Source organism: Trachemys scripta, chromosome 1, assembly GCF_013100865.1.
Source record: "Trachemys scripta elegans isolate TJP31775 chromosome 1, CAS_Tse_1.0, whole genome shotgun sequence".
Lineage (NCBI taxonomy): Eukaryota > Metazoa > Chordata > Testudines > Emydidae > Trachemys > Trachemys scripta.
In genome coordinates this window covers 114072045-114144133 of record NC_048298.1, presented here as the reverse complement: position 1 = coordinate 114144133, position 72089 = coordinate 114072045, and the positions used below count along the sequence as shown (strand labels likewise).

At 42.5% G+C, this 72089-nt stretch overlaps 1 long non-coding RNA gene across 1 annotated transcript; it reads left to right on the top strand.

The window, feature by feature from the left end:
• Positions 1–36574: 36574 nt before the first annotated feature.
• On the top strand, positions 36575–64068 carry LOC117870751. The gene is made up of 3 exons (XR_004644029.1): positions 36575–36610; positions 59143–59217; positions 63432–64068. It is a non-coding gene; the product is annotated as an uncharacterized LOC117870751 (long non-coding RNA).
• The last annotated feature ends 8021 nt before the right edge of the window (positions 64069–72089 follow it).

Here is a 72089-nt window from a genome sequence, read left to right as displayed (position 1 = left end):
ACCACAATGGATGACGTAGTGCGGGCACTGATACAAGCTATGGTGGCCCAGCAGGAGGCTATCCGTGTCCAGGCAGCTGCCCAACAGGAGGCAGGGCGGCTGCAGCAAGAGACTAATCGCCTGCTGATGAACCAGGCTGCTCAAGACCGAGCTATGTTGCGGGAACTGGTAAACCAGGTAAAGTCCCTTACAGAGCTGAATCGCGGCCATGGTGGGACGTGGCTCATACGGGCCAGCCATTGGCTGCAGAAAATGACACGGGAAGATGATGTAGAGGCATACCTTCTGGCCTTTGAGAGGACAGCCCTACGGGAGGCCTGGCCTCGAGATCAGTGGTCTGGCATCCTTGCCCCATTCCTGTGTGGGGAGGCCCAAAAGGCCTACCATGATCTGCCTGAAGAGGCTGGGGCAGACTACCCCAGCTGAAAGCAGAGATCCTGGCCAGATCTGGGGTAACAACAGCAGTGCAGGTCCAGCAGTATCACGGTTGGAGGTACCAGGAAGACAAAACTCCACGGTCCCAGTTGTATGATCTCATCCATCTCACACAAAAGTGGTTGCAAACAGAGTCCCGGAGTCCGGAAGAGATATTAGCGGTTCTGGTCATCGACCGATACATGAGGGGACTACCACGAGACCTTCATGCCTGGGTAAGCCAGAACGAACCCTCCACCTATGATGAGGTTGTCGCCCTGGTAGAGAGGCGAAGGACAGCGAGGGAGCTGACCTGACCAGTTAAGAAAGAGGCACCCCGGGTTAAACTAGCAGCACCAAGCCCTAAAGTTCGGGTGACTGGCCCACCAGAAGGGCCCAGGTGGAAAAAGAGAGAGGCTGAAGGCCCATCAGAGGCCACAAAGAGTCAGAGCACTGAGGGAGAAGAGGATCGTGATGTTAGACTGACCAAACCAAGAGACTGGGGAACGCCTAGGGCTCCATACAGATGTTATGCCTGCGGGGAGTGGGGACACATAGCTGCACAGTGTCCCAATGCTGAGAAGCCTATGCAGTGTAACCTGGGGAACTGGGCAGAACCATGCTCCCTAATCCACCTTGTGGGGGTCTCACTAACCCCACATATGTATACCAGACCAGTGAAACTAAATGGGATAGGGACCACGGCACTGGTTGATTCGGGGAGTGCTATCACGCTTATCTCAGGGAAGCTCGTGAAGCGTAGTCAGCTGCTGCAGGCTAAACATATGGGGATAACATGTGTTCATGGGACAGTTAGTTACTACCCCACCATCCCAGTAAAAATTGAGATCTAAGGGAACACTACTGAGGTAGCAGCAGGCGTAGTCCCTAAACTCCCATATCTGGTGCTCATAGGGAGGGACTTCACAGGGTTTGGAAACTTACTCCCAGTAGGGGGATTGGAGAAAGATGGGGACCGTAAAGTTGGTGAGGCATCCACAGCAGAGGCGCAAGGAGCTGAGAGTGAGAGGGTGTGCTGCTGGAGGACTGAGGAGCACAAGCATTATCAGACACCAGGAAGAAAGTCCTGTGGTGAGAATAAGGAAGATGTTTGGAGGAGGCCATGGGGAAGTAGCCCAGGGAGTTGTAGCTGTCATGCAGCTGTTACAGGAGGCACTATAGATAGCTGCAGTCCACAGGGCCCTGGGCTGGAACCCGGAGTAGAGGGCGGGCCTGGGTTCCCCCCAAACCTCCCAACTGACCTGGACTGTGGGTTCTCCCAGAGGGGAAGGTCTCTGGGCTGTTCCCCAACCCCCATGGTGAATCTCTGAGGCAAGAAAATCCACCAATAAGCACAGGACCCACCAAGATAGAGGAGGAACTTTGTCACAGTGGGTGAAACCAGACAATCAATATGCTCTCAAGTGAACTCATAGGCAAAATCTTTTCACAAAGCAATCACTCCACATCTGACCTCTCAGTCCTTGTACTCAGAGGAAACCTACCCAACTCCTTCAAAAGACAAGCTTGGGAACTTAAATTCATAACTCTGCTGGACACTAAAGACCACAGACTTAGCAGACACACTAGTTTTATAACTCATTACAGCAAATTTGCAATACACTCTATTACTGCCTGCTAACCCTTAATTACCCACTTCATTTTAAGTGGTCTCCTATAGCACATGTGAACTCCTTACGCTTAACAATCTGTTCCACCTTGTATTTAACTCAGACACTCTAGTTACAGTCTCCAAATCTGAGCAAGAGCTCTGTGTAGCTCAAAAACTTGTCCCTTCCACCAACAGATGTTGGCCCAATAAAAGATATCACCCATACTGTCTCCCATATCCTGTGACCAATATGGTTACAACACCACTGTAAACTGCTAAATGGGAAACAGTCAACAGCCTTTTGACACATCCTGTTGTAGTAACAGTGCATTTAAATTTACCCTAATGGTAAGCTCAATTGTGAGGAGTAGAAGTTAATAAATAAAAATGACCTATATCAATAAATGTTGATAAAAAAGATGCAAAGGGGAGACAGACTGAATTAGTCCAAACAAAAAAAGCCTACTAATGTAATTCAAGGACTGTGTTAAGATCATGCCTGGTGAACAAGAAAAGTGTAGGCCCAGAAATCAAAGGACCAAAATTGGTGTGTCAGAAATTAGGCCTAATTTGTGTGGGGGGGGGGGAAAGATTTTTCACCCATCACTGTTCCACCCATCACTATATTTTGGGGAGAAATCAAGAAGCTGTGTGACAACTGCTGGCTGGGAGACAGAAAAGAAGAAAAAAGTTTCATCACCATGGCTGCCATCCCCACCATCTCCTGGGACCTTAAGATTCTCTATGACACCACTGGGCCTTCATCATCCTTATCCCTAGAGATGTCCTGATCAGACTCAGCCAAAGAGAGGAACCCAGATGACAACTGCCACCTCCACCAGCACCAGTTACATCTTGAACATAACCTGGGATACAAGACTCTCTCTCCCCCCGCCATCCCATGTGTCCTTTCCTTCCCTGCCTTATTTCGTCTCTTACCCATTTCTTTCCTTTCAACTTAGTCAGACAAGACTTTGCAACACAGCTATAAACCTGTGACCAAAGAAGCAGCTAAAAGCAATGCCCTCAATAGCCTGATGCTGGTATAAATTGCCAACATTAGGAGTGGCTAACAAGACCATGCCTCGGTTTTTGAGCAGTGAAGTTGCAAGAGAGTGTCAACACCAAAGAGGGAAACTGAAATTTCTACGTTTGTTATTCTTTTCTCTCCCCTTTGTGCGAGTCTTGTTTTGTCTTCTCAGGAAATTGGTTTGGACTTCAACAACTGCAGCCTATCTCAATTAACTTTTCCACTTTTCTCCCCAAAAAAGCCACTTACTTAAAGATATTATCTTTAATATCATCTAAAAAACTATCAAATAGGGAGCCTTTCCTTCTCAAAACTCTCTCCAGATAAAGAGAAAGAGAACAAGGAACACTGTTAAAATGAAAGTCTTACATAACACTATACATTTCAAATGCATTAACTGTTTTTTTTTCTTTTCCTCTTTAATAAAAGGTTTAAAAGATTTTAATAATATGGTTTTGCCATGATACTAAGCAGGCTGAGGTCTCTGTTTACCAAATCCTGAACCTTATTTAAAACTGCTTACATGTTGAACAGTGACAGGCTCATGTTAACACCTTTGGCTCTTTGGGCCCATATATTCCACCAAAATTAATACAACAGTCCTGACCCAGAACAAATAATATCTATATTGCCGAGTTGTCAGTAATGACCTTAGCAATTACCAAACCAGATTAGATCAGTGGTTCATCTAGCCCAGCATGCTGTCTCCGACATCAACCATTACCAGATGTTTTAGAGGAAGGTTTAAAAAATATACAGTAATGGAGAACATTGGAATAACCTCTCCATATGTGAAGATTAATCCTCACACCTTATGCCCTGAAGCATGAGGATATATACATACACACACATATATACACAAATACACACACACACACCCCTTCTAAAAGTTTCTCCTATCTAATGTAACTGTGGATGCTCATTTTCCTTATAAAGGTTTACTTCTTTTTGTTTTAATCCTGCCCACCCCTGGATTAGCAAACTACGGCCCGTGGGCCAGATCCAGCCCCTCAGAGCTTTGGATCTGGCCTGCGGGATTGCCCCTTGTGGCGCCGCGGGCCCCGTGCCGCTCTCACAAGTGGCTCTCAGGCAGGGGGGCAGGGGGCTCCACGTGCATTGCCCTTGCCTCCAGGCACCGCTCCCTGCGGCTCCCATTGACCGCGAATAGGGAACTCTAGCCAACGGGAGCTTCGGGGGAGGTCCCTGGAGGAATGGCAAGGGCAGCAAACACAGAGCCCTCTGCCACGCCCTCCCCCCCCCAGGGGCCGCAGCGCTTCCTAGAGCAGGGCGGGGGCAAGCATGCAGGGAGCCTGCCCTGGTGCTTGCCGCTGCCGCCCTGGAGCCGCTTAGGTAAGTGGCACTGGGCCGGAACTCGAACTCCGCCTGCCCCCCAACTCCCTGCCCTAATCCCCCTGCCTGCACCTTGCACTCTCCTGCACCCCAACTCCCTGCCCTGAGCCCCCTCATACACCCCGCACCCTTACCCTGAGCTCCCTGCTGCACCCTGCACCCCAACCCCTACCCTGAGCCCCCTGCCGCACCCCAGACCCCTGCTGCACCCCAACCCCCTTCCCTGAGTCCCCTCAAACACCCCACATTCCTCCTCTGCCCCAATCCCTTGCCCTGAGCCCCTTCCAGCACAGCGCACCCCCTCCCACACCCTGCACCCCAACCTCTGCCCCAGCCCTGCATACCATTTCCCCACCCACATGTGGCCCTCAGCCCAAAAAGTTTGCCCACCCCGTGCTAATCTCTTGTCCTCAGTTGTGTTTCCTGGCAGTGACTTTCACTAGTCTCTTATGTGTTCTGCAAAAAAACCACGCCTCTTTACCAATTTTAAAATTGTCTCCTTTAAACTTCTGTCAGTCCTAGTTTTGCATTAGCCTGGCTCTAATAATTAATGAAAAGGTAACTAGGATTATTAACTGAACTTCTCTACACTGTCCATTATTTTATCTACACCTGCCGTGTCCCCAGTTGATGAATTATGTCAGGGGTGGGCAAACTACGGCCCGCAGGCCACTTCCAGCCCACGTGACCGTCCTGCCCGGACCCCGAGCTCCTGGCCCCTCCCCTGCTGTCCCTCCTCCCCCGCAGCCTCAGCTCACTCGCTCCGCCGCCGGCGCAATGCTCTGGACGGTGGGGCTTTGAGCTCCTGGGGCAGTGCAGCTGCACAATCCGGCCTGACCTGGTGCTCTGTGCTGTGTGGCGGTGGCAGTGTGGCCCAGCTCCAGCCGGGCGGCACGGCTGTAGTGCTGCCAGCCACCAGTGCTCCAGGCAGCGCGGTAAGGGGGCAGGGAGGGGAGTTTGGGGTGGTGGTCAGGGGGCGGGGTGTGGATGGTGGTCGGGGGGAAACAGGGGGTTGAATGGGGGCAGGGGTCCAGGGGGCAGGGGCTGCAGGGCGAGTGAGGAGCAGGGGTCACAGAGGCTGCAGGGGCAGGGCAGGCGGGGAGCGCAGAGGCTGNNNGCCGCCCCAAAGCGAAAAAAAAAAAAAAAAAAAAAAAAAAAAAAAAAATGCCACGATCGCGATCTGCGGCAGCAATTTGGCGGGAGGTCCTTGACTCCGAGTGGGAGTGAGGGACTGTCCTCTGAATTGCCGCCGAATTGTTGGACCTGCCGCCCCTCTCCGGAGTGACCGCCCCAAGCACCTGCTTGGCAAGCTGGTGCCTGGAGCCGGCCCTGCGGGCGGGGGGAGCAGTCAGGAATGAGGGGGGTTGGATGGGGTGGCAGGGGTCAGTCAGGGGACAGGGAGAAGGGGTGGTTGGATGAGGCTGGGGTCCCGGGGGGCCATCATGAATGAGAGGAGGGGTTGGATGTGGCGGTGTGGGTCGGGGGCAGTCAGAGGATAGGGAGGTGTGTGTGTGTGTGTATGGGACAGGGGTCCCAGAGGGGCCGTCAGGGAACAGAGGGAGATGGATGGGGCAGGGTGTCCTGGGGCGGGCAGATAGGAGGTGGGGGCCGGGCCACGACCCCCTCCCCTAACCGGCCCTCCGTACAATTTACGAAACCCTATGCAGCCCTCAGACCAAAAAGTTTGCCTGCCCCTGATCTATGTCATTTAGAACAGAGACATAGGGCCAGGTAGGTGCCTAAAGTGCTTAGACAGCTTTGTAAATCTGACTAGGCACCTATCTGCATCCTGAGGTGCCTTATTATCTTTGTAAATATCTAATCTTTAAATATCTCTTCCTGTGGAAGTTTTTCTATGTCTCTAGTTAATTCTTAGATGGCATAACACAAACATCATCAAAAAAGGAGTTAGATTCAAGCTCAGAAGGACTTTGCTTTTCAAACACACAAAGCTACATTTAGGATGGTTCTTTGCTGTTTAGCAGAAGTTTAATGGAGTCATTCAGGTTTGAGCTGAAGAGCAGATTCTTCATGTGGCTGAGTGCTAACAGCTATCCCAGCACTCTGGTCACTTAAACTGTGATTAGTTTCCCCAGACAAGAGTTGGTTGAAGAATGGAATGCTTAATTATCTATTCTGGAGAGCTAAGGAACTAATTGTCCCATCAGTTGGAAGTGTAGTTAAAAAGCACAGGAAGAAAGTGCAGCAGGAGGGGGAGAAAGGCTAGCAGAGCTGAGGGAAAAAGGATCTCAGGGGGATGAGATCTTTCCTTCAATAAAGGACTGATGCCTGAAGAATGCCATAGCTAGAGCTACTGCTCTGGATTTTGACAGTGGTGATAATATTAATAAATCACTCAGAGGCATTAACAACAAAGAGGCATACAAGACTGTTTGTGTGGGATCATAGGACAGGAGGGGAACCTGCCTTGTTACACTTGGCCAAAGACAGCTCACAAACTTTGTGGGATTTGTTTGTCTGAGTTTGCAACTTGACTCTCAAAAACTGCCTTACGTGCCTGGATTAAGACAGGAGAAAGAAGTTAATAGTTTAGGGCTCAGTTGTGAATCCTGCTGTATGCCTGTGAAGGGATTATGGGGTCATAAGGAGCCGTATTATTCCCCAGTATGGACCATATGCAATGCCAGAGTCTGGGGAAGGACAGAAAGAAGCCACCTGAGGTCAGCTATTCCTCTGTCCTTAGGAGGCAGGGAGTGGATGACAAGGTTTAGGTGGAGCAAAGGCTCTGCTCTCCAGCATGCTAGCTGGTGTAGCCGGGACAGCACTGATAGGGTTGTCATGCTGTCTGGAGTGGTTCACTACTGTGGATACCAACCTCACAGCAGACTGTCAAAAGCATGGCAGTCACCCCAAACTGGTGGTATGTTCTATAATGAGATTTTACTAACCCAATAACAAATGTGAAATCCTGAAGCATCTTACGATGGAGTCACAGTCTCCCTCAACTCTCCAGGCTATCATGCCACCCAGACAAGCTGGCCTTGGTGTAAATGTTCACACCAAAGATTGCAAAATATTCAGGTTGCTCCCTGTCCCAAGAGACCAATCATTTACCCCAGGTCAATTTGTGCCTTAGATCTCACACCAAAGACAATGCTGGTGGCCAATCATATAGTAAATGATCTAAGGATTTATTAACAAAGAAATGAGAGAATTATTTACAGTTTAATGCAGGCAACATATATACATAAATGAGTTACAGTCTATCGTTCCAAAATATGACAGATGTAGTAGTCGGTCTACTGAATATCTTTTAGGGCTAACCCAGGTTGACCCTAGGGTATCTCTACTTTTGTTCCTTAGCTCTAGCCCTTGTGAGAGTCCACACAGCAAAGGGATCACTATTTCTTCTTGTGAGCATCTTTATATGCCCTTCCCCCGAGTTCAAACCAATGGGAACAAGCGCTCCTGCACATAACTTCTTCATGGGCGAATGGGGCAATCAACAATGTTTTTCTCCTACAATGGCCCATTTAGTTTTGATAGTCCTTCTTGGTGGGTGGAGAAACCACTCTTCCTGCCTAGGTTCACAAATTCAGAGCAGGCACTTTTACAGTTACAAAGCAAACATATTTTACCTTTGTAGCATCGGATACAGACATGACAACCAAGATTAATGCATTCAGCAACTTACAAGCACAGAACACATTCTTAGACTTCTAACACCTATCTTGAGCAATACTAATATATAGGTGAGTTGGTCTGGCTTCTAGCTATGAATTTGTCAGTGAACAGCTGATGCTGACAGCCTTGGCCAAAGCTGGCACCTGGTCTGCCAGTGTCCCAAGATAAAGTAAACTGCATCAAACAAAGAATGGTTCATGCAGATTACTTCCCACTTGGGGAAGAAGGAACTAGATCATGATTTAAATCCGGGGACAAGATCCATGGTGCCTCTTATTCTGTACGTTTTCAATCCAGCATTTTGTGATTAAAGCAAGGCATGGTAGTTAAAATCCCTGAGACTCAATGCTGTTCTTGTTCATAGATTTCCAATGCTAAGAGAAGTCAATGGGAGTCACACCTATAGACGTGAGGGCAGAACTGGGTCTCTAGATTCCCAACATCCACTATTACACTGTATCACTATATGACCTCAGGCAAGACAAGTGCTTCATTTTCCCAATCAGCAAGACAGGGATAATAAAACTTGACTACATTATAGCCGTGTTGTGAGGGTTAACTAAATGATGTCTGTAACATGCATTCTGCATGTTGGATAAAAGTTGTTCAAGTGAAAGCTAACAATAACAATAATAAATTAGTGAATGGCTTGAAATCCTAAGATTTAGGGAACTATATAAATGCAAAGGATTACTATGAAGTTAATGAGCCGGATCCTCAGCTGTTGGAAATGAGTGTAGCGCTACTGAAGTTAAAGTTATGCTAATTTACACCAGCTGAGGATGTGACCCCATATTTGTTTACAATTTAAATTCAAATAGTAACAACATTGCTCAAGTTAATATAATTCAAATTTAAAAAAAAAAAAAATGATAAATTAAGGCAAAAAAACAAACCAAAACAAAAAATAAACAAAGCCCAAAACAAAACCGTCTACAGCAAGGATTTAAACAAATCTACATCAGACCATAGAAGACCCAAAATCTGATTTCAGGGACTTCATTAGCATCACTTCGGATTTAAATGGGTGTAACCAAGGTCAGAATCAAGCCCCTAATGTATCCAGTCCATTTTTATTAATGTTATAAGCCAGAGTGAGAATCAATACAACCCACAAATGATTTTCAAATATAATCTTATAAGCTATAATGTAACACCAATCTCTTTTCAGTGTGAGAATCCATTCGTCAGTTATATGTAGCACTTTTTCTATCTACGGCAAGAATGTAATTCATTTCCCCATCCTCAGTTCTATTTTAATTCATCAATCTCTTTCTTTCAATGTATCTTGCAGGCCTGAGGTGTCTCTGGGCACAAATATGGAATTCATGGAATTTCCACATAATGGATTTTATTTTGTATAACAGCTTATTCCTACATATAAGCATATAGAGGATAGACCCCGACATAGAAGGGAAGGATACTCACCTGTGCGTTATGAACCTCTGTGACAACTGTTTTAGAAATTTGGTCTCACTTACGCTATTTGGCCCGGATTCAAAGCCCATTGAAGTCAGTGAAAAGACTCCCATTGAGGGCTTTGCATCCTAGCTGCCTAAAATAGTGAAAATGTTTGAACAGAGAGAATTTCAAGCTAACATCCCTGACATCTTTTCATTTTCATTCCATGATCATAAACTAATCTGGTGTCTCAATTTCTTCCTACCACCACAAATTTCTTTCAAATATAATAGAGCTTTGATGTTTGATTTTAATAAGAGATAATAAATTTATAGATGCTCAGTGCAGACTAAAATGTATAATTCATAGGAAAATGCAGAATATATATCAGCTGATGTCTAGCTTAAGAATTTTATGGCTGTAACTATGATCAGATTTCGCCTAAAACCCTGATCCTACAAATCTTACTTATGTGAATAGTCCATATCCATGTTTATGGTTCCTTTGAAGTTAATACGGCTATGCACATGAATGAAGTTTGCAAGGTTGAGCCCTTAGGTCCCAATTCTGAAAACGCTCACAACTATGAACACTTTCAGCACGTGAACAGTTGCACCAAACAAATGCAAAGTAATGCACACTGGAAAACATAATCCCAACTATACATATAAAATCATGGAGTCTAAATTAGCTGTTACCACTCAAGAAACAGATCTTGGAGTCATTGTGGATAGTTCTCTGAAAACATCCACTCAATATGCAGCGGCAGTCAAAAAAGGTAGCAATGTTGGGAATCATTAAGAAAGGGATAGATAATAAGACAGAAAATATCATATTGCCTCTCTCTCTATATATATATATCCATGGTACGTACACATTGTGAATACTGCGTGCAGATGTGGTTGCCCCATCTCAAAAAAAGATACTTTGGCATTGGAAAGGGTTCAGAAAAGGGCAACAAAAATTATTAGGGATATGGAATGGCTGCCAAATGAGGAGAGATTAATAAGAATGGGACTTTTCAGCTTGGAGAAGAGAAGATTAAGGGGGGATATGATTGAGATCTATAAGATCATGACTGGTGTGGAGAAAGTAGATAAGGAAGTGTTGTTTACTCCTTCTCATAACACAAGAACTAGGGGTCACCAAATGAAATTAATAGGCAACAGGTTTAAAACAAACAAAAGGAAGTATTTCTTCACACAACGCACAGTCAACCTGTGGAACTCCTTGCCAGAGGATGCTGTGAAGGCCAAGCTATAACACGGTTCAAAAAAGAACTAGATAAGTTCATGGAGGATAGGGCCATCAATGGCTATTAGCCAGGATGGGCAGGGATGAGGTCCCTAGCCTCTGTTTGCCAGAAGCTTGGAATAGGCAACAGGGGATGGATCACTTGAGGGTTATTTGTTCTGTTCATTCCCTCTGGGGCACCTGGCATTGGTCACTGTCAGAAGACAGGATACTAGGCTAGATGGATCTTTGTCTGATCCAGTATGGCCATTCTTATGTTCTTACTCATCTGGGACTACTCAGAATTTTGCACGTTAGTAGTCCCATTTAACTCATCTCTAAAGTTACTCCAGTGTGTAAGTGCATCCAGGATCAGGGCCTTATTTTGCAATCCTAAGACTATCACGAGTTGACCTTGTATATAAAATGCCTGAAAGCTTCAATATTATTTTGTTTATCCAATTAGTCCAGTAAACTGCCTGACTGCCAATTTTTATGAGGAAATTATTCCCAAATATATGCTCCCAGATGTTTGCCTAAATGTAATATTAATATTCTGTCTTTTACTGTATGCCTCTTATCTAATTTGTAATGCATTTAAAGTATCAGTGGGTGCAATCAAATGCCAACAGCAATGTGAAAATGAATTGGTTCACGCTGTCACAGGAGAGGGATCTTATTGCAAAAGAATGACACTTGCTGAGTGAATACAACCTACAATTCACTAGTCACCTTTGTTCCTAGATAACTGTTCTCTTGACTTGTAAATGAACACCATGCCAATAAGCAGCAGTGCAAGTAGCCAAGAAAACATATTCGGTATGTCCATTAAATGTGGGTAGGAACTGCAGAAATCCCAAAGTGGATTAAAAAAAAAAAAACAGACCTCTTAAATCTTGAGGCAGGGTTTGGATGTTGGGGAGTGGGGAAGGCTATTATCCCATTCCCAAGGATTTTGTGGAAGTACCATAAAACACCTTGTCATTCAAATACATGAAAAGTACTGTAGGAGTGGATTAATTTGGGCATGGGCTAAAAGATGATCTTTCAGAGACGTTGGTTCCAAAGTCATTACCAGTGCCACACTTTTTGCTGCAGATGAAGAGAAAAAACTTTTGCTAAATCCAGTGTTGGGCAAATATAAACAATAGGCCAGATCCTCAGTTGCTCTAAACCAGCAGCAATGGAACTACGCTGAAGTGAATGAAACAATGTTGATGGAACACCAGCTGAGCTGACCCAATATTCTTCAAATACTTAAGGAGATCATGTTAGAATGAAGTGGACAGATGCACTGAGAACTATTCTACTGGTGTTCTAGTAGGTCTCTGAAACAGTCCTCAAATCAGACGACAGGACATATTTGCATGTAGACTTTCTGATGATGAATCATACATGTTCCTGATCATAGCATGATCTTGTCTTATATATAGATATCTGTGACAGTCTATACTATTATGGTCACCACTTTTACAAGACTATGATAAGTTTTGTACAAAGTATACCTTGTGAGATATTATTTTAAAACTCAATCTGCTGAACATCTTTGTCCTGTGACACATCGTAACAACACTATGTGTAAAGCTGTAAGATCCTACTCTATGACTGTTACTGAAATACCCAGAATTACAACGTAACACCCACAAAACTTTTTCTCAGAGAAAAAGACACTTTGGCATGCCAGCAGGTGTTACAAAGCTATCACCTGCTTAAGCAGCTATTCGCCAACAGGAGAGAAAGTGTAAACAAGACATTTACATTTCATCTCAGATACAGTTCAAATCTCATGTACACAGGAGACTGTCTGCACCCTGGCAGGGGATAATCTTCAAAGAGGGGAGGGTAGCATAAAAGAGAGAGAGATCTCCATTTCACCTCTCCTCCTCTTGTCTGTCTGCTCATGAACTGAACTAAGTGGGGGAGTGATTCCCATGGTGAAAGGAGATGCGGACTGTGAATTTTACAACAGCGTATGATGAGATAAAATCTTTGCTTTTAAGTTCATTCAGCTTGTCAGTTAGAGTAATAGACAAGCTAATACCTTTTATTTTCTTTTGTAACCAATCCTGACTTTTATTCATTATTACTTATAATCACTTAAAATTTGTCTTTCTATAGTTAAACTTATCTTATTATTTTATCTTAACCAGTGGTTTTGGATTAAAGTGTGTGGACTAGTCCATTTGGGATAGCAAGGCTGGCGTACATATCATTTTCTTTGATGAAAGGATGGACTTTCTATGAGCTTGCATTGTTCCATAATGTGCTGGACAATACAAGAAGCAGTACCAGCTGAAGGCTGTGTGAGCAGGCCAGGTGTGGATGTTTTGACAGTAAAGCAGTGTAAAAGGCACCCCAGGCTAGAGAGTTAAGGGGACACAGCTGTTCAACCTTCCAAATTGTACCCTGGGGAATGTCACAATACAGCATATTGATCTGGACATATTGGTGGGAAAAAGCCTGTAAACATCAATAGCTACCTTTTCTGGTGTGGTCTCAGAGCAGTAGCAAAGATTAGGTCTAAGAAGACAGTCATAACACCCAGCAGTATCCAACTACCATGTGCATCTTCCAGTTCATTCACTGAGCAAATGCTAGAAGAGATGGGAATGTTTGAGGTGATGCGTATGTATTGGGTAGGATACTGGAAAAGGATTTTCATTTAATGCTTACTAAAAGGTGTTGGATTGATAGCTTTAGAATAAGTATTGCACAGGAAGTGAACATGCAAGCTTCTCAAAATTGCCCTACCACTGTGCCTTCATCCTTGACCCTGGAGGATCTGCGTTTATTCTCCATGCTCATTCAAGTGCTTGGCATCTCTGCCGAGACTGTCAAGAAGTATGCCCAATTATGACACTGAGTTTTGTGATGTGGCCACTTGTTCCCTAGAACTGGACTGAGACCATCACTCTTTCCACATAAGCAACCAAGAAAAAGTGATGCCTGTGATCTTTGTGAGAAATGTGGAGAATGAAAGTAAGGATGAAAGACCAGCTGCTGACTGATTAATATAAATTAATGGTGAATTATACAACCTAACCCAGACTCCATGTCTTCTCAGGTTTATTTACACATTACCTTCATCAGAGGTAGTATAAATGGAAAGCAACATAATGATAATAATAATAAAAGATCTGAGAATAAACAACCAAACATTTGCACATGGTATATTTTAAATGCCACGTAGGATAAGTGGAACCTCTAAATGACTTTTGCAATTGTCTTCAATATTACTTGTTGGGTTAATTAGTAATGAGGAATAATGTTAATGAATTAGTCAATAAAAGAGCTGCGCTTTTATGTTTTATGTATCTTTATAAGCTGATAAGAACTAAGTTACATATACTCCTCATATTTGTATTCCTCAGGACCAGACATTTTGGAAATATTTTTGGAAGTGTTTTCATTAGCATCTATTTCATCAGAATACTAGCTCACACAGTATATTTTGTACAATTATGTAGGTTGCACAGTATACTAAGCTGGAAACTTAAAACAAATATTTTACCTTGGTCATGCTACTTGAGGGTTGGAATACCATTAAATGAACAAACCCTGTTCTTAAATAAGGACTTTCATGCTCAAGTAGATTTGGAAGAACACGTGACAACAATTTACATTGCCAGAAATTTTCTGTTTTCATTTTTTACAGTGGGTTATATTTTCTTTTCATCGCAAGCCTCCTCCCTCACAAACCAGAATTCCCTGCAACTTGAAGTCATAAGCCTGTGTTCATTACATCTCAGTCTGTTGCTTTGGAAATGATCATGTAGATTGTTGTATTTTTTTCTGATATGAACCATGTGCTCAGTGGAGTCCAAAGAGCTGTACTAACTATACACAACAGGCAAGGTCTAGCTACCTATACACACTTCTTCTCTGGCACAGTTCCAAACACAGAAAGCGTTAAAGGGGCTCAACCACTATTTAAAGGGATACAACACAATTCCTATACTGTACATCGGTTATTAGGTGCAATTGCTGCTGCTATCGTTATTATGAGCAGATGCTGTACACTGTTGGGCAACTGTACAGTACTCGAGGGACACAATTTGTGGGGAGAACATGTGATGCCTTTCCAAGAGTGATTATGCCTATTTTAGCAGCTGTCATGTGACAATGGTAACAAAACACCAAGAAAGAGTTGCTTCCTTCTTTAGCTCAGAAGTAGGAGTTGTTTAGAAAAACTTAATAAACCTGGGAATGCAGAGGTCAAATCTGGAAAATCTAAGATAGATTCTCAGGGCCATATTCTCTGCTGGATTGAAAAGGCAAAACCCCGCAATTGAAATCCATAGAGCTACACCTACTTCCACCAACAAAAGCTTTAGCCCTCAGGCCATAGAGCAAGGCATACTCAGAAGAAGTGTGCTTATTCTTAGGTCTGTAGCCAACTGTGTGCTGACACAGATTTGCTTCTGTATTTTACATTATTGTTATTCCTAGCTTAGAACAGGAGAGTAATATTTAAACTTTGGAACTGAAAAAAAAAGTAATTAAAAAGCATATATCCAGAGCAGCCTGAGTCATCTACTGTATATATATTTTATTTAACAGTCCTTTGTTGGTTTTACATTGCATGTCGGGAGGACCCTGCGGGATGTACATAAGAAGCCTGAAAGACATTGAAATTGGCAGAAGGTCATGGAAAATAAGCATGAAGGAAGCTAGTATTGATTACAGAGCGGATATTAAATATAAATGGAGATCAGCTTTTTTTGGTTCGTTCTGAAGAGAGTTGCTTTGGACTGTACATCCTCACTGTTTGTGTGTGCACATGCGTGTAAGGGTAGGGATGTTACTGGTGACTATACCATACCTTCACTTCCCTTTGCTGATGGTTAAATTAGATAAGAAAAGAGAAAGCACGCCAATCAGCCTTCTCCTCCCCCAGCACTGTGGTCTTGAGTCCAACTCAGCTGCCAGAAAGGCCACTTTAACAGGCAATAAAGCCAGTTTAACAGGTCCTTTGGGAATACTTCCAGTGCAGAGGCAGTGTAAAGCTGGCATAGGGACTATGATAACTTATGCTATGGGTGATATAAAGTGACCTTTGTGCTTCTCCCCTTAGGTGGCCCCTCAGAGGGGGTGAAACAGACTCTAGCCCCACTTCTCCTCTGACACTTTCCATCAGTCTCTATCCCACCCATCTCTTTTATCGCCGATCTTTAAAACAATCCCAGAACTTTTTAATTAAAATGCTGCTCTCACCACCGTTTTCCAGTTAGTCAACAACCCTCCGTAGTACAATCAGAAATAAGGAGCCCACTCATCTGTGCTCTCTGTGGTAGATTCTGAACAGCAGAAACCCACTGGAGTATCAAAAAGAGAGAACTGCTTTGCACAAAAAGTGTTAAACATGATCTGCTTCCTACCTACATGTACTCTTTTTCACCTGTGTTTCTGCCCAAAAGATCTGGTGCTCCCAGAAAAACAGTTTCTTTAGGCAAATCAGCTTTTTTGGCTGTGTCAGAAGTGGCACTTCTGGGAATTTAGGATGAAGTGTCAGAGTCCAGTTCTCCTCTCACTGATACTGGTTTAACTCATAGCCTATCCCCATATGGGTAAGAAAACTGCACTGCTAAAAGCAAGCAGTGATATCCTAAGATAACTTGTAAAAAGCAGGAATAGTGACTGAATATATTTAAATACACTAAATAGCAGATCAGCCCTAGATTTTGCAGGACCCTCTGCATAAGAATATGTAGGACTCCATTCAGCTCCTTCCCCAGACTGACTTCTCCAACCCCAATGGTGATACATACACCCGAGAGACATAAGCCACATAAACCACATAAAAGAAGATTGGTCTCTAGCCATAATTAATGGTTGTGGCAACTGAGGGGGTCAGAGGATGTGGGAAAGCTTCTCTGGTTCCGGGGGATGGAAGCACAGACCCTTTCAAAACACAGGACCATGCACACTTGCATCCGTTCTATCAAAATCCGGCCCCAGTAAGTATTTGTTGTTGGTTGTTTTTTAAACTAGTCACTGTAAAATTTTGTTCTCAATTACACCAGTGCAAATTACATTCCTGATAACAATAGTACTCAATATTTTGTTCTAGGAAAGTTTAACAAACAGAGTTGGACTGGGCAGGTTTTTCATTAAGATTGCTGATGTCATGCCACTAGTTGGAAGCTGCACAAAGCATGTGGGGTAGCCTCGGAACATTGTGAAATTAAGTGAAAAACCAGAATAGAGGTCCTCATGAAATACATGCATTCCAGCTGCAAAATAAGAAGGAACCCAACTAAGTTCCAAAACGTATTGAGGTAGTGGGAAATGCACACCAGTAAGACTTAAGACACACACACACAAAACCCCAACCTAACCCAACACTTTGGCCCCAGTTCTGCAATCAGAGCTGCACTAACAATCAAGAGCAGCACTGACTTTTGCCTGGGTCTGACTGCATGGATCCAGTTGCAAGACTGGGGCCTTTATTTGTATTTTGAGATGTGCCAAAGCGGCAAAGTTAAGATCCAGATCCAAACAGCCAAAGTCTGGGGTGGTTCATATTAAGGTTCATATTTTGTTTCAGCCTGTTATATAGGCAGAGATCAGCTGCAAACTTTGGATCAGAGATCTGAACTTAATCAAAAGTCTAGGGAGGTTAGTTTCCAGGGTTTCAGTTTGAGACCATATATGTTTGCCTTATTTGCATTATTTTAATAAAGAACACAAAGTTCAATACCATTATTTCCTTCTCCAATACACTGAGGTGAGGTTGGAATCAGGGCATCATTTAGAGTGATGTTTTTAAACTGGCAAATGACAAAAGAATAAGATTAACTGCACTTGGAAAACAGTTTGTTAAACACTGCCTTTGCCAGAGTGTTGCATTTAAAACAAGGGATACTATCAATAGCAACAGGTTTGAAGTATGGTTCTTTTAAATACAAAGAGGACTCATGGAATCCTGCATCTTGCACCAGTGGGACTCACAAAAGTTTTATACATACTCCTTGTGACCATCATATTTAGGGTTGCCAACTTTGTAATATTAAAAAAACAAACAGACACTCCAGAAGAAGTGCTGAAACCTCCCCTTCCCCACCCCTTCCCCTGAAGGACCCACCCCTGCCCCACCTCTTCTCTTGAGACCCTCCTCTTGCCCCTTCCCCCTGCCTCCCATTTGCTCCTTTTCCCCCCTCCCTCTGTTGCTCACTGCTTTTCTCCTCCCCCCATCTCTGCAGGGGAAAGGAGGGACCCACCTGCTTTGGCAAGGCTGGGAGCTGCAGCCACCTGATGCAGGCAGGAAATGGCCCTAGTGCCTCCCTCGCCCACAGTGACTGGACTTTGGGTGTCCAGTCAGTAGAGCTGACTGGATACTGTCAGGTCCCCTTTTCAATCGGAAAGTCCAGTCGAAAACCAGACACCTGGCCACCCTAATCTATATTGGACACTCTACGCAGAGTAAGTGTTGCCTTGTGGCTCAGTTTTAAGGTTGGAAAGCTTGGTTTCAGTTTTAAAATGCTCCTTTGAGCATTGTCTGTGCTCCAAAAAGCATTTGAAAAGCTCAGTTTCAGTTGTGCATCTTTACTACTTTTCATTTTATTTCTGTGGATTTATAAGACCATAAAAAGGGGGCTATCCCAAGCTGTAGGCACCCATGGCATTCCATTAAAACCACAAATCATAACATCAAGACCAATCCAGCAATAAACTCCAGTGTACTGCAAGAAGCCCCCTGAAGCCAACAAATCCAGATGACTTAAGTGGGGGATTGATTTCCAAAGTCGACAGATCCTCACAGGCCCTTTAAAAATCGAAGTTTCTCCCAACTGAGTGCCTTTGCTGATCTCAAACAGCAGCAGCATGATACAGGGAGTTTTGATCTCTGAAGCAGGCAGTTCCCAGGCTATCTATGGCCTTATGGGTCAAAACAAATATCTTAGGGTCCACTTGAAAATCCACATTTAGCCAATGTGGCAACATGATTATGGGGAAAGAGCCTCAGTTAAACAGTGAGCATCAGCTTCCAAATGTATTTAAAGATGTAGCTCCAAGTAGAAAGGCATTGACTTGTCATCTCAGGATTAGACTACTGTATAAGACATTAATCACCCATTGGGATCTGCAGCCAAAAGAAAGGCCACACCTTTATGGCCAAATGCAAACAACAGAAAGCCATCCTGGCCAGTGCTGGAACCGTATTACCTGAAAATAGTTAGGAACCTGGCTTGGCTTCCCAAGTTGTGAATACAAGCAACAAAGGGCAGACACACACCATCAGTTAGATGGGCAGATATAAAACTTTCCCTGTGCTTCCATTTGCTTTCCCCAGCCAGATACTGGATAAGGTGCTGAGCTGTATCATACGAGTCAGAAGAGAGAGAAACAGAAAGCTGAGAGAGTGACCAGCCTCAGGAAGACACCACAACCCATTCTTCCTCACTAACATGCCTCTCCGCCTTATATACATAGGACAAGCTGAAGCCCTGCATAACCAAGAGCATCCTTAAGGTAGAAGCAAAAACCTGTCAAACATGACCCTTGGAGATTGCTCTTAGAAGAATGAAGGCACTTGAGAAGAACCCTTCCCAGTCCCTCCAAGGCTGAGAAGTAAGTCAACACCAGCTTGAAGTCAATAGTATCAAAGGCAGATGACAGCTGTACTAATATGGTCATGGTCATGAGATCTTCCTGCACTACAAAGGGATCATAAACCAGCTCAGTGTCTGTGCGCCACCCAGATTGACAAGGGTCAAGAAAACATGAAACAACTAGATACCCTGAGAGCTCCAGCCACAATTTTTTCAGTAACTTTAACCACAAAAGGAAGATTATGAACAGGATGATTGTTGACCAGATTGCCAACCTAAAGTGATGGTTTCTTGAGCAAGGACTATATCATTGCTTCCCTGAGGCAGGAACTGCCTTTTTTGTTCTGTGTTTTTACAGTACCTAGTACAATCGGGCCCTGGCCCACTGTTAGGGCTCCTAGATACTATGGTAATACAAATAATAATAGCAAAAGGGAAGCTGAGACATTGCACTCCTTAAAAGGGAAGTATTGCCAGTCTCCATTAAACACAGGCTGAATATCACCTTTTCTGTCTTCATCAGCCAGGAGGCACCTGGATCCAGAACCTAGACTGTGTCATGGGTTCCCATACTCAGGTGTAGCTGAGCCGCACTCAGTTTGGGATGTGAGCAAGTAGACAAAGATGGCTCTTACTACTTCTCCCCAAAACACCAAACCAAACAAAAACCACCCATGCATTTTACCCTTCTCTTTTCCCTCTTGGGATCCAGTTAATTCATGTTGCACACCCCATTCCCAAATAATCACAGAATCAATCAACCCCCTCAAACATGTATGATTGCTCTTTATAAATATATCAGAGGGATAAATATCAGGGAGAGAGAGGAATTATTTAAGCTTAGTATCAATGTGGACACAAGAAAAAATGGATATAAACTGAACATTAGGAAGTTTAGACTTGAAATTAGATGAAAGTTTCTAACCATTAGAGGAGTAAAGTTCTGGAACAGCCTTCCAAGGGGAGTAGTGGGGGCAAAAGACATATCTAGCTTCAAGTCGAAGCTTGATAAGTTTATGGAGGGGATGGTATGATGAGATAGCCTAATTTTGGCAATTGATTGATCTTTGATTATTAGCAGGTAAATATACCCAATGGTCTGTGATGGGATGTTAGATGGGGTGGGATCTGAGTTACTACAGAGAATTCTTTGCTGGGTGCTGGCTGGTGAGTCTTGCCCACATGCTCAGGGTTTAACTGATCGCCATATTTGGGGTCAGGAAGAAATTTTCCTCCAGGGCAGATTGGCAGAGGCCCTGGAGGTTTTTTGCCTTCCTCTGCAGCGTGGGGCACGGGTCACTTGCTGGAAGATTCTCTGCACCTTGAGGTCTTTAAACCACGATTTGAGGACTTCAATAACTCAGGCATAGGTTAGGGGTTTGTTACAGGAGTGGGTGGGTGAGATTCTGTGGCCTGCATTGTGCAGGAGGTCAGACTACATGATCATAATGGTCCCTTCTGACCTTAAAGTCTATGAGTCTATGAATCTTCTAAAGTCATCTGCTACTTCCATGCAAGTGCACAGTAGTTAGCTTCCCTGAATGTCTGGTTGTCAGTGCCACTGGATAAGGGATAAGAGTAGGCAATTTCTAAAGCTATTTTGTATACTTAGTTATCATTTATTGTGCTTTGAAATTACTGGGCTTATGGGAGATTTCCTTTGCAATGGTTGTTTGGCTTTTAGGTGGCTCTGGTTACTTAATTTTATGCATGCTTTATCTTTTATGTATTTATATTTCTACAAACACAATAAAGATATTGTATAATACTTTGAAGATGTTTCTTACAATAGACCTTTAGCCATATATTCTGCTGAAATTACCAATACATGACGCACAATCAGCTCCTAACAGCAGTCAGTAGGTGCAGGATCAGGATTAATGTTGGCCTAAAAAAGGTATGTTAATTAAAAAACAGAAACAAAACAATCGCACCCAAAACCAAACAAAACTTTACCTTATGGCAGAGAGGTTTTTTTAGTTAATTTGTTTGGGGTTTTTTTTTTTTTGGCCAAATAGTGTTGCTCTAATGGTTAAAATAGGGCTAGAGCTGCATCAAACCAAACGGGTTCACATTTTCACAATCCGGGTTTTTTTTTTTTCATTTGAAAGATTCAAAGTGAAATTTGGCTAAAACTACAAAGTTTTGTCTGCTTTACAATTCTAAATTGAGATTGTCACAATTTTTTCCCTCCACAAACATGATCTGAGTTTTCGGTTGGTCACAAGAATCTGACCCAGCTGAAACTGTAACAGTTTCAAATGTGGTTAGCAGGACATCTGGATTGCATTCCTGATTCTGACACAGATTAGTTTACCCAATCTTCCAAACAGGCTGTACAAAATTATGGCAGGCCCTGATCCTCCTCCCCCTCCCTATACTCAAGCAACACTGTTGTGGAGAGCATTGCTGGTATATAACGAAAGCGCACCACCACAGAACAGTGGGTCCGGACAGTGCAGCAGGTTCCCCCAACAATGGATGAGTAGCACAAAGACCAAAGGAAGCAAAAACTAAACCAATCAAAGGCAACTTTAAATTGGATGCCTGGCTGTTGGGAGAACATGTACAATGATAACAAGACAGACTAAAACATAACTGAACCCATGCCATTCCCTTTTTTGGACTGTATTCAATGTAGTGGTTTCACAAGGACTGGAGTTACACCTGACATGAATGAATTTGGCCCAATAAAGGATTTATGTAAATTAAAAATGAAGAAGTTATTAGAGCTGGTCAGAATTTTTGGAACAAACATTTTTCATTGAAAAATGGCCTTATTTGAAATTTGGAATTCTTGAAAAAATAGTTTTTTCAAGCTCTCCTCCCCCCTCCTCACTTTTTTTTTTTTGGATGAAACTGGAAAACAATAATAAAAATTGATTTTTTGTTTTCCAGTTTGGCAGTATTGTTTTTCCTTCCCATCCCTCTCCCTTATTCGGTGACAAATACAAAAGGAAAAAAAGGGGATGCTGAGAAGGCAGGGAAATTAACACTGAAAATAAGAAAAAATGAAAGCCAATTTGTTATAAAATCAAATATTTGCCAAAAATATTCACACAAAAAATTAACAAACAAGCAAATTATTCCTGTTCTAAACCTGTAGGTCAAAAATTACTTCAAAACTTTGGATTTTTCTTGTGATTTTTCTTTTCCATTTCTTGACTAGTTTTAAGTATCATCCTGTTACTTGAAATGATACTGCTGTTCTCGTAGTCAAATGCCATGAATGAAAATTTAAAAAGTTTCAGCTATTACAACATGTGACAGTTTATCTTCAACAGAGAGCTACATGAACATATCATTCTGGTGCTCAAGGCAGAGCACTGGCTTTCGAAGGACCTTAAATTCCATCTATTCTGAGGATCAACCCCCCCCCCCCATTACCTGGACCCTTGCTATCTAAGGGGTTGTCTTCACTATCTGCCGGATCAGTGGGGGTCGATTTATCGTGTCTAGTATAGACGTGATAAATCTACCGTTTAGCACTCTTCCATCGACTCCAGTACTCCACCAGAACGAGGAGCGCAAGCGGAGTCAACGGGAGAGCATCAGCTGTCGACTTACCTCAGTGAAGACACGGTGGTAAGTAGATCTAAATACGTTGACTTCAGCTATGTTAATCACGTAGCTGAAGTTGCATATCTTAGATCGATCCCACGCAGTAGTGTAGACAAGCCCTAAGAAACTGCAATTGTTCATGACCCAGCCCTAATATAACAGCTACCCTCAGTGGGAAGCTAACAACAGATAGGGTGAAACTCACATGGTGTGGGGAACTGGAGTTTCTCAGCAGCTAGATCCTTCCACGGGGTATAAGAATGTAAAGAAAGTAAAGAAAATGTAAGCCTCATGTTTTCCCTCTAATAACCGCCCTTATTATGGCACTTAAAACAAAGAAACAAAAAATTTTTAGCAAGCATTGCACAAAGAGATTACAGCAGTTTACAGCCATTCAGACTGATTTATTTACTTTATTCAAATTTACTTTTGAATGGGGGAGTGTTACAGAATGATCATATGAAAATATAAAAGACAAATATTTACAATTAGGTAAGTTCAGGAAGAATAGGTCCATCAATCGCTATTAGCCAAGATGGTCAGGAATGCAACCCCATGCTCTGGTTGTCCCTAGGCCTCTGACTACCAGATTCTGGGACTGGGCAACAGATCTCTTAATGATTGCCCTGTTCTGTTCATTCCCTTTGAAGTACCTGGCATTGGCCACTGGTGAAAGACAGGATATTGGGCTAGATGGACCATTGGTCTGATTCAGTATGGCCCTTTTTATGTTCAAGTGCTCGTGTCCATCTTTCTGTCAGAATGGCCAGACATCAGGTGAGTAGCCTCTCAAGACTACTGGAACTATTGAGATGAGACGAGCATACAAGATAGCATCATATATAAAGGCAGTTGAATCATAATACTCAGATCACTGAGAACAGAAAGATGTTCTCAAGAATATAACAGAGCCATCTGGAATAGAAGCCTGTATCCAAAAAGCCAGAGATGTTGCCTATTGCCTGAACATGAGTAAAGATATCTGAGACCTTATGAGCATTTGTTATACCCAGGGAGAAACACAGGCCAAGCAGTAAAGAGAGACCATGAAAATACACAGCATCCCCAACAGACATTGGAGCAAAATAGGAACGAACCTTTTCACCACAAACCACACAAAGTACCTAGTTACTATGGACTGCTATTCAGACTTCTAGGAACTAGATGAACTGTAAAACATGACCACAATGACCAACACAGACAAAGCAATGAAGCATTTCAACTGACACGGTATTCCAAACTATGTCATTTCAGACAACAGAACCCATTTTAGTTGCAGTGAGTTGGTGTAATTTACTTGGGATTGAGTATTAAACATATCACATCAATCACCATACCACAGCCCACCAAATAGGCAGTTAAAATTGCTAACTGTATTAAAGAAAAATGCAAAAAGCAGAGGAAACATGCAGCAAGCCATTCCTGAATGGAGAAACACTCCCACAGAAGTCCTGTTAAGGAAAAGTGAAGCCTCTAGGCCATAACTGACTAAGCATCTCAAAGTGCAACACGCAAAATTGCTGACAAGGCTCTCCTGAGGTAAATAAAAGATGATTTAGTAGCATAATTGCTAAACTGCGAGCAGAATTCCCCTAAAAGCCCATGTTTGGAAAAGATAAGAATATGCCAACAGAAGAACATAGTGTTCCCCATAACTTTCCTATTTGAATAAAAAAAATAAAGGTTATGTTAATAAATCATTTAGGATGACACATGTATGATGGACTAAGGTGTCAAATGATGGGAAAATTGCTAAATGGTAAAAATGAAGGCTGAGTTTTGTTAGTTTAAGGTTTACAAGGATAATTAAGTTATATTAACGTAATGTTAATGATTTACAATAACGTTGAATGGGGAATGAGAAAAATGCAACAGCAAAAGTTATGTCAATGGAAGCTTTTTTAAGTCTGTTTTGAATGCCTTCCTCATTCTTTCCAAGCAGTACTAGGTTCTTTGTCTTACCTATTCCTCTGTTTTTTCCCTCTAATACTGAATTATGTGTGATTTTCTAAAGGATGAGTGAAAACAGTCTAGATTACAATATATTGGACCTTACTGCTTCTGTTATAATCAAAGACTAGCTAGTGCTCCATTTGATATCAGATGACTGGCGCCTTGAATTTGTGCTGGAAGAAATTAACAAGCATTCCTTATTCTCCATGGTTTCAGTATGTAACTTTCTATGTTGAAGTTTGGTTTCCTTATACCTACCAGGCTCATAAAATTGATACTGCAGATTACCAGGACTACTTTATGTGTTATTTCATACTCCTCCGGCCACTTCGCTTACAATTTACTTTAGCTTCTTAGCAACAACAATAATATTCTGTCTCCTGGTTGGTAACACCAAGTAGACCGGATGGTGATCATTATTAGATGGTTCTGGCTGATGACTACACCAGGCTCTCACTTTTGTACATTTCTGCTCACTCTGATCAGACTGACGTCTCCAGCAGCACTGCTCTTTTTTAACAAGTCTCACTATAAGAGAGAGTTTTAGTGTTTCAAGGGACTAATCTCTGCTGTTTTACTTGTTAATGTTTTCTTTCAATCTACTTGTGGCATCTTTTGGTTTTTAGTTTTCTTCTTCATCTTCTTATTCTAAATCCCATTTGAATTCTGAGATTAGGATTTTATATTTTTCTAACACTCGCTCATACTTCTATGGTCTTAACTGCTCCTTTTTTCCTGGTCTTTACTTTAAAATAACATTAATTCTATAAAATGGTTTCTATAATTGTATAAGATGGTTTCCAAGATCTTTGTCTTTACCTCCCTCTCCTCAACAACTCTAAACAAATGTATCTACCGATACAGACAGACAGACAGACGTGTGTGTGTGTGTGTGTGTGTGTGTATATATTAATGACAAATGAAAAATTTCATTTTGGGCAACTGATCATGTGTCTTTAAGAGCCAGAAGAGTACCCAGAAGTCACCTACTACAGGACAGGCCCAACAAAGAAAACAACAGAACGCCACTAGCCGTCACCTTCAGCCCCCAACTAAAACCTCTCCAGCGCATCAGAGATCTACAACCTATCCTGAAAGATGATCCCTCACTCTTACAGATCTTGGGAGACAGACCAATCCTCGCTTACAGACGTCCCCCCAACCTGAAGCAAATACTCACCAGCAACCACATATACAATACAACATAAACACTAACCCAGGAACCTATCCTTGCAACAAAGCTCGATGCCAACTCTATCCACATATCTATTCAAGTGACACCATCATAGGACCTAATCACATCAGCCATGCCATCAGGGGCTCATTCACCTGCACATCTACCAATGTGATATATGCCATCATGTGCCAGCAATGCCCCTCTGCCATATACATTGGCCAAACCAGACAGCCTCTATGCAAAAGAATAAATGGACACAAATCTGACATCAGGAATCATAACATTCAAAAACCAGTAGGAGAACACTTGAAGGTGGCAATTTTGCAACAAAAAAACTTCAAAAACAGACTCCAAAGAGAGACTGCTGAACTTGAATTAATATTCAAATTAGATACAATTAACTTAGGTTTGAATAGAGACGAGGAATGGTTGGTTCATTACAATAATTGAATCTATTTCCCCACGTTAAAATATCCTCACACCTTCTACGGGTCATCTTGATTATCACTTCAAAGGTTTTTTTTCCTCTCTCCTGCTGATGATAGCTCATCTCAATTGATTGGCCTCTTACAGTTTGTATGGCTACTCCCACCTTTTCATGTTCTCTGTATGTATAAATATCTTCTCTGTGTTCTATTCTATGCATCCGATGAAGTGGGCTGTAGCGCACCAAAGCTTATGCTCAAATATATTTGTTAGTCTCTAAGGTGCCACAAGTACTCCTGTTCTTTTTGTGGCTACAGACTAACACGGCTGCTACTCTGAAACCTAAGATTTATATATTTGTCAGCGTAAATCTGCTTGCAGATATAGTTTTGTGCTCTTGTGTAAGTGAAGTTGACAAAACCTAAAGTAAAAATTGAAGTAAACAGCTAAGCAGCTAAGATTGAAACAGAAAAGCAAACCAATATCCTTTAACCGTTAGTATCCCTTTGTCAGCGGTGAGAAGGCAGATTACAGGCAACTACAGAAAACCCCTTAAATGTCACTGGGAAGTAAAGTAGTGATTTTTCAAGAGGAGAATGGGAACTGTGGAGTCTGTTGCCCAACACGGTCTTTGGAGACAATGGTTTCCAACCTTACCTCAGACCATTAAAGTATCTGCTGCACTGATGCTTAACAGTTCCCCTTAGGCCACCCGTTTGTTTCTTTGTTTTATAGTTGAAAAGTCCAACTATCAACTCACAGTAGAAAATCCAGGATCAGAGGTAGAGCTTCTTCCCAAACCAGTGCCTCTGTCTTCCCTTCCTCTTCAGTCAGCAGTAGGATCAAAGGTACAGTATGTTCTTACGATTAGCAAGGAGCCCATTTTGAAGACACGTGTCCCCCTTTCAAACTTAACCAACTGTCTTAGCTAGAGGTCGACCAGTAGGCACCTCCCCCTTTCACCATAAATTATGGACCATCATTTGAAAAGTTATTAATTGTATTACAGGCCCCCAAAATAGACCAAATAGTGACCAATATGATGATCATGTTGGCATCAACCCAGTCACTTGGAGGAAGAACATCTGGGTATAGTCTATACAAATAAAACTAAAAGGGGGTTCTTATAAGATGCTTGGAGGGCCGGGTGGCCTAGTGGTTAGTGCACCTGATGGGTGGCCCCTAACTTCCCTGACCAGATGGTAGAAGTGCCTGGTTCCTGACCTTAAGCCAGGAATCTTCTGGCCTCCACTTGCATCTGGACCTCAGCCCTTAAGATGGTGTAATAGGGGCACTCGGGCCCTACCTGTCCGCCAGGTCCCAGCCCAAGGCCCTGCGTGCAGCAACACCATCAGGGTCCTCTTGGCAGAGCCTACTGGGTCCCAGCCCTGAACTATGTCTTATCTATATCCCTTCAATTTGGACAATAGAGGCTGTGCCCCAAACAGTCTGTAGTGGCTCGCCTGGAGTAGCACCCTCTTGTGGACCTTTCTCAGTATCCTGCCATGGCCTCAGGTCCCTGAGGGCAGATGTCAGGTTGGAGGGGCCTACCTCCACAATGTCCTTACAGTCAAATAGTAAAGTTCACTCTCTGCTTGTGCTCCCCAGTCTCCTCAGCAGTCTCTCCTTTGGTCAGGGATACAGTGCTTCTTTCCCATTGGCTGTCCTGCCTGTCAGGTTTACAATGAATCTCCCTTCCTATAGGAAGGCAGAGCTACCTCCTGCAGCCAGTCAGCCCTGAACTGAGCCAGGCTCTCCCCATCTTCCCCCCTCCAGGCCTGGCACTGGCTGCAGGTGTAGCAGGGCAGGGCTAGCTAGGCCCATAGGTGCTCTTTAACCCTTTTTCTGTTTGTATAATATTTCTGTGCTCCACCACAGCAACACTAACTTTATGTACTCAAGCCATCTTCCTGACCACTCTGCTTGAAAGCTGCATCCTTTTCACACACCCTTGGTCTGGTCTTCGACTTTTAGAAGGCTCTTCAGAGTAAGAACTGTATCTTTCAAAGTGTCCATAAAGTACCTATCACTCCTTGGTGCTACCGCAGCATAAATAAATACTAATGGCATCCTGTCATTCCCCCACACAACTTCCAATATGACAGTGGTTCTCAAACTTTAACAATCCAAGGACCCCCATTTTGATTTAAAAATTTTAACAGACCTCCAAGCCCTACCACTCAGCCCCAGGCCTCGCCCCCACTCCACCCCTTCCCGCAAGGCCCCACCCTCACCCACCTCTACCTCTCCTCTTTCTGCCCCCTCCCCTGAGCGCACCCTGTCCCCAGCTCCTCCACCTCCCTCCCAGTGCCTCCTGCATGCTGGGGAACAGCTGTTCCACGGCATGCAGGAGGCATTAGGAGAGAGGGGAAGGAGTTGATCAGTGGGACACGCAGACCCGCTGGAGTTCCCTTGCAGACCCCCAGGGGTCCACGGACCCCAGTTTGAGAAATGCTGCAATATGACAATGGTTCTGTTGTGACCACGCCCTGAATTTGACAGCAATTAGAAAGTCTTCAATCCTGCCCTCAGAAGCCTCACCTGAGGCAAAAAACAACAGCTCCTTAGCTTCCTGACAGTAGGAGCAAAAAGGATTATACCATGGAAGGGTCTTGCTGTGGCATTGTACACTAAAAAAAGCGTTAAGTAAAACAAGGAAATATATACTACAAAACTAGGCAAAAATTGCCAGAGAGTTCCTTCACAAAGGGAAACTGGAGAGAGTCAGCTCTCCCACACAGAAAGCTTCCTTTCAAATTCAGACTCTAGCACGCACACACACACATTCAACAATCTTTAAAAGTCAAACCAAAAGTAAAAACTCTCCAACTGCCTTTTCATGACATCCATTCTCTGCTGGCATCATTTTCTCTGACATCCAACTATACCAAACATCCCTAGGCTTTAAGAACAGAAAACTAGATGTTCTGTAGTCTAAAGGCTTGAACCAAAGCAAATGTTTTAGCACAAGAGGAAGCGGTGTATTTCTTAATGGATTTCTCTTGCATAAAACACTATGCATGCTGGCAGTTTTTAATTCACTGCTGCTAGTGCAGTAAATGTGCTGTTATTTTTTTACAGAATTAAAGCAAAGGATTTCTTTCAGTTTCTGGCTGGCAAACTGTAGCTCAATATCTATTGGTGCATTTCCAATTGTATTTCCTTTGAGTGTGTCATCTTTTGCATAAATATATCCTGTTTTGTTGTTTGTTTAAATTTGTAAGCCCTTTCTAACCTGCTCTACAAACCCAGGCATTCTGATCCATAAACCACTGAAATCTTTCTATTGCCTTCAATGGTCTCTGGATTGGAGACCAAGTCCAAATATTATTTAAAGTCCAAATGCACCAGGCCTCCTGGAGTTTGATTTTATTAACAAAGATAAAAATAGAATAAAAAAAGATTAGCTAAAAATCTTCTCCATGGGCTTGGGTATTCCTAAGCTTCCTCCTTCAAGACTGCTTAGTCCACACCCTAATGGTATGTCTACACTACGAAATTAGGTTGATTTTATAGAAGTAGATTTTTAGAAACCGATTTTATACAGTCGATAGTTTATGTCCACACTAAGTGCATTAAGTCAGCAGAGTGCATCCTCACTACCGTGGCTAGCATTGACTTACAGAGCGGTGCACTGTGGGTAGCTATCCCATAGTTCCTGCAGTCTCCACTGCCCATTGGAATTTGGGTTAAGCTCCTAATGCCTGATGGGGCAAAAAGATTGTCGCGGGTGGTTTTGGGTAGATGTTGTCAGGCCTCCCTCCCTCTGTGAAAGCAACAGCAGACAATTGTTTCATGCCTTTTTTCCTGGGTTACCTGTGCAGACGCCATACCACGGCAAGCATGGCCCCCATTCAGCTCACCGTCACTGTACGTCCCCTGGGTGCTGCTAGCAGATGCGGTACCGCATTGCTACACAGCAGCAGCTCCTTGCCTTCACGGCAGATGGTACAGTAGGACTGATAGCCGTCATACGTCTCCCGGGTGCTTCTGGCAGACCTCAGTGAGATTGATCAGGTGTGCCTGGACAGACATGGCTAGCCTCCTCTTAGAGCACTGAATGGGAGCCAGAGACTCCAAGTCATTCTTTTCTTTAAGTTTCATCTCATGGAGATTCAGTCCCGCCTGGAATATCATGCGAGCTGGAGGCTTCTGCCTCAGGCTGCTCTCCCAGCCGGCAGCACCGCGCGGTCGCACCTACTCCAGTCTACCCTTTGCTCCCATGGCTCCTGAAGCCTGGACAGTAGTAAGGAGCAGTTCAACTATAGGCTGAGCAAATGCAGAATGGTGGTAGAATGTGCCTTTGGATGTTTAAAAGCTCACTGGTGCTGTTTGCTGACTAGGTCAGACCTCAGCGCAACCAATATTCCCATTGTTATTACTGCTTGCTGTGTGCTCCATAATATCTGTGAGAGTAAGGGGGAGACATTTGTGGTGGGGTGGGAGGTTGAGGCAAATCGCCTGGCATCCGATTTTGGGCAGCAAGACACCAGGGCGATGAGAAGAGCACAGCAAGGTATGCTGCGCATCAGAGAGGCTTTGAAAACCAGTTTCATGACTGGCCAAGCTTCGGTGTGACTGTTGTGTGTGTTTCTCCTTGATGCAAACCCGCCCCCTTTGTTGATTTTAGTTTCCTGTAAGCCAACCACCCTCCCCCCTTCAAAATAAAGTAACTATTGTTTTGAAACCATGCATTCTTTCTTTATTAATTTAAAAAGAGATAACGGACAAGGTAACCCAGGTGGGGTGGGGGAGGAGGGAAGGACAAGGCCACATTGCTTATTGTAGCCATACTAAAAATCAAACTGTTTGAATGACAGCCTTCTGTTGCTTGGGCCATCCTCTGGAGTGGAGTGGCTGGGTGCCCGGAGCCTTTCCCGCCCCAGCGTTCTTGGGCATCTGGGTGAGGACGCTATGGAACATGGGGAGGAGGGTAGGCGGTTATACAGTGGATGCAGCAGGGGTCTGTGCTCTTGTTGGCTTTCCTGCTGCTCCAACAGATGCTTCATCATGTCCATTTGCTCCCACATTAGCCTCAGCATCGCGTCCTGCCTCCGCTCTTCGCGCTCACTTAATTCTTTCCTGGCCTCTGCCACTGAATGCCTACATGCATTAAGCTGTGCCTTATCAGTGCGGGAGGACTGCATGAGCTCGGAAAACATGTCATCGCGAGTGCGTTTTTTTCCGCCTTCTAATCTGTCATAACCTCAGGGACGGAGACGATCGGGGGAGTGTAGAAACATTTTACACTCTATGATTCTGGGGGGACTGCATGGTCACCTGTGCTGCTGAGTTCGCCACGCTGACCAAACAGGAAATGAAATTCAAAAGTTCCTGGGGCTTTTCCTGTGTATCTGGCTAGTGCATCGAGTTCAAAGTGCTGTCCAGAGCAGTCACAGTGGAGCACTCTGGGATAGCTCCTGGAGGCCAGAACCATCAATTTGTGTCCGCACTACCCCAAATTCGACCCAGCAAGGTTGATTTTAGCACTACTCCCCTCACCAGGGAGGAGTACAGAAGTCGATTTTAAGAGTCCTTTAAGTCAATGGAACGCGTTTGGTTGTGTGGATGCATTCATTTTAAAATTGACCTAATGTGGCTAAATTCAATCTAACTCCATAATGTAGACCAGGGCTAAATAGCCTGTGTCCCAAAGAACAACTCCCATTGTCCTTATATCCAGGTGAGGTGACAAATGACCTGCTTCAGGGAGTTAGCAGAGCCCATTTAATCATTAACCAGTAGGATTACCACCTACTAACACAGTAGGGTGTTTAAAGCTATCAGCTTGTTACAATCTAATTTTAATAGATATTAAATTGTGAAGCTTTACAGCTTCATAATCAATTGTTTACTTCATACTGTAAACATCTTTCATACTGTAAACAACTAATTGGATCATTTAGATACCAGTGTGATAGGTACCAAACCTAAGATAGATTTAGGGATATAGCTATTAAGAACCAGATCAAAGGCACGTGGACAATACTCCTGTATCCTGACTCCAGCATTAGACAACAAATACTGCAAAGGAAGATGTACAACCCACATTATAATGCACCTAGAAAACTATGCAATTATTAGGAGTTGGGTGGGAACTGGATTTGGGTGGTAAATTCAATTATTAGAGTTGGATGGGAAATATCATGATTCTGAATGTTTTCCCTATATCAAAATAGAGGGGGGAAAAACCCCAAAATAATTTGAAACTTCCCAGGAAACAAAATTAAAATAAAAAAAAATTCCTTGTGGGTTGATCAAAAGGTGTGGTTTCATTAAAATTTCAACATTTCATAATTTTTACAAATTAAAAACACATATATTTAACACCATATAAATGCTGGAGGCAAAGCAGGGCCTGGGATGGAGGCTGACAGCTCACGGCACCGCATTTAATAACCTCACAACCCCCTGGAGTGTCCCAATCCCCAGTTTGAGATCACCTGATCTAGTCTGACTTCCTGCATAACGTAGGCCATTGCTGATACTTTAAAATGACCATAAACGATGTTGTACAGTGCCACAAAGCTAAGTAAGAAACCATCCATTTATACAGGAATAACTACGCATTTAAAATATTGGAATATTTACAAGTTTCTGCTTGAGTAGTACAACAGTATGTCCCCTCCAGCTGCTACTGATCAACAAGATTTCAAGATAGCAGTTAAACCCATTTCAATCTTATATTTGCGTGATCCTATAACCCTTAGCAATAAAAATCATTTGTGATGAATCTGAACAAAAATATGAGATCTGAATATCTCAAGGGTTGGGGAGGTTCTGGTCTGTATCTCAACCTTGGAGTTCTAACCCATTTCAATAGAGTCATTCCTTCTGTCGTTATAACAGGCCTTCATTAAAGGATGGAGGTAGAAATCATTGGTAAACAGCTTTTCCTGTTAAATGAGTCCAAGTGATAATATGCACACAAAATAAAGTTTTTGTTTGTTTGTTTAAGTCTGAGTATTTCCAATGACAGGAAGACGTAGGCAACTTAGTTTTGAAATGTAGATTAGATAAATATAGTTTTCTAGGACTAGGGAGCAAACAGATGATGTAGGAATAAAATCTGGAATTATACATTTTTCATGACTAAAATGTAGACAAAGTACGTCCTATACATATCAGATGGTGTGTCTGGAAGGATGCCAAGATAAACAGCCCTGGAGTACGGAGGGTTAAACCAGCATATACTATCCCTCTGAACAAAATGTTGATTCATATGATTTTTTTCCCCTCCTTGAAGCAATTGAGAAAAAAGAAACATAAGTGAAAGGTAGTAAAGCTGTTGTGAACAAGCCCATCACTGTTCTCTGGAAAGCAAGAATGTAAGGATTCATTTCTAAAGGAATTCTGAAGCAGCAGGGTAAACAAATCTAGGACCAAGCTGCACTCCTTTGCACACCCTGGCAACCCCCTCAATGAAGCCAATGGGTAAAGTCAGTAGGATTGAGGTGTAACTGAGGGCACGCTTTGCCCCACAACATATGGGGCTCTACACGTGTTTTCCATCCCAGAACCATATGTTTAAAAGTAACTTTGCTGTTGTGCCTTGAAAAATTAGCTCACTTCACTACTCTGAAAAAAAAGATCCCCAGTTGCAAACTTACAGTGTTAGCTTGTTAAAAAGATAGTTCAGAAATCATTCCATTGGAATTCAAAAAAGTCAAACCTTGTTAGAAAGGATTTAATTTTTTTTTTTTTTTTTTTATATAGCTAAATGTGGAATAAATGGAGCATAAGGAGAGCCGACTGATGGTAATCAAATTAATTCAATATATTAAGCACATTCCTCTATAACTCAGATTTTTCTTTATGTATGACAAAATATATTCTACCGCAGTTAGTCACGCTGATGAAGAACTAACCGAAACAGTCAGTCATGTTAATATGGAGCTAAGCAACATTATAAGCTCTGGCACGATGGGATGAAAAACATTTACCCGCTCCTACAATCCCTATGCAGCTAAAAAACTACCACTGACTTCAATGGGAGATTTTGCCTATACTGGAGGCCTGATTCATCATTGCCCTATATCTCATGTAGTTATTTATACCAGTGTGTAGTAGTTGTACCATTCTGATAAAAATAGCACCTTGGGACCCCAACCAAGATCAAGTCGCCCATTGTAAGTGAGAGGCTGTCTCTGCCCCGAAGATCTGACCATCTAAATATGAATCACTGCCTAAATTGACAGATATTAATGCCATTGGTGCGTCTGACTGTTTCCAATGTGCCACATTTTACTGGGCCAGATTGTGCATTCTTTACGCTGTCTTTACACTTGAGTTTTGTATGAGCACGAACTTGGGCCTAAGTGCTTCCTTCGGTAACATAAATGAAACACAGGACCAAAGGAGCACATTGGGGGCAAGGTGAGCAGGAGTACATAAATGGTGGCGCATTTGCCCCATGTCATTATCCACCCTTCCCTGCCTGCCAATGCTGCAGAAGTTCTGCCCTGGCTCCACAGACCTTCAAGGGCATCTGATGGAGTAAGAGGGGGGAGGGAGAATGCCAGAGCAGCAGCAGAATTCCACAGCAGGCTTCCCTTTGAGCCTGGCAGATAATCAAGCCCCAGGCAGGACTAATTCCCATCTGCACCCACATAAGAGAGTGGACTTATGTGCAAGCGGAGAGGAACTAACAGGAGCCATGTTGAGAAGTTGGATAGCTGTCAATGAAGAGTCTCTGACTTTCCACAGTGCGGCAGCCTCCTTTCCCTGTGGACTCATGGAATTCACAGGCAATGAAGGATGACCCCACTGCCTCCTTCATAGCCCAACAAACATTTCATCCCAATTGGAGCATTCACAGAAAACATCAGGATGTGAATTTAATGGAGTTTTCTGACCTCTCTGCCCTGTTTCTGTGGGTTTTTATTGGGGGGGGGGAGCGGGAAAGGGGGGGAAATTTGCTCCAGCACTAAGTAAGGACTATAGGATTTGACCCAGTGCAGTCACAGTGATTCCTATGGTTCAAATTCAGTTACTGCTAGGGATACTCATTCTCACTTATAGCTGTAATAGGCCACCATTCTGCCTGCAACTTACAAATAAAAAAAGTATCTTAAGAAAATAATTGATAATATGTTTTTATGGTTTATATCAATGCTTTCAAAATTTACCACAGCAAACTGGTTTGTTGTTTTTGGCATCATGCTTTGACCATTAAGAAAGTGGTTATTACTGTAATTTTTGGCAATGATCTATTGAGGGGTGGTTACTTCAAAAATTTTACTTTAAGTGGTTAAAGCGGCAAGGCAAGCACAGAAATGTGTTTCTCTCAACTGCAGGAATGTCATAGGACTAGAGAGCATTGGGTATAACTGTTACAGCAATTGTTAGCGCATAGAGGTTTGCTTTCAGCGCCTGTGATTTCTGGCAACTGTCCAGGAATATGCTTCTAAATGGAGGATGAAGAACAATGATCACAAATTTTAAATAAGCCAGGGTCACTAAAAATAATTTAGGTCTGATGTCTATGGAAAACTTTATATATAATGATGGATTATTATTATTATTATTATATGTATTGCAGAAGCATCCGAAGACTCTAGATAGGATACGGGTCTCATTGGGTTATACAGGTGTAATACACACACATAGGAAGAGAATGAAATCTTCAAAAGCACCGAAGTGACTTAGGAACCTAAGCCCCGTTTTTAAACATGATTTATGCAGCCCAAATCCCATTGACTTTCAATGTGAATTACACTGTTCAAAATAGGCTTTAAGCACTTATGAAAATTTTACCCACAGTATCTCCATGGACAAGCTTATAATCTGATCGAGACATATTTCATCTTGGCACCTGTTGAACTGCAAAATAAAGAAAAAAATTCATCTCTGGAAGGTCTTAAAATACATATAACTGGATATGTAATCAGGATTAAAAATATAAAATACAAAACTAAGAAAAAGACATAAAAAGCAAATGTGTGCATATACACTTTTTGCATGTACATAGCATCTATAGCCAAAGATCTCAACTCACTTTAAATCAACCTCAAAAAATCACCATGACATAGGCTGGCTGTATCATATATGTACACATTCCTGTGTATATTTTGCTGCTTTTAACCCTCCCTAAAGAAATTATGGCCCCAAATGACCAGCAATTAACAGGTTAAAAAATGAAAAAGCGCACAATGGGAGTTTCCAACTACTGCTGTGTTGATTACTAGCTGAAAGTGGATCCGTATTTTGCTCATTTGGAGAGTCCACACAATGGAGCTTCCAACCCGGCCCCCTGAGTAAGTACGAGGCTCTAACCTAATTTACTCTTTATATTTTTGTCAAAATACCTTAAATCCAACTGTCCACTTCTGACAACACACTGATACCATAAATCATTGTCTGTAGCTAAGCTTGGCGGGCAAGACATCCACAGAGAGGCAGGGGCCTTTTGCTTATCAGCCATTTAAGCAGCACAGCAAAGAGGGGAGGCAGGAGGTGGGAATGTTGAGCATAAAAAGAGCAACTTGCTCACTCACTGATTAGCTGGGAATCCACATGTGAGAGTGTTCAACTAGCACTCAACTTTCACCATAACATAAATTACATCCGAAAAACTACATTAAAGGAACATTATGAAGGTTGGAAAGTCAGGCATTCAAAGGTTAGGAAATGCCAAAATGAACATGGACCAGACAGCCTTAATTCAGCCCCACCCCTGGGTGAATATTAATTGTGATAAAATTTATAATTACACAATCACTTTTCCCCCCCCATTGCCTTGGGTTTATATATATTTTGGGCTCTATACTTTTTCAATGGTTTTTACTGGGGGAGAGATTTGGCCCAATGTAATCAGTGTGTGTACACACTAATAAAGTCAACTTTTATCAGTAGTTGCTCACTTCTAATATTTGATGCACAGGAATTACATAGGGAAATACTACATTCTCTGCAGTTCCAGCGTTATACATTAATGTTGGTAAATGTTGTATTTGTGCATATAAGTCTGTACATACATGCAAGTATTACAGTGGTTGCACTTAAAAGTTTCTATCCATTTGAAAGTTTTTAGTGGTTTTACTAGTATTGAACAGGGAGCCATCTAAAGAGGAAGCAAACATCCAGGAAGCAGAAGAAGATCTTGATATCAACACGGACACCCCAACTAAGGAAGAGATCATTCAAGCTATCAAATCCTTAAAAAAATGGGAAAGCTCCTGGCAAGGGTAACTTGAATGCAGAATTGTTCAAGATAAATTCTAAATTAGCAGCATCTATCCTGGCCCCTCTATTTACATAAGTCTGGGAAAGGGAAAAACTGCCAGATGAGTGGACCAATGGGGTTATAGTGAAGATACCAAAGAAAGGAACTCTCAGTGATTGTAATAACTGGCATGGTATCACACTTTTATCTGTGCCAGCAAAGTATTGTGTAAGATCATAGTCCAGCGTATATCAGAGGCAGTTGATAGCATTCTCAGAAAAGAGCAAGCTAGTTTTCAGAAAGGGTGTGGATGCACAGACCAGATCTTTACTCTACGAAACATAACAGAACAGTGCTTAGACTTTGAGAAGGCTTTTGATAGCATTCACAGGATCAGCCTACGGTACATTCTGCGGGCATATGGAATTCCTTTCCATATAATCAACGTCATCAAAAGCTTCTACACCTCTACCCCAATATAACACAAATTCAGATATAACCCGGTAAAGGAGTGCTCGGGGGGGAGGGGAGGGGGGAGCGGCGCACTCCGACAGATCAAAGCAAGTTTGATATAACGCGGTTTCACCTATAATGCTGTAAGATTTTTTTGGCTTCTGAGGACAGCGTTATATCGGGGTAGAGGTGTATTTCAACTTTACATGCAGGGTTGATCACTGAGCTGTTTTGAAGTCAAAACAGGAGTGTGTCGTATCTGCAATCCTCTTCAGCACTGCCATTAACTGGGTAATGCGACATACAACAGAAGACATGCCAAGAGGCATTAAATGGACACTCTTCTCATCCCTTAAAGACCTGGACTTCTCATATGATGTCGCTCTCCTATCACATGCCCAACACCATATACAAGAAAAAACAACTCAACTCAAGGCATTCAGCCAGCAAATTCGACTGAAGAATCAACCACAGTAAGACAGATATCATGACCTTTAATATTGCCTCACCATCACCAGTACGGATAGAGGATTATGTTCTCACCAATGTAGAAACATTCACATACTTGGGCAGCACCATCAGTCAGGACGGAGGAACAAGCCAAGACATCCGGAACAAAATCAATAAAGCCAGGAACACCTACAGGAGCTTAAATACAGTCTGGAAATCATCAAAAACACAACACCAAAACCAAACAAGATTTAATCAGAGCTGCGTACTTTCAACTCTACTTTATAATGCAGAATGCCAACGAATGAGCAAGTATGGCATGTCCAAACTGTCTTCATTCCATACAACCTGCTTCAGAATTTGGCCCAGAACAATCTCAAACTAAGATCTATTGACACAGTGCAGCCAAGAGGATCTGAGGCCCATCATTGCCAGGAGGTGTTGGAGACGGATCCGTCACGTGCTTTGGATGGAAACCGATTCCAACACCAGAGTAGCAATAAGATGGACACATGAAGGCAAGTGAAAACTAGGCCACCTGAAAACCAACATGGCGAAGAGCTGTGGAAGCCGTCCTGAAAAACCTGGGGCACAGCTGGAGAACCATTGAAAGACTTGCCGCAAACAGAAAGGCGTGGAGGAGCTTTGTCACTGCCCCAAACGCCAGAGGCGTAATAGGAACATGATGATGATGATCAGTACTCCATATTATGCAAATAGAAAGTTTATCTCAAACCAGTAAAAACTTTTAAAATAGTAGAAACATTTCTGTTGTGACCACTATAAGGCTGTGTATAGTACTGTCTGACAGGTTTCAGAGTGGTAGCTGTGTTAGTCTGTATCAGCAAAAAGAACGAGGAGTACTTGTATTTGTTAGAGACTAACAAATTTATTTGGGCATAAAACCCACTTCATCAGATGCATGCAGTGGAAAATACAGTAGGAAGATATATATATATATATCTTCACACACACACACACACACATATATATATATACACACACACACACACACACACACACACACACACACACCGAAAACATGAAAAAAATGGGCATTGCCATACCAACTCTAACGAGACTAATCAATTAAGGTGGGCTATTATCAGCAGGAGAAATAAAAACTTTTGTAGTGATAATCAGGATGGCCCATTTCAAACAGTTGACAAGAAAGTGTGAGTAACAGTAGGGGAAAAATTAGCATGGGGAAATAGTTTTTACTTTGTGTAATGACCCATCCACTCCCAGTCTTTATTCAAGCCTAATTGAATGGTGTCCAATTTGCAAATTAATTCCAGCTTATCTCCATAAGCCCCTCTCCAATATGATTTATTTATTTATATTGGCCAAGAACAAGAAAATGTCCATTTGTAATTAAATAAGAGACCCTTCTTTTTTTAAAATATTGGTGAAGGATCTTTCATGCCAAAAATCTTGTTGCATTCAAGGCACAAATTTCAGTTGATTTGTAACAGCTGTGTTAACTGATTTATGTTTAGATCTTTTGATTTATATATGTCTCTCCTTTCCCCATGGTACAGCTGCCCACAGTGAGTTTAGTACTGATTTTACATGTAATATTCTGTTTCATAGGCAACACTTGGAAAACAACTCAGAGGTCAAGAAAATTGCAACAATGTTGTGTTTGAAAAACAAAATCATGAAAATGTAGATATTGTTGCACAGAAATCCATATTAATTACATTATATTTTAGAAACCTAACGTTAGTCTTTTAGCTAAGCAGTGTTACACTGCTGTGGACACAGGTTTATGGTCTGATTTCCACAGAGCTTTTTTAAAGTTGAAGATAAAAGTGACCTGAGAGACCCCCGTGTCAGAAATCAACTTATTTCATCTGACAAACTGATTTTGTCTGGCTCTGAATGTTCATCTGTTGGAGTTATCTTAATCCCCACATTTTAGCAACATGATCGTCCTCTCCCATAACCATGGTGTCTCAATCCATGAAGACCTGATTGTTGTGAATCCTCCTTAGTCTTTGCACTTGTGATAACGACTGTATAAAACCAAACAGCAAAATCTGGAATGTTACTGTTCATGTAGTTAGGCCTCCTCATGGACATCTGTATTGTTTTAGAGGGGCTAAAGCAGCTAACTTAGGATCAGGATCTCAACTTCTTCAGAGTTCATTGATGCTTCTATCTAGGGTTTTGGTTCAAGCCCAGCCCTAATTCTGTCTGGGCCTGGTGTTTGGTCACAGCCTCACCTTGATCCCAATGCTTTCCTATTCAGCCTCTGATTCTCTTTTTCTATGCTTACTACCAGTGATGCTCAGCACCTGTCCAGGTAAACATGAAGCTTCTTAATGGTTTCTTCAAGCTGTGTGGCAGCCTCTGCAACCCACTCACTGTTAGCTGGAGGATGGGTGGCAAGCAGGCTCTCTTTCTTTTACTTGTACATGGAAAAATCCTATATTGACATCCCCTATCATCCCAAAGATGTCCAAAAAGACCCATTTGGTGCTTCAATGGGGACAGACCAACTCTTTTTGGATAGCCTGGCCTGCTCCTAGCATTGAAGTCAATGGGAACAGAGTATACTCAGCACCAAGAAGTCACAAAATCTAGCCCTCCATCCTTTCCCCAGTTTTAATAATCTTCATAACTGTTGACATATTTTTTCTTTAAAATCATAAAAAATGTGATCCTCAACCACAGACAGTGAACAACAAAGGGAGCACAAAGGGGTGAACTGAGACATACAGAAGCAACTTTTACTGCTGAGTATAAAACAACATGGAACCCCAAGCTGCCTCTCGTTAGGTTGAGAGACTGAGCTGATCAGTGTTCGTCCTGTTTTACCGTTCATTAATGCAGTTTGAAATCCTGAGATTAGAAAGTCAAGGTACAGTATTATGATAGCACTACTACATGCTTACATAGCAACTCAATTCAGAGGAGCTCAAAGCATGTAAACTGAGTCAGTATTGTCCTTATTTAACATGCTTGAAAAACTGAGATGTAGCAAGGTTAAGTGACTGGCACAATTACACAGCAAGTTTAGAGAGGGATGTAATGGGACTAAAATCTACTGATTCGTGTCTCCTGCTCCAATGCTGGAAAGATATGGGGCTAGATTGTGCTCTCGTTTACAAGAGTGTAACTTCATAAGTGGCTGGATAGAAACCAAGTAAGTACTAACAAACACCTGGGAAATAAAGACCAAGATTTGTGTGGCATAACTCCATAATTCACCCTATTTTTAGGTAACCCACTGGCTAGTGTGTGTTACATATTCTCATTTATGCCTGATCCACAGAGGATATATGTTTGCTGCAGCCTTCAGCTGCATAGCTTGACTCTTTCATTCAAACTGTAGCAACTCATGCTGCATCTTGATCTGGATGTCCCCAATTCAAATCCTGGCTTCTGCACCTAGATGGCAGTCATCACACTTACAATGGTGCATCTGAGAGTAGAATCTGGACTTCTGTGGTCCTAATCTAACCCTGTGGGACCTAATTCAAGCCAGTGGGACAGGATAGGCATCAGAGTTGTTAAGGCTACAATCAATAATGAGATTTTGAAAATTTTGGATTAATTAAGAAAGGAGAAGCATGACATCATTTCAAGGGCTGTACAGCAAAATTTTCAAAAGCACCTAAGTCACATTTGAACATGGGATTCAGGCACTTCTGAAAATGTTACCTATAGTGGTTTAATTAAAACCATGCCAGTGCCATACTTAAATATTCAGAATATTCAGAGCTTACATGACTGGTATTGGAAGTTCTGAGCATCCTGCATTGATGTTGAACTCAATGAACCTAGTTCTCTCTCTCTCTCTCTCTCTCTCTCATATATCGTAAGGTCATTGGCATTCCTCCTGATTCACACCAGTGTAGGTAAGAGGAGAATCAGGCTCAGTAGGAATGGAGGGCAGTCAGCACCTTCCTGTAATGTGCTGGTATCTTCTGGATCAGGGCTCAATTGAAGAATCTTTTTTTTCCCCTCATTTGACTTTTTAAAGACACTGACAGCAGTATCGTAGAAACACAAATTAACCAGTTCTGTCTCCCGGATTCCAGAAGAAGAGAGGAACCATGCAAATTTTAACTTCCCAGTGCTTTATGTAAGAACATTCTAGGTTTCAATCCAGTTGGATTCAACATTAATTTTCACCCAGAAGTTAAGGTTAATTTTTTTTAATACCCACAATATCTCAAAGCAAAATACATTTTAATCTGCACAGTTTCATCTTGATTTATGTGGCTACCAAGAATATTGCATGATTTTGATTAAAAACTATGTAGCAGTGTCACGGGATGGTCCTCTGCAAGACTTTTCTCCCCTAAAGTACAAATCACATTCCCTCCAGACCATCTTCACCACCCTGTGCTTTATTATACTGTTCCAGCAGGCTATTGCCTGTCATGCTATTTATATAATTGTAAGTCCCAGCCAGGTCCCCATCTTACTTCTGGGGGGGACAGGGAGCAGTACTAGCAGCAGCGGTGGCCAGGTCTGCCTTCATTCAGATGTTCCACCCCCACCAAGGCTTCCTTTCTCTCCATTTATCTGCTCCCAGCTGCTGCAGTTGCTTTCCTAATTAGCCCTTCAGCTGTGGCTCCACTTGTTAATTGAACCTCTATTTAGGTCCCAATTAACCTATATTGGTAGGGATCAGCTCCTGACTCAGAACCCCTGTCACAAGCAGCCTGTGCTTGCTCAAAACATATTTTCTTGTCATATTCTGAGATGACACAATACGTTTCTAATGCTGATATACACTGTCTGGGTGGGAAATCTAAAACACAGATATTTATGGGAGGCAGATGCCTGGGAAAGAGGACAGCCAAAAGAGACGAGAGTGATATTGGACAGTAAATTAGAAATGAACATACAGTGCAATCATGTCAAATTAAAAAGCAATAGCTTTGTTTGGACTTCATGCTCAGAAGCATCATGTTACAAACTTCGGAGGTGATGGTCCCTTTTTCTATGGCAGTAGTGAGAATGTTTTAGGCTAAACTTAAAGGAAAACATCTTAATACTATGGAAGAGTTTGCTGAGAGGAAGTAGCGGAAACCCCAATACACAAGGCCAAGATTTTCAAAAAGGGGACCCTTAAGTTAGGCTCCACGTTTAGGAGCTTGAATAAGTCACCGGATTTTCAGAAGTGCTGAATGTCACAATCTGGCCCACTGCTACTCTCTGGACAGATGCCAGTCTGGTGTGAGTGGACCTAACTGGTAGATCCACATATTTCTAATCTAAACCTATTGGCGCTATATGACTGGTCACTTTCCCTAGCTCTAGGTCTCTCAGGCATACGCCCAGGTGCAGAACCCATGTTTGACACCCTTCTTGGATGTGGGATCTTTAGAACATAGGACCAGAGACACAGCTCTCCTGAGCACCTTCCCCCCAGAGTCTACCTGGCTGTGGGATCTCTGGTTTCCAGATAAACCCTTCAGGGATAATATGACAAATACGCAAGGAACTTCTCAACCACAAACACTTTACTTTTGAAAGCACTACAGCATTATAGTGTGAAGAACTACAAAATCCTGAACACAAGCCCCTAAAGCTGATCTCACCCTTCCAGTGAAACCTGCATTTGGTCAGCACCTTAAGCCAGGCACCCCTTCTTGCCTCCTTAGCCAGGTCTCCTTTTGCAGTGGTCTGGTTTCTTGCTAAGAGAAGCATCCCTCTTGTAAAACAACCCCTGACCCCCTTTTGCCCACATTCTTCAGCTGGGAGAGTTCTGAGCTCCAGCACCTCTCCTGCCCCTGTTGGCTTTTGTCATTCAAAGTCAATGGCTCTACCAGTACAAAAAACATTGTTCAGGAAGAGGAGATGGCTCTTGATTGCTCTTCCTTAGCCTCTCAGATGGCACCTAGTGGAAAACCTAAGACCCTGCTAGAAAATGGATGCTCTAATCCACAAAGAGGGCTGCAATATTACATGAGGGTCATGTAAGGGGTAGAGCCCCTGAATCAAAATGGGGTTCACCAGACAACATGATGTTCCCAATTTGTCACAGACATTTCCCCAATCGGTCACACTGAGCACCTCCCGCTGCCATCACATTAGCCTACTGAGAGTTGTAAGGTGTTCAGAACTTTTTAAAATTGGCCATTTTATTTAGGTGCCTAAACACAAATATTTGAAGCTAATTTGAGACTCTCCGTTTTAAAACTCTTGGCTTGTGACATTAGAAATTAGACTGTTGAGAAGAATCCTGCACTGGCCTTCATGAACAGACTAGACATGACGTAAAAAGGTCTTTTCCTTCTCTAATTTCAATGATTCTGTTAAACACTGGGGAGGCAGGAAGTTGAATTAGCCTCAGCACCACATTTTCACAGTTGGAAGATAGGATAAAGCAATACGGTAGCATTATCAGTAGACTAGTGCATGCCAGCCAAACTTTGTCCATGCAGGCAAGCGGAGGATGTGAGGAGCAAACTGTTCTTTGGGCAAGATACTGAAATGAATTACTTTTTCTGGTTTTAACTTTAAAAAAAAAAGTCAACAAGACAGAGAACAAGCTTTTAAAAAGGTGGTGAGTAGTGCCAAGGAAAGATAAGGAGATGTTTAGATTTTAGAATTTTTAGATTTTTTCCCCCTGTAAATATTACAGTTTTTAGTGGGACTGGTTTATCTCCATTATATTTTGCAAGATTTCTTTCTAGCATCTAGCAATAATTACTGGAACTTATCACATAATAAACCTCCCATATTGTAAGAGTTGATGCCAGAACACCAAACAAACAATCGTCATATGTTGGAAACAGTACTGCACACATGCTACTAACTTTTCCTCAGACCCAGTCATGGATCCAGGTCAGAGCATTAGACTGGGGGCTGATCATTGCTGTTGAAGGCATCAAGTTCCTGGAGAGTGCACTCCTCCACTGTCTGTGAGACTAAGCCCTTTCCTACTTCCTTCAACAGCCAGAACAGCTATGCATTTGGGTAGCTATTTTTAAGTGTCCATGTAAGAGATGGAGCAGCATCTATCAAGTACAAATTTCCCTGTGCTCAGGAAGTAAACCACCAACATTAATTCATAAGACGAGATCAATCACTTTATCAGTAAATAAACTTCGGTTCCCTTCCTTTTTTAATGTATTTATTTATTTTAAGGAAGCAGCGATTGCGAGTTCAGATGATGGCTGCCCAAGTGATAATGTGTGGGTCTGTGGTTTGGGAATAGATCAGCAATCCTCATAATGAATCTTAACGGGTTGCTGAACCTGCAAGAATGGGGATATGTTTTTGTATGATTGACTGGCTGCAGATATGTTGGGGTCTGATCGTGAGAGGAGAGAGCATCCTAAAATCCACATTGACTTCAAGATCACTCAGCAGCAGCCTAAGACACACAGCTGAATATTTTTACTAACCACACCACCTCACTTCTAGTAGCGAAAATATGTAATAATTGCTGTAAAGTGTGACAGTGGTATATTATATAAAATTCCAGTATTTACAGGGCTCTTATGCAGCATGGGGCTGTATAAACTATTCCTTGTTTTACCAAGGATATTATTACACTGTGTACATAGCACAGGAGGGCTGACGCTGGTTCAAACTACTGTGCATGTTTTTCTCTCCCCCTCCCCAACTTCCTAATTTAAAAATCTGTACGACTTGTACTTCTTGTTTTTGCAAAATGCCCCAAAATGATCATCTATCATTCTTTGGGAGGGTAATTAATTGGCTGTTTTTTTCTTCCTTCAGAAGGAGATTTGTTGTGTAGTTTCCTTTGCTTGTTTTGGAAGTTGTTCTCTAGAAATTATCTAAGCAAGGCATAATATCTGTAAAGGTTATTTGTGGAGTAACACAGTCCAAGCTGCTAACCAAAATAAAAGCACAAGGGCTGTCTAGTGTGCAGCCTGGAATGGGCAGAGGAAACTATTTTCTTTTTGTTTTGTCAAGAACGACCATTCTGTGGGGAGGAAAAAAATTAAAAACTTGTTTTTAGATTAACAAAACTCAATTGAAAAATGCATCAAAGTACCAGGATTATTTTCTTTAGCACCGAATATTTGAAATTCATGACCTAATGCTCAGGTGGCCAATTTGCACTGTACTCAGGCAGTGCAAAGCAGCTGGAAAGCTGCTCTGAAGAGCAACTGGGGATTCCCCTAATGCAGAGGAGTCCCTTGGTAGCAGAGATATATGTGTAGCTCTTCCAGAGTGTGAGCCTAAGGGTGCCGTAAGACTTTGTCTTCACTGACAAAAAAAAGGTGTGTTTTACCATGAGATAGTTAATGCATATTAGTTATCTCGCTGTAAAAACATAACAGAGACAAGGTACTGTAGTTTTACTGTGAGGTAAACTAGGCAAAGTCAACCGGGCAGGATTATAGTGCTGACCTTGCCTGGCTACCTCACAGTAAACACTAGAAGTGCCTTGTTTCCACTTAGGATTTTACAGCAAGATAACTATCACGCTTTAGCTGTTATCCAGCTGTAACAAAAAACAATATCTGTGTGTCAGTGAAGACAAAGCGAAGTTACATCCAAGGCTGTTGTGGCTCCCATGTTGGGGTTCCCCTGAGACCTCTTCCACTCAGTTCCCCAAGAATTCAGTCTGACTCCAGCCTCGTCACTCAGGCTGCTTTATTTGACATACAGCAAAGCTATGCTGAGTTGATCACACTCAACCACAGGGGGTGGCTATAGGGCATACCGCACATCCAAAGTTACACAGCAAACTTCTGCCTTTATATACATTTATACATTACATTGCATCACATGTTTTGGGATTCGCTTGATCACTTTGCAGGAACCAATCCCTGTATAGCATGCTCTCTCCATACATGTCCAAGCACAACTTATTCTTTACCTCATTTTATATTCCAGGCTTATCTTATTCATTGGTATCTTGTCCATTGTACATTGTTCCCTGGGTGTTCCCCTTATTTTAGCTAGTACAGACATTCTGTTTCCAGCCTGCTGATCCATTTACCTCCATAATCCTGACTCCCAAGAAATGAGGCCTCCTCACCCATTTCCAATTACTCATGTCAAGCCAGATCCCATATGCCCTAGGATCATAAGAATAGAAAGGTAGCTTACAGCCACCTTCCCCAACTCGCAAACAAGAGTCCAGTGTGGACTGTACCCAAGGATCTGGCCTTTCTTTTTCCCATTTAATAATGGTATAGTAGTGCTCACAGGGTGCCCACACGTACAAGAAGAGCTAGCCCCTGCCCTGACGAGCTCACCATCTGAAAAGAAAGGCAACAGACAGAGGTTGAAGTGAGGGAGAGGAATACATACAAAATGTCTAGAAAATAAATATTCCCACCTGTCTGTCCCCGTCCACTTTACCAGCTGACTAATTTCTTGTAGAAGCTGGCCTTGAGAACAGATTTGAAGGTCTCTTAAACCAGTGGTTCTCAACCTTTGTTCATCTGCAGACCCCTAAACATTTTTGAAGAGAGATGCAGACCCCTTTGGAAATTTCAAATGGAAGTGAAGACCCCTTTGGAAATCTATTGTTTGTATATATATAGTTGAATTCTGTTCAGTCAGGTTTCAGTCTAAGTCTTTTGTGGACCCCCTTAGACATGGTCCGCAGACCACACGTTGAGAACCACTGTCCTAAACCATTCTCTTTAGAATACTCTCCTTCAGCTACTGTGGAATAACTACACAAAGCAACACTAGAATTAACAAATGCATTGGTTTTTATTGTTTAAACAAAACATTTGTTTTGTAAAATATTAAATAAACAAAATATAGTGTTGGAAAAGAATAATGAAAGTAATAGGGACCACTATTATTTCTATTCATAGAATTGTAGCATGTAGAGGCTTCCCTCTGAATCAGAGCCCCATTTGTACTGTACAGAAACACAGCAAGAAAAAGAAGGCCCTGCACAGAGTTCACAATCTAAATAGATAAGGCAGACAAAGCATGGGAGAAAGTAAGTATTCTTCCCATTTTGGAGATGAGGAGATAATATGAGCACAGAGAGATAAAATGTCTTGTCCCAGGCCACACAGGAACGCTGTGGCAAAGCCAGGACTTGAATGCCGATCTCCTGAGTCTCAGCACATTGCCTTAACCACAAGGCCAAACTACTTTCAAGAAGGTGGATTTTAGCAAACTCAGGGAGTTGGTAGGTAAGATCCCATGGGAACCAAGTCTAAGGGAAAAAACAACTGAAGACAGTTGGCTGTTTTTCAAACAGGCATTATTAAGGGCACAAGAGCAAACTATCCCACTGCATAGGAAAGATAGGAAGTAAGGCAAGAGACCACCTTGATTTTACCAGAAGATAGTCAATGATCCAAAAATTAAAAAAAAAATAAATAAAAAAAATCCTACAAAAAAGTGGAAATGAGGTCAAATTACAAAAGAGATACAAATATAAACAAAGAACACAACTATGTAGGGACAAAATTAGAAAGCCCAAGGCACAAAACAAGATCAAACTAGCTAGAGACAAAGGATAACAAGAAAAAAATTCTACAAATACATTAGAAGCAAGAGGAAGACCAAGGACAGGGTAGGCCTGTTACTCAATGAGGTGGGAAAAACAATAACAGAAAATGTGGAAATGGCAGAGGTGCTTAATGACATCTTTGTTTCGATTTTCACCAAGAAGGTTGGTGGTGATTGGACATCTAACATAGTGAATACCAGTGAAAATGAGGTAGGATCAGAAGAGGCTAAAATAGGGAAAGAACAAGTTAAAAATTACTTGGACAAATTAGAAGTCTTCAAGTTACAAGGGCCTGATGAAATACATCCTAGAGTACTCAAGGAGCTGACTGAGGAGATATCTGAGCCATTAGCGATTATCTTTGAAAAGTCATGGAAGACGGGAGGGATTCCAGAAGACTGAAAAAGGGCAAATATAGTGCTCATCTATAAAAAGAGAAATAAGGACAACCCAGGAAATTACAGACCAGTCAGCTTAACTTCTGTACACGGAAAGATAATAGCCCAAATAATTAAGCAATCAATTTGCAAACATTTAGAAGATAATAAGGTGATAAGTAACAGTCGGCATGAATTTGTCACGAACAAATCATGTCAAACCAACCTCATAGCTTTCCTTGACAGGATAACATGCCTTGTGGATGGGGGGAAGCAGTAGATATGGTATATCTTGACTTTAATAAGGCTTTTGATACTCTCTCACATAACCTTCTCAAACAAACTAGAGAAATGCAACCTAGATGGAGCTACTACAAGGTGGGTGCAAAACTGGTTGGAAAACTATTCCCAGAGAGTAGTTATCAGTGGTTCACAGTCACGCTAGGGGGCATAACGAGTGCCCTGCAGGGTCCTGCAGGGATCAGTTTTGGGTCTGGTTCTGTTCAATATCTTCATCAATGATTTAGATAATGGCATAGACAGTACACTTATAAAGTTTGCTGAAGATACCAAGCTGGGAGGGATTGCAAGTGCTTTGGAGGATAGGATTAAAATGATCTGGACAAATGCGAAAAATGGTCTGAAGTAAATAGGATGAAATTCAGTAAGGACAAATGCAAAGTACTCCATTTAGGAAGGAGCAATCAGTTGCACACATACAAAATGGAAAATGAGTGCCTAGGAAGGAGTATTGTAGAAAGGGATCTGGAGGTCATAGTGGACCACAATCTAAATATGAGTCAACAGTGTAACACTGTTGCAAAAAAGCAAACATCATTCTGGGATGTATTAGCAGGAGTGTTGTAAGCAAGACACGAGAAGTAATTCTTCCACTCTATTCTGCGCGGATTAGGCCTCAACTGGGGTAGTGTGTCCAGTTCTGGGTACCACATTTCAGGAAGGATTGGACAAATTGGAGAGAGTCCAGAGAAGAGCAACAAAAATGGTTAAAGGTCTAGAAAACATGACCTATGAGGGAAGATTGAAAAAACTGAGTATGTTTAATCTGGAAAAGAGAAGACTGGGGGGATGGGGGGAGGTTGAGGGAGAGACACGACATTATAACAGTTTTCAAGTACATAAAAGGTTGTTACAAGGAGGAGGGAGAAAAAAAAATTTTGTTCTTAACCTCTGAGGACAGGACAAGAAGCAATGGGCTTAAATTCAGCAAGGGAGGTTTACGTTGGACATTGGGAAAAAAAATCCTGTCAGGGTGGTTAAGCACTGGAATAAATTGCCTAGGGAGATTGTAAAATCTCCATTATTGGAGATTTTTAAGAGTAGGTTAGACAAACACCTGTCAGGAATGGTCTAGATAATACTTAGTCCTGCCATGAGTGCAGGGGACTGGACTAGATGGCCTCTCAAGGTCCCTTCCAGTCCCCTAATTCTATCATATTATACCCACTGAGCTCTAATATTAACATGTTCAGACATCTTGTGGCAAGTCATTTAAGGGACACTGCTTAGGTGTAAAATTGTATATATATTCTCACTCATATATGCTTACTGAAGTCAGAAGGGACCATCTAGTCTGACCTCCTGCACCTTGCAGGCCACAGAACCTCACCCACCCACTCCTGTAATAGACCCCTAAGCTCTGGCTGAGTTGCTGAAGTCCTCAGATCATGATTTAAAGACCAAGTTAAGCAAAGTCATCATTTACACTAGTTTAAACCTGCAAGTGACCCAGGCCCCATCCTGCAGAGGAAGGCACCCCCCCGCCACACACAGGGCCTCTGCCAATCTGACTTGGGGGAAAATTCCTTCCTGACCCCAAATATAGTGATTAGTTAGACCCTGAGCAAGTGGGCAAATCCAACAGGAAGATACCTGGGAAAGAATTCTCTGTACTAACTCAGAGCCCTCCCCATCCAGTGTCCTGTCTCCAGCTGTTGGGGATTTTTGCTACAGTCAATCAATGATGGGCCACATGCCATTGTAGGCAATCCTGTCATACCATCCCCTCTATAAACTTATGAAGCTCAGCTTTGAAGCCAATTAGGTTTTTTGCCCCCACTGCTCCTCTTGGGAGGCTGTTCCAGAACTTCATTGCTCTAGTGTTTAGAAACCTTTGCCTAATTTCAAGCCTAAACTTGATAGCCAGTTTATATCCATTTGTCCTGGGGTCCACATTGGTGCTTAACTTAAATACTCCTCTCCCTCCGCTGTATTTATAGAGAGCAATCATATCTCCCCTCAGCTCTCTTTTGGTTAGGTTAAACAAGCCAACCTCTTTGAGTTTCATTTCATAAGGTAGGTTTTCCATTCCTTAGATCATCCTAGTAGCTGTTCTCTGCACCTGCTCCAGTTTGAATTAATCTTTCTTAAACATGGGAGACCAGGACTGCACACAGTATTCCAGGCAGGGGCAGCTCTAGGCACCAGCAAAACAAGCATGTGCTTGGGGCCGCAAATTACCAGGAACAGCATAATGCTGGGGCCCCAGCTCCGACCTGGGGCAGTGTCCTGCACTGGATCCTATTGTTCTGATCGCGTGCCACCGGGGCTGTGCGGCGGGGCATGGGGAGCCGGCTCATTGGGGAGCGTGTCCCTGCCGCTCTCCCACAGGCAGCGGCCAGCCCCCCTCAGGCAGGAGCCGGTAGCACAGCCCTGCGCCAGTCACGGAGCGCAGGGTTTGGCGGCAGAACATGGCAGCCGGGCGGGCCGCTCCTCCAGCGCTGGCTGCGGTCTCTTTCTCGGCTTGTCCCCACTTCTGCCTCTGCCTCCTCCTCCCCCCTGCGCCGTCTTCTGCCGGGGAGGGGAGCGGCAGCCCGGGCTGAGCCGAACTCGTGCCGCTGCGCAGGCCAAGCCTGCGGCTGGCTCGCGGGGGTCCCTGGGAGCGGAAGGCCTGGGCATGCTGCCCTGTGATCACCAGCCAGCAGCTGCTCTGCCCTGGACCCCGGCAGCCAAACCCCACAGCTGCCCCAGCTTGCTCCGTGTGAGAGCTACAGGCGGTGCCCCCTGCCCGGCTGGCTCTGTTCCCGGCCACGCCATGGGGTGACCGCCCGGGACTCTGGGGTGTTGCTGAGTCTGTCTCAAGCCAGGCTCCCCGGGGTCCGCTGCCCCTCCAGCCACGGGGGCCCTAGGCCAGTGTGGGAGGCGGGCCGCAGCCCTGCTCTTAGAGCCTCCTCCCTTTCCCTCCCGTCCCTGCATAGCAAGACATGGGACCGTGGGCAGGGATTGGCACCGGGGGAGTGGAAGTGATTGTGCCCTGGCTGGAGGGACCGGGCAGCCCCCCCCATACCCGCTGCTTGCTCCTGCCAGCACAGGGCTGCGACGCCCAGCTCCAGAGGGCAGCATCAAGCCCCCGGCGTGCTCACAGGGAAGGAGAGACAGGAAGCAGAGCTGTTCGGTGTCTCCCACGCAGCTCCAGGCCCCTCTGGCTACTCGGCAGCGAGAGACAGGCTGGGAGCCCACCAGCAGCGTGACTTGGTCCGACCCGCACGGACCACATGAGGCCTGGGGTTGGCGCTGATGTCCTGCCTATGCCAAGGCCTCCGACACAGGGGCAACCCTAGCTCTGCCCAGGCAGACACAGCCCAGCTTGCTCCTTGGCCGGCCCAGTGAGTAATGAGTACACGAGTAGGAAATTATTTTATGTCACTAACTACAAATTCTCTGTGTTAATTTTTTAAAAATTTTAAACAATCAAAAACAAAACAAAACATTGCAAAGTGTAAATGTGTAAAAGCCAAAAAAAAAAAAAAGGGGGGGGGGGGGGGGGGGGGGAGTTGGGAGGCGGCCAAATATTTTTTGCTTGGGGCGGCAAAAAACCTAGAGCCAGCCCTGACTCTAGGTGAGGTCTCACCAGTGCCTTGTATAATGGTCCTAACACTTCCCTGTCTCTCCTGGAAATACCTCACCTGATGCACCCCAGGACTGTGTTAACCTCTTTCATGGCTGCATCACATTGATTGCTCACAGTCATACTGTGATCCACCAATACACCCAAGGTCTCTCTCCTCTTCTGTCGCTTCCAACTAATAAGTCCCCAGCTTATAGCAAAAATTCTTGTTATTAGTCCCTAAATGCATGACCTTGCACTATTACATTTCATCCCATTTCTATTACTCCAGTTTACAAGGTCATCCAGATCTTCTTGTATGATATTCCGGGCCTCCTCCATATTCACAATACTTCCCAACTTTGTGTCATCTGCAAATTTTATTAGCACACACCCACTTTTTATGCCAAGGTCAGTAATAAAAATGTTAAATTAAATTTGTCCCAAGACTGATCCCTAAGGAACTCCACTAGTAACCTCCCTCCAGCCTGACAGCTCACCTTTCAGTGTGACCTGTTGCAGTCTCCCCTTTAATCAGTTTCTTATCCGCCTTTCAGTTCTCATATTAATCCCCATCTTCTCCAGTTTTGCTATGTCTTACTGAGATCCAGGTAGATTAGATCTATGCATTTCTTTTATCTAAAAAAAATCATTTACCTTCTCAAAGAAATATTAGTAACTTTTGTTACTGCCTCTTGAATACAAGAATTGAAACAATTGTAGAAAAATCGTCAATTACTTTCTATCATTTAGGCTACTTACTTTTTGCAATTCACCAAGCTTGGAACAGATCTTTTAACTTTAGGAAACATCCTAACTGCCCTTTCTTAACTTAATCACCTGTTAATCACTTGGTTTATAAACAAAATTCTGACTCCCTGTCTCAGAGGCGCAAACTGGGAGCAGTCTCCTGTCTCCTCTGCAGAAGGTTACATTGCCCACTAAGGCTGCCTGCCAGAGGTTTGCAGTTTGGGGGGACAATACCCCCTTATGCCCCACCCCAATTCCACCCATGGTTGTAAGTGTCGCAGTTCTGGGCAACTGCACCTATATCCCCACTATACAGTCCAGCCACTCTCAGGCTTCCAGCTCCTCAGCAAGTCATCTTTCTTAGGTGAAGAGTCACGTGTCTCTCTCCCTCCCCCTCCCGACTGGTGAATTGCCAAGCTGCACAATTCTCGGCCTCTTCTGTGAATTCCCCTGCAGAGTCAGACTGCCTCAAGCAGGCCTGCTTTACTTTTCTCCTCAGAATGTCAACAGGGTAAGTGCCACAGTTAAGTTGCCACACAGCTCTTTCTAAGCAAATACATTTATTCTTACGGTAAATGCATTACAGAGAAAACATTAAAAGAACCTACATGAATACTAATAAGTTTACCAGCAATCACCCCACCTTGAACAAGGACTGTGGCAGGTGAACAGTCCTTCAGACCACACCTAGGAGTTTTTTCTGTGGTTATAGGTTCATAATCATTGTTTCACAACAAGCGTGAATTTGACTGTCATTGCTATAACCCACCTGGGTCTTTGAAGAGACGGTGAATAGATAATCAGCCAGACTATGGTTTTTTCCTCAAGGGACAGCTTCAAAAGGATAGATCTAGAGATAGGTAATTTGCATTCCCCTCTTCCTAAGTATTTTCTAGGAATACCACTTAACTTTGTCTAGCACATTTTCAAAAGAGTACACTTCCCAGGGTTTATGTTAGCCATGTTTTCCCCTTAAAGTTACATACAATTCCCCAGTAATACATAAACGTTTGCATTCTTAATACAATGAACTCTTAGGATGCTTAACCTTAATCCAATAAGGTTTACCTGGATATTGCAGGAAATTGCCATACCTGTCATAGTAAGCTCTTTGGGGCAGAGACCTTTTAAATATTTTTGTAAACTGTACATCTCATTTTTGATATATAAATAGTAATAATTTTTAACAAGCGGCCTTACATGATGAAATGTATGATATGGGTATATTCCTATTTTAGATGCGAGTCATATAGCTCTGCCATGCAAACAGTGATAATTACTGTGGCATTTCAGATTCTCACTAGGTAACAGCACATGCATAGAGGCTCAGGAAAGTAGTGAAGCAACCACAAGATTTCAGAGAAGAAACCCATAGCTTCTGGATCCCTGAAAATCAACTGAGAAAGAGAAAAGCAGGATAAAGTTTGGATCAACCTTTAGGAGGTACTCTGGCTGGCTGGCTGCAAGGCAGCTGACCTTTTAAAAGGTTATAAAAGCTGCTTTGCTTAGGGACAGTGTTAAAGGGGAAGAAGGTGTTCTTAGGAACAGGAAATCTTTATTGCTGTAGCTACACTTCATCTGGGGGAACCGGATGGAAGAGGGGAACTACCTACTGCCCAAATGAATCCTGGATGAATTACACTAAGATAAATAGGTCCAAGATTTGTCCAGGTGTGCATACCTAGGCCCATGGTACAAATAAAATGCCATGACTCCTGGGATCTTCGAAGCATGCTCACGAGTCCATCACAACATACAAGACAGAGCCTTTCTTTTACAACAAAAACAAGTCGGGAATGAACCACTTCCAGAGGATGGGTTGAGATGCTATAGAAATTGAGGATTTTTTCAATAGACTATTTTTGGGGAGGTTGAAAATACAAACAACATTTTTATTTATATTTTTTAAACTGGCAAATTTTATTTTTGGTTGCAGTTTAAGTAGGGCACGGTAGCGGAAAATTCCATTTGACAAACATAATTCAGCTCTTTTCTTTGTAATGAAACAGAATGCAATTCACAGCTTTTGTTTAAGTATGTCCTTGAATAGTATGTATTGTCTGCTAACTGTCTGCCTCCGTTCATCACTTTTGAAAACAACTGTGGTAATTTTAGATCCCTTTAGGTGGCTCGGTATTTTCAGATGAGACAGTCCATCTATCTATGCCAGTGCATTAGTGGCTTGACAAAGAGTTTTTCCATCACTAACACAGGATCATAGCTTGTATGTTGACCCTCATGGATTCAATTCAGAGCATTTGATCTCAGAACTAGGCTGGGATGAACAATTAAAAAAATCTAATCAGGTGATGGCATGAAGGAAGAGATAATATAATAAACAGAATGACTGTCTCAAACGTACTTATCTCAGTTTACCATCAAGTAGTTTTTTTAATATATGTGAGGAAATGGATCTGCCTACAATTGTCAGACTGAAGTTCAGGTAGATAGATAGTGAGTCCATTCACGCTTTTGTCCTCCCTAATATTGAGCATGAAAATCCCCACTAGAGATCCAGAGTACAACATGTAGAGTGGCCTAGTACTTCTGAGCAAGTAGAGAACCAGTGCACCTAAAATAGCAGATTCCTCTTCGAGTCAAGTGCTCCTCTGGATTATGGCAAAATCACTATGATCTTTTGGGACTCAATGGGGGCCTGCTGTTTGTTTTCCAAGTACTTACCAAAGTACCACAGTGACAGACTGAGATGGAGTCCCTTATTTAAGCACAGGATGGGTAGGGAAGAAGCAGCCATGGGGAAAGCTTCCCCACGCTGCAGTGCCAATGCATGCCTCAGCCCTGATTTAGAGGATTCTCCTCTGACGGTGAAAGCATAATTGAATCCCTTTGGACTATTCAGTTCTTGGCCTTTCTGCTGAGATTGAGAATCAGAGTCAACTGCAATGGTAATCTGTGAAATGTACGCCTGTCAGTTAGAAACTGGACTGACAGCCCAACCTTATTTCACAGAGGCCACCAAGCAGCAATTGAATGACTACTTTCAGACCCTACCAACCCATGTTGGATTTGAACTGGAGACCTAGAGGAGAAAACTCCTGTATCCCATTATGAATCCCTTATGGCAGTTAGGTCTTCTTGACCAATTAATCTATCCTGACTTTCCCCGTTTTCTTGATTTTTTCCTGCAGGTTACAGTAGCTTGGAATGCAAGTGAATAGTCCTACTGCTCCAGGGCCAATGCCAACAAAACAAATGTAAGTGGCCCTTCCTCAGCTCTGGCAATTTCCCTGCGACCCCCACCATAGACTTAACGTATCACTTCTGAGTTGTCTTTGTCTCCATGAGCCTGTGAAGCAAGAGTTGTGATTGACGTCTGAACCTCAAAATTAAGCATCCCCCTATTTTACAAGTGACATTTTGCTCCTTTTTGGCACTGGAGTCATTTACTAATTTTTTCCAAGATGTCGAGTTACAATGCTCCACATAATCTGAAACCCCGGCACCTGTTGATTCATGCCTTTATTTATAGAAGAGAAGATCCCCACTGAACATCCACAACTACAGGTTGTGACAACCTCTCAAATGCCTTTTAAAATCCACAAACCTCTGCCCAGTTAGACTATTCTAAGAAAGAGCATATAGCCATTTTTTCCCTAAGTGAATTTAATCTTAGAACTTGCTGCCACACTTTGAGAGCTTGGTGATGGAAATTGCTGTTAACTTGCTTCACAGAAGAGAAGAGTATCCCAGGTTGTAATCGAACACAGACGCTAAAAGGAACATGGAATTACATATATCAAAGTGGAATTACATACCTCAAAGCCTTTTAAACTCAAAGGAGCACTAAACTCCAAGGCTAAATGTTCCTCAACATTATCTGGATACCAACTGAGGGTACGCTGTGGTGTGTTGAATAGAAAGGGGATTGTCACCTGTAAATGGGCATGCATGCCCTGTAGTGCCCCCTGATGACCAAGTGTGGCTGTGCTGAGCCAGCCTCAATTTCTCATTAGCTCAGGCTCCCTTAAAAAAAATCCATACAGGTCACATGTTCAAAACATTCCACCTTCTGGTGTCCTATTTATTACATCTAGCATAACGTCTTTCAAAAGAAAGCTCAAACCTACAAGGTTTTCATTCCAGTTTCAGCTGGGCCTGGCCCCTCCTCCATTGCGGTCTGTCCTCTATTTAACAATTCTTTTGCCCCAGTCTCAAGCTGGGCCCAGCCCCTCTTCCCTGAGGGTCTGTCTTCCCTTCAGAGTTCCAACCCTCTTCTTCTTCAGTCCAAGCTGGGACACAGCCCCTCCTCCCTGGGGGTCTGTCATCATGTTCTCCCTGCACCTCTTGCTTGGAGTTGAGCCTCTTTCATAGGCCTTCCCTTCTGATGTCTTCTCTCTGCTGACTCAGGGCCCTGCAATATCCATCTTACTCCCTACGATATCTGCAGACATCACTCCCAATCACCTGCAGCTGTTTTCCCTTTTATAAGGCCCAGGTGCCAACCCCACTGAGTAGCAGGTCATCAAGTCCAGGTGCACTGGACCCTGCTCTCTTTCTCATGGGGGGGCCAAGTCACACTGTGACATTAACCCTGTAGAAGGCCTCAACTCCCACAACCTACAGACTCAATGGGTGCCGAAGTGGTTGGCTTGGAGCCAGCTAGGCTTCACTTGTTTCTCCCTCACAGAACCTCTAGGACAAGTTAATGACGACTAACATTAACTTGCATAGGTTTCCCTTTTTGTGCTGTCTGTCTTCTCACCATACATGGTTTCTGATCTTCCCTACAGTGTAGTCTGGTCTCCTCAACAGAGACCCTGTTTCTGCCGTAATGTTCTTATGATATTTAAATAAAGTTCCCTCGGTTGCTATCTAATGTTTTAAAAGGGTTTTGCACCCAGACGCACACCAAAGAGAAAGTGACTGCCCAGCAACTAAAAAAACAAAAACAAAAAAACATTCAGACAGACTTCAGAAATGAGCTCAGGCAGTGGAGTCCAGAGCCAGATTTGTCTGTAAATTGCAATTTTTCTCTTCAGTGTTTTGGGTTGTTTGGGTTTGGTATTTCAATTCAGCCCATTAGAGAGCAAAGCCCAAACTGTAAGGTTCAGATCCTGTTCTTTGCCAAAGTTGCTACTGATGCTATAGTTTCAGTTTAGGGGTCTCTGTCTCTCATTATACTATATTATACACACAAAAATAACATTAAAAGACTATTAAGGTTGCAAAGCCAAGCACTCTAAAGTTAGGAAATGCTAGAATTAAGGTTAACTATGCAACCTTAATTTAGCCTCTGTGTGTGTAAGCATTATGATACAGACTTTAATTACATGGATCACATACTATTTTTTCCATAGATTCCCCCCGCTTCTTTCAGTGCATAGGATGGACCCGCTTTGAAGATGAATCAGCGCTGTGTAGTGAAGGAGAAGGTCAGTAAAGTGGGGATAATAATGCCCCCTCATGCCACAGAGGTGTTGTGAAAATAAATTCATTAATGTTTGTGAAGCACTCTGATGCTGTAGTAACGAGCCCCACAGAAAAGCCCATGAGGAAACTAATAATTGTCTTCAGAATAGTGTGCAGTAAATAAGGCCTAGGCCCACACATTGACAATGGGGGGGTGGGGAGGAATATTGAATAGCTGCTTGTAAAGTGAGCACAGCTCATCCTGTGCATGGGCGGGGGGGGAGAGAAACAGTATGGGATCATGTAATTAAAGAATGTAGCATAATGGACAGCAGGATGGATTAAGGTTGCATAGGCAACCTTAATTCTGGCACTTCCTGACTTATGAGTGCTTGACTTTACAACCCGAATAATCTTTTTAACCTACTTTAAAAAAAAAATAGGTACATTCACATACAGCTCTTCCCTGCAGCATGTTAAAAGCTATATGCATAAAGATAAATGTAAAGCACCTTTTTATATCCATCTTTTACTGAATTGCATCTGTGTATTTTTTAAATACATTTTAATTTGGAACCACAATATAGTTGACCACCATTGCATTAAAAGGCCTGATATAAAGCCCCTTAAAGTCTATAGGAGTTTTTCTATTGACTTCAAAGGACTTTGGATTGTACCTTTAGTTTCTCTATGCCGAACAATTAAGAAATGAATTAATTAATCCTAATCACAAACAAAAATTGTATCTAGACAATATGTAAATTGACATTAGTATAGCTAGTTGTACATTCCACACATTAACTTAGAATCCTAGAATATCAGGGTTGGAAGGGACCTCAGAAGGTCATCTAGTCCAACCCCCTGCTCAAAGCAGGACCAATTCCCAACTAAATCATCCCAGCCAGGGCTTTGTCATGCCTGACCTTAAAAACCTCTAAAGAAGGAGATTCCACCACCTCCCTCGGTAACCCATTCCAGTGCTTCACCACCCCCCTAGTGAAAAAGTTTTTCCTAATATCCAACCTAAACCTCCCCCACTGAAACTTGAGACCATTACTCCTTGTTCTGTCATCAGGTACCACTGAGAACAGTCTAGATCCATCCTCTTTGGAACCCCCTTTCAGGTAGTTGAAAGCAGCTATCAAATCCCCCCTTATTCTTCTCTTCTGCAGACTAAACAATCCCAGTTCCCTCAGCCTCGCCTCATAAGTCATGTGCTCCAGCCCCCTACTCATTTTTGTTGCCCTCCGCTGGACTCTCTCCAATTTTTCCACATCCTTCTTGTGGTGTGGGGCCCAAAACTGGACACAGTACTCCAGATGAGGCCTCACCAATGTCGAATAGAGGGGAATGATCACATCCCTCCATCTGCTGGCAATGCCCCTACTTATACAGCCCAAAATGCCGTTAGCCTTCTTGGCAACAAGGGCACACTGTTGACTAATATCCAGCTTCTCATCCACTGTAACCCCTAGGTCCTTTTCTGCAGAACTGCTGCCTAGCCATTCGGTCCCTAGTCTGTAACATAAGAACATACATAAGAGCAGAAGAACGGCCGTACTGGGTCAGACCAAAGGTCCATCTAGCCCAGTATCCTGTCTACCGACAGTGGCCAATGCCAGGTGCCCCAGAGGGAGTGGACCAACAGGCAATGATCAAATGATCTCTCTCCTGCCATCCATCTCCATCCTCTGACAAACAGAGGCTAGGGACACCATTCCTTACCCATCCTGGCTAATAGCCATTAATGGACTTAACCACCATGAATTTATCCAGTTCTCTTTTAAACTCTGTTATAGTCCTAGCCTTCACAACCTCCTCAGGTAAGGAGTTCCACGAGTTGACTGTGCGCTGCATGAAGAAGAACTTCCTTTTATTTGTTTTAAACCTGCTGCCTATTAATTTCATTTGGTGACCCCTAGTTCTTGTATTATGGGAATAAGTAAATAACTTTTCCTTATCCACGCTCTCCACATCACTCATGATTTTATATACCTCTATCATATCCCCCCTTAGCCTCCTCTTTTCCAAGCTGAAGAGTCCTAACCTCTTTAATCTTTCCTCATATGGAACCCGTTCCAAACCCCTAATCATTTTAGTTGCCCTTTTCTGAACCTTTTCTACTGCCAGTGTATCTTTTTTGAGATGAGACCACCACATCTGTACGCAGTATTCGAGATGTGGGCATACCATCGATTTATATAAGGGCAATAATATATTCTCAGTCTTATTCTCTATCCCCTTTTTAATGATCCCTAACGTCCTGTTTGCTTTTTTGACCACCTCTGCACACTGCGCAGACATCTTCAGAGAACTATCCACGATGACTCCAAGATCTTTTTCTTGACTCGTTGTAGCTAAATTAGCCCGCATCATATTGTATGTATAGTTGGGGTTATTTTTTCCAATGTGCATTACTTTACATTTATCCACATTAAATTTCATTTGCCATTTTGTTGCCCAATCACTTAGTTTTGTGAGATCTTTTTGAAGTTCTTCACAGTCTGCTTTGGTCTTAACTATCTTGAGCAGTTTAGTATCATCTGCAAACTTTGCCACCTCACTGTTTGCCCCTTTCTCCAGATCATTTATAAATAAGTTGAATAGGATTGGTCCGAGGACTGACCCTTGGGGAACACCACTAGTTACCCCTCTCCATTCTGAGAATTTACCATTAATTCCTACCCTTTGTTCCCGGTCTTTTAACCAGTTCTCAATCCATGAAAGGACCTTCTCTTTTATCCCTTAACTTAATTTACGTAAGAGCCTTTGGTGAGGGACCTTGTCAAAGGCTTTCTGGAAATCTAAGTACACTTGTCCATATGTTTGTTGACCCCTTCAAAGAACTCTAATAGATTAGTAAGACATGATTTCCCTTTACAGAAACCATGTTGACTATTGCTCAACAGTTTATGTTTTTCTATGTGTCTGACAATTTTCTTAACTATTGTTTCGACTAATTTGCCCGGTACCAACGTTAGACTTACCGATCTGTAATTGCCGGGATCACCTCTAGAGCCCTTTTTTAAATATTGGTGTTACATTAGCTAACTTTCAGTCATTGGGTACAGAAGCCGATTTAAAGGACAGGTTACAAACCTTAGTTAATAGTTCCGCAACTTCACATTTGAGTTCTTTCAAAACTCTTGGGTGAATGCCATCTGATCCCGGTGACTTGTTACTGTTAAGTTTATCAATTAATTCCAAAACCTCCTCTAGTGACACTTCAATCTGTGACAGTTCCTCAGATTTGTCACCTACAAAAGCCGGCTCAGGTTTGGAAATATCCCTAACATCCTCAACCGTGAAGACTGAAGCAAAGAATCCATTTAGTTTCTCCACAATGACTTTATCGTCTTTAAGCGCTCCTTTTGTATCTCGATCATCAAGGGGCCCCACTGGTTGTTTAGCAGGCTTCCTGCTTCTGATATACTTAAAAAACATTGTTATTACCTTTGGAGTTTTTGGCTAGCCGTTCTTCAAACTCCTCTTTGGCTTTTCTTATTACATTCTTGCAACTATTTGGCAGCATTTATTTCTTTTTGCCTCACTAGGATTTGACTTCCACTTTTTAAAGGAAGTCTTTTTATCTCTCACTGCTTCTTTTACATGGTTGTTAAGCCACGGTGGCTCTTTTCTAGTTCTTTTACTGTGTTTCTTAATTTGGGGTATACATTGAAGTTGGCCCTCTATTATGGGGTCTTTAAAAAGTGCCCACGCAGCTTGCAGGGATTTCACTTTAGTCACTGTACTTTTTAACTTCTGTTTAACTACCCCCCCTCATTTTTGCATAGTTCCCCCTTTTGAAATTAAATGCCACAGTGTTGGGCTGTTGAGATGTTCTTCCCACCACAGGGATGTGCATGGGATTCTTCCATCCTAAGTGCAGGACTCTGCACTTGTCCTTGTTGAACCTCATCAGATTTCTTTTGGCCCAATCCTCTAATTTGTCTAAGTCCCTCTGTATCCTATTCCTACCCTCCAGAGATCTACCACTCCTCACAGTTTAGCGTCATCTCAAAATTTGCTGAGAGTGCAGTCCACGCCATCCTCCCAAACTTATAAGTGTGCTATTTGTCAACTGCATGGCAATTAGTTAGCACATGTGAAAATGCCAGATGATAGCTTTATAATCTGAGACTGTAAGCATGAGAAAAGAAATTGGTAGCTAACCAAAAAACTTTCATCATGGTTTTTTCATATAGTGTGATGAGGATTTGTTTCATTCTCTCCACAGAAATGGTCTTGCAGAGTTTTTCAAAACAGTTTAAATCCAGAAATCAAACAAAACACTAATGAAAAGTTGGACTGGAAAGACTTCATTTTGGCCTAAAATGGGACTGAGCTAATGCCACACTGTGGTATATCACACAAAGAAGGTACATGAGAAGAAAGGGTTTGCTTAGCCCTATAGAACTTCTGTGTGTCTGTATCTCTAGGGTTGGTTATACTCATCATTCTGGTATGCAAGACTTGAGCTGGAACAATTGAACAAAAAGCATATCCTGCTCTGAGAATCATAAAAGTCTTGATGGACTACACAACACGAGTAATTCCAGGTTCTTACTGGGAAAAAAATTAAGAATACAAGGAGACATATTGCAGCAATTCCTTAAAAATCTCTCTCACTCCTAATGAGAAGACAAATTCCCACACGGCACCCATTAAAAACTCCACAAGTAGGGAGGGGGGAAAAGGGATATTTCTTGCTGTCAGTGCCATTAAATAACACCTTGGGATAACACTTATGTGACAGCAGGATACATTAGTGAGCACACAAGTATTCTAGGGATAGCAGAAGATAAACGTTGATACACTCGTTATCTATACCTGTGAAGCTCTGCAAGTGAAGTAAGCGGAGTCCTCCAAGCAACTGTCATGCAGTCAAAGCCCCCCTCCCCCCACTATCCATGTTAGCATTTTACACCCTCTCGTAAATAACCTTACTGATGCAATTGTGGGACTACTACTGAAAAAGCAGCAAAAGCCAGGAGAAGACAGTAAAGCACTATATATGCTTTCTTCAAGCAGTTTAAGAAGCCAGAGGACTTAGAGGAGTAGCTGAGAAGTGGACAACAGCCAGAAGTGAGACTGAAGATAAGAAGTGGTATTTCAGCTAATGTTACTAACCAGCCAAAACAGAACAATTATGTAGAAAGCTGAAATGAAAGAGTTGTTTTAAGAAAAGCTGCCAGTATGTATTAAAGCGAAAAAAGAACAGAATAAAATGGCCTCCCAGTGGCACTGCTCCCAGTACATGACCTATGCAGTACTAGATTGCTATGTAGATGTGCACATTTTATTTTTGAATGGTTTCCTTATAGTTAAATAAATTACATCATATACAATTGTCTTTTTATTTGGCAATATTTCCTATTTCAGTGGGATAAAATAAAATAATTTCAAGTCTGAGATTCTAAAGTAAGTGTGGGAGTTGACAGCATATAATTTATAGGAGCAAAATCATTTCTGTGGTTTATAATTTTCACTTGAAAGACAATCCAGATACCTGGGGGGCATATCCACAGCTGGTGTAAATTGTCATAGTACCATTTGCTTCAATGGACCCAGCTCTGACAATTTACAGCAGGTTACATGCAAAAAAATGCACACAGAAAAATATTGTACTCTCAAAAAGTTCTGATCAGTAACAGCACTTAAAGTGAGTGAAAATACATACTTAGAAAAGGGTACTAGCTCATATTTTAGATGATTGCTACCTGACACCATGAATGAATTCCTCCTACCCATTTTTTGTACAATGGGTTAGGTGCATATGATAATAAAAACTTAAAAGACAAGCCGTGAAAGTAATAATATATATGATGAGTTACCAATAATTCAGCAGGGAAAAGAGAGTACCAGTCAGTAATGCCATGGAACATAGCACGTCAGCTATCACTAAAGAACAGTAATCAAACATAAGGAAAATGTAGCACAAAATTGAATGAGTCACCACAAGAAGTTAATCAGAATCTTCTCTGTGGGAAAGATTAGAGCTAGCAATTTTTTTTTTTTTTTTATTTAATTTTTTTTTTAAACCAGTTGGAAGATTTAGGTCAGGTTATTCCATTAAAATTATCAACCTACAGTGGGCACTATGAAGGGCTGTATTGCCCCAGTAAAAGATAGACTTAAAGCCGTGTAGAATCTCTACCCAATAGAACGTGCAAAATTTGGGACTAAAACAAGTGACATTCTTAGAAAACAGCGATGTCCACCCTCCCTACCAGTTTTTATTTACTCTGACTGAAATAGTAATAGTGCAGCCCTTATTTTCTAAAAGATTTTGGGTATATGTGAAATTGCTGGGAAAATTAACATTGTGGATAAGTGGGAGTGAAATGCACGTTTATACATTACTCTTAGGGCACATGACTTCATTTAACTGAGATTTTCAGTAAATCAGAGATCAGACAATTGGGGATGCGTGCAGTAAACTTGAAATTATTTCTTGGATTGATTTTTTTTTTTTTTATGAAGGGAGGAAAGGTTTTTTTTTTCTAAATATGTTTTTGTGATCAAAAGGTTAAAAAAAGCTGGTTCCCTGTAAAAATAATAAAATATGCAAGTTTACTGCTTGTGAAAGATACTAGGTTGACAGTGCTCCTAACAGTTCAGGAGTGAGAATTGCATATGCACGAGGAAGCAAAAACCTTGCACTAAAACTTCCTGCTCTCTGACTGACCTGATATACTGCATCTTGGTGTGCGTGTGTGTGTCACATGTGCAAGAGAAGAAAATGCTGAAGATAATGAAATAAAAAATGGACAGTATTTTAAAGGGTGCTCTCACAATGCTCCTTGAATGCAAAGGCCTTGAACATGCCTCCCTGAGTGACTGCATCTCTCCCCATCCCATACTGTCACAGCTCCTACCAGCAGAGCACTCCCCCCTCATTTTAAGAGTGGAGCTATTGGCTGGATGCCCTTTTTGGAGGCCTCAGGACCCTGGAACGTGCTCCTCCCACCTCAGTCCATGATAGCCTAAACTTAACCTTCCAAGCATGCTGCAATATCCATGTATTTGATGGGGTAAATGGGGAAGGTTGAGGGTATGATCCAGAGGGAATTCCAGGGACTCTTATCATATTGGCTGGCTGAAATAATTCATGATTTGTACATATCATTTAGGGCTGTAAGTCTAAATAAGAGTTAGGACACCTAGAGCTTTTTTGTAGGTACAATTTTTATTCTGATTTAAAGCTAAACAAACAAACATAGGGTTTTTCAAAAATTGGTTTAAATGAATATAATGCTCATGAAAAGTGCCAAGCTGACATTCTCTATCCAAAGAAGCTGTAAGTGAACAGCAGCAGCTGTGCAAACTTTCCCATCTTATCCGAAGAATGGTCCTGTATCTGGATCCCAAGGTTCCAGATTTCAATTCTTCTCCAATCTACCCCAAATGAACAAGAATGTAATTCAGTCTTCATGCCTATTTCATCTTGGAATGGGCCAAATTATTGATTTTCTGTTACATCTACACCTGTGCACTAGGAACTGGACATATCCTTTACCTAATAATTTAGGACCCAATCCTGCTCCCTAACGAAGTTAATGGCAAAATCTCTGTACTACAGTGGACGTTCACATGCTCGTGAGAGGATTCTAATTTAATGGAGACAATTGTGGAATAAAGGGGTGTAATGCATTTTAAGTGCATCTTTATTTTGTTTTAAGAAGCTTGAGGTTGTAGAATCTCGCCTCCTCTCTTCCGAACCTTAATAACTAGCTATTTGCTTGGAGCAAGCTAGTTTGTGTGTTTGGAGGTGAGCAAGCGAGAACAGAATAAATGACAAATGTCAAATAGAATGAAATTAACTGATTTTTTCTGTCAGTCTGCACACCGTATTACTTCTGCACATGGCACATTTTGCTGTCTAATTCAAATGAACTTAGGATATTTAATTCTAGAACACATCAGTAGATAACCGAGTCCAATAACCTCTCTCTAGCATTGGCCCTGGTGCAAAAACCTCATAAAACTACTCAAAATTTAGTGCATGTGAACTCGTGGGCTACAGTTAAAAAGCCTGGACCTGAGTGGCCACAAATCTTGGGATAATTCACATCTGGATCTGAACATTATTGTCACTGCTGGGTTGTGGGCGGCCAGACCCAGTAGTGAGAACAGGAATCTGCAGTCACAAGACAGGAGTCAGGAGTCAGCTGAGTCAGGATACTGGGAAGTCAGAAGCAGGAAACAAACTGAAGATCAGAACCATGAGTCAGAAACCAGGGTGTCAGAACCACGAATCAGAGGCCAGGAGTCATGCCAGGTCAGGATGCTAGGAAATCAAGCGAGGGGAGCAGAAAGCACAAGGCATATAGCTCAGAATAGGGTGAAGCCCAGTTGTTCAGATGTTGTCCTGTTCCTGCTGCTGGCTTAAATAGGGCCAGCAGACCAATCAGCTGCTCCAGGACTCTGCCACTACGACTACAGGGTGGAGCCTCAAACTGGGGCTGGGCTTCATAGTTGCAGGGTAAGCAAGCTTCAGCAGGCTGCCAGATGGAGGGTTGGAGCATGGCTGCTCCTATAAACCCTGCAGACCCATGTTTGAGACCCATAGATCATGACAGTTATGGGGCAGATCCTCAGTTGGTCTGAATGATCATAGCTCCATTGTGGAGTTTTCCTCTCTCTCATTATATACACATCACTGAAGTTTCCCATTCCCAACCAAGTACCATAGTCCAGGGTATATGTACAGTTCTCATAGACTCATAGACTTTAAGGTCAGAAGGGACCATTATGATCACCTGGTCTGACCCCCTGCATGCTGCAGGCCGCAATACCCTTCCCTGGACTCTGCCGTTGAAGTCCCCAATCCTGTGTTTTAGTGACTTCAATCGGCTGAGACCCTCCTGCTAGTGATCCCTGCCCCATGCTGCGGAGGAAGGCGAAAAACCTCCAGAGGCTCAGCCAATCTACCCTGGAGGAAAATTCCTTCCCGACCCCAAATATGGCGATCAGTAATACCCCGAGCATATAGGCAAGAGTCTCTAGCCTAACCCTTGTTGGCCATTATGCTATTCAGTTGGTTTTGTTTTTTTCCCCTTCTGACTACTACTTTTTTTTGGTCACTCCTTCCATTTCTGTGTTTTCTCTTTCATCCCATGAGATGGAGACTGTACTTGGTTAAACTTCAGTCAAGTCAGATTGCATTTCATGAAAAAGTTGTGGTTTCTGATGTATTGTGTCAGTTTTGCTTCACTATGAAGTAAGACTATGGGCAAAAGAGAATGGCTTATCCATCTCCACAGAGTGCCAAATGTTAACCTTATACAGTTTATTTGCAACCTGAGATTTTATACTTCTAGAAGAAAAGAATATCTCTTTTTCAAGTTTACAATCTGGAAAGTTGAATGGTTGAAACAGAGTTTTATTGGAGATGAACTACACTTGAGGAATGTAATAAATTTCATTTTCTGAATCTCTGATCCAGGAAAAAGTTCTTATAGCGGAGACAAGAGACTTATGATTCAGCAGAACCAGCAGAACAAAAACTAAAGCAAACAAAAGGACATTTTTCTTTTGTCCTAATTTTGGACCTGATCCTGCTTCTAGTGGAAGTTTTGCTCCTGACTTCAATGGAATCAGGACTGGATCTTCTACGCTTGAGTGTTTCAACCTGCACAAGTGTGCTAATTTGATAGTTTTTAGACACACATATATATATACCATACATTTCTCATCTCACTTAGCCAAATTCTGTTCTCATTTGCATCACTGTAAATCCGAAGTAGCTCCTTTGGCTTCAGTGAAGCTACTCTGGATTGACACTAGTATAGGAGCAAAATTCAGCCCACTGTCTTCATCTTGTTACCATGGTTATTTCTGAAATAAGCTATTGCTTTTCAGGAAACTTCAAAACCCACTTGATCACCACAAGTGAGAGATTTCCCAAAGACACTTCCCAACTTCAAGCACCCTTTATCACATCATCTGCTTCGGAATAGCTCCCTGAAGAAAATTTGAGCATCTCAATCTCTAGTAAGTACACCAAATGCAGCAATAGATGAAGAGAGGAAGTAGCCTGAAAACAGCATTAGCAACAAAAGTGCAGTGCAATCATGATAGAATCAGTCAATGGTGTCTAGGAGTCATCAGTTTCAATAAACCAATAACGTTGACTAGTGCTGAAAGCCCATTGATGAAGGGAGAGTGGCCTGAAAGTAATGTTGAAGACTGAATAAGAGCAAGAGAGAGGTTGTGGGAAAATTAGACTGGTACCTGGAAGCAGTAGAGTTTGGCAGATGGCAGAGAGAACACTATTTGGTTCTTCACAAAGACATGGCTCTCCTACATCTCAGTTGCAGAAGAGAAAGTAACATGAGACAGACTGCATAAAACCAAAGCATCCTTGGGACTGCATAAAACCAAAGCATACTCGTCATCAGCCATGTTGCTCCAGATTTCCAGACAAAAGCAACTGGAGTACATTCAGAGAAGCATCTTCTCCAATATGTATCCAAACCAAGCCATACATCCAACTTTTTGAGGCCTGCACCTCACTACATAACACACACAACAATAGCAGCAACCTTGCTCAAGGAAACCTCCAGCCATCACCCCATCCATCCTAATTACGCCATTTAATAGGAGCTCAGTGACTTCGGAAGTAGCCTGAGCAGCATATTTTTAAGTAAAAGGTTAATCTTGAAACTGATCAGCGAGAGTAAAGCTTCCCATATCATCTTTCACCTCGAAAGAGAGCGCTAAATAATTCTTCCTCCTTACTGCTCCCCTCCCCCACATAAGAACCCCGTGTATTGAAGAAATCACAAAGTGGATGGGAAAAGGTGCAACATTATCAGTGATTTTCATCTCCTCTAATTGGGCCACTGATGTATATTCAGTCCGTTATGCGCACTTCATTAGTTGTACAGATCAGTCTGCAAACTGCCATTTATAGTACAGGGTGGGAACAGTCTGTGATCGTTTGCTAGGACATGTAAACAAGTTCCCACAAATCTACTAAATAGGTACAGACAAATTCTTGGCTCTGCGAACAAAGGATACCATTTTCAAAAGTACCTAGCTGACTTAGGAGCAACAGTTATTTAAGTCCTCAAAAGTTATTTAAGTCCTCAGGAGTCGAAGTCTCATTGAAAGTCAATGGGGCTTGGGCTCCTAATCACTTAGGTGTTTTATAAAGTTTGACCTTGCATTCAACTACATCAGTGTAAATCTGGAGTAATTCTATAAATGTGGGTGGAGTTTCTCCAAATTTATCCTGGTCTGATTATGATTTACATTTGGTTCAGTCACTATAGCCCAGGTGTGATAAATAAAGTGGGGGGAGAGCTCCCCAGTCAGCCAGTTAGCTGTAAAATCCCTCTTGGTAGCTGTTCTTTACTTGCTTTACCTGTAAAGGGTTAAAAAGTACACCAGGCAAGCTAGCATTTCTGCTGGTTTATTCACTGTGTTCATGCCGGTACCTCCCATTGCCTGCAGTAGTAACAGGGAAAAAATTATTCAGTTCTGTTATTGTTCCTCCTTTGTGATGACAATTATTCTGACTATAATGAGGTTCTATTGCTCACCCCTGCCGATGGCTTGTGTATGTAGAGTTTGTGCCTCTAGCTGAAATATATTTGTGGGTCAGTCCCTTGTGCATTCTAAAGGGAGGACTGGGTTAGAGCTCTGCATTCCCTTGAAAGTGAGCCAAGTAGGAAGTTAAACGACGTGAATTTTTGCAGAAGTTCAAAAGAGTACACACTGTTGCAGACTATTTGGCTGGGCAGTGTGGAGCCTTCAGCTGTCCTGTGCTCGCATTGCACATTCACAGGAACATTTTTTTTTTGGGGGGGGGGGGGGGGGGGAGAGAAAAGAGTGGCAAGGTCTCGGCCTCTCATTCCAAATCTCTGGCTTCTAGCTTGCGGTCATATGGTCCCTGGCCCTTATGTGGGAGAGGGATCCAACGGGCCTTTGTACCTCTTGCTAGGCAAGTACAAGGACCAGGCACAATTATGGACCCTGTGTTTTGATTGATCTCGCTGAACTTCCCTGGGGCTTCATGGAAGGATCGGGGAAAAGGGAAGGGCAGGGCATAGTGCACATAGTGATAGGTAGGGGAAATCTCTGGTGTCCCCACCCCTCTATCAAGGGTTTTTTAATAACTTCATGGGCAGATGAGATCTCACATAAAGGCTTCCTGCTATGCATGTGTGATTAAAATAAACACAAGTGCTAAGGAGAGAGAGAGAGATAGCAATATCATTCACAAATTAGTACCATGTGCCTTCTGACCATAATGTGAATATTGGATGTAATTATGTGCAAATAACCTAGTAATTTTTAAAGCTCATACCTCTTCTCAGTTGTCTTGCTTATATTTATTCATATAATCATGCCCTCATTTCCTTCTCACTCTGGTGAAACTGACTAAATGAAAAGTGAGGGTCAAAGAGGGACAAAATATTTTACAATATAGCCACTGCTCTCTGTAAAAATAAATCAATCACTCTGTCTCTCTCCAGGTTCATTTCCCCTTAGCCCTGCAAAAAAAGTTAGTGTCACATGAGACAAGGATAATAGACATGGGCCTAGACTTCAATCAATGGTTTGGTTTCAAGCCACCTATAAAGAGGAGACAGTAAGTTCTCCTTGGCAAATAGTTTTGGACAAAAATTTTACTTATGAAATGACCCTTTAAAGGGGTCATATCCTTAGCTGGTGTAAGCCATAGAGTTCCATGGCAATCAATTTATCTTATAGAGTCTGCTGTTTTTCCCTGTTCTGTTGGTATATGGCTGTGGGTGGAAGCATGAGCCTGGAATTTCGTTTACATTACAGAGTGACTATGTGATGGGAGGGGCCAGAGTGACTATCCTTCATTTCCCCCCTGAATGTCCAGTAGGTCTTACTGTATTGTGCACTGTATTTTTCC